The 58,967-nt window shown below is 41.1% G+C and overlaps 1 protein-coding gene across 1 annotated transcript; it reads right to left on the bottom strand.

Moving 5' to 3' along the window:
* Positions 1–7,767: 7,767 nt before the first annotated feature.
* Positions 7,768–55,838, bottom strand: LOC143295487 (receptor-type tyrosine-protein phosphatase epsilon-like). The gene is made up of 26 exons (XM_076607210.1): positions 55,724–55,838; positions 49,698–49,838; positions 48,869–49,132; positions 47,889–48,026; positions 46,778–46,912; positions 45,484–45,627; positions 44,621–44,758; positions 43,379–43,516; positions 41,476–41,581; positions 40,745–40,860; positions 39,002–39,177; positions 37,537–37,624; positions 36,901–36,977; positions 34,752–34,788; positions 32,870–32,967; positions 31,315–31,434; positions 29,013–29,161; positions 26,124–26,259; positions 24,093–24,239; positions 22,438–22,537; positions 21,963–22,036; positions 21,131–21,265; positions 19,702–19,836; positions 18,877–19,028; positions 16,428–16,563; positions 7,768–15,415 (listed from the first exon to the last, which is right to left on the bottom strand). The coding sequence occupies exons 1-26, from the start codon at positions 55,794–55,796 to the stop codon at positions 15,359–15,361; spliced, it is 3,210 nt and encodes a 1,069-aa protein (XP_076463325.1). The 5' UTR covers positions 55,797–55,838; the 3' UTR covers positions 7,768–15,358.
* Positions 55,839–58,967: the final 3,129 nt, after the last annotated feature.

Genomic DNA, 58,967 nt, shown 5'->3' with positions numbered 1-58,967 from the left:
GCCATTAAGGAGAAGCATGAGTGAGGGAAGCAGGGCTCAACTTCTGGAGACGTTTTCCCTTGCAACACCTGTGGGAAGTGCTGCGCATCCAGAATCGGCCTCTTCTCCCATGTGAGGACACACACCGACAGATAAGCCTGCCTGCCTACTCATCAGTTGGACTGATGGGAGACTCCATCACTGGGTACACATACATGCATAATATGGAATATGTGGGCTAATACACGCATGTGTAAATGCTGTCCTGTTTATGTGCATACATGTGTGTTAGTGTCTGTGTGTGTGTGTCTGCATGCATATTCTGTATCTGCATATATACAAGTGCATGCATATGTGTCAGTGTGAATGTGTGCGTGTGTGAGAACAGCAGTCTTTCTCTCTTGCATCAGATGAGTCAACCATTCCCACAAGTCTTTCTTAATGCTCTTGTCCAAAAAACTATGGAAGAAAAATACAGCTTTGTATGAAACTCGCCTAGCCATTCGTCCATGCATGACACATGAATTTCTTGAGGTCAGCACTAAGGTAAATTTGCCTTAGACCAATGAAAGGGATTGCTTTCTTTGCTAACTGTGCAAAGTTCGTATGTCGAACAGTTTTTGTTGTACATGTTGGAGTATGTATTCTGTTTTTGTAGTCTTATGTCCTTCTGGTAGTTGTATGCTGTTGATGTTATGTCAAACGGCAGCATTCTTACAGCCTTTTCAATTACATAAAAGGTGACACATTTCTCCTGTTCTGATCAAGCTGTCATCAGAGTGGTTTCAAGGCTTCCTGATTTAAATATCTTCCTGTTACATATTATTCATCATACTTTCTCCAGGGAACAAGACAAAAGGAAACTGGAATTCACAGGTATGAACTAGAGCAGCATGGATACAAACATCATTCCAAAATATATAAACATTTTTGTTGTTTCAACAACACTTCAGACAATATAAATTTTTATACTTACTATTATTATTTTTACACTTTTATAATAATAAATATTATGTTAAGCACACAGCTGGTCCATCATGCCAAGGAAAGAGCCTATAGGCAAGTACCGTGTCTTATTTTCTTCATCTGTGTCAGTGCTGTCTGATGATCAAAGAACAGCTGCAACAACATAAAAATTAAGAGGAGCAAAAAAAAAACATTGAGCATTTGATGGACCATTTGATAACTGTCCTTCGAATTACAGACCTCAACCAAACTGCAGTATTTTGGACACAGAAAGTCAACCATGAACTTTAAGCATAATGTACACTAAATATCTAGCACAGAGAGAGAGAGAGAGAGAGAGAGAGAGAGAGAGAGATGAGAACACAGAATGGGAGAACTGATAAAAATAGAAGCAGATATGAGAGAGAGAGAGAGACAGAGAGAAAGCAAGCCAGAAATTTAAATACAAGAAGGTAACAGCAAATCATGCACACTTTGTTTTGTTTTTCGTTTTATTTCAAATCTTGAGAGGGGAAAGTAAAAGGCATTTCCACTGTTCAACAAATGAGACAACACTTTCCAGAGTACTGAATGCACATGAAATGTGACGCACATATATAACAATATAATACAAGTACAAATAAGCTCATCATATCAAATTCTTACCAATGTCCAAATTCCATTTGTTAACACTTTTCTGGAATTTACATATCAAGTTCATTAACATATGACTTTACCAGATCTATAAATGTTTATAATGACACCACACAGCAGATCTCAGTGTGTGTGTGTGTGTGTGTGTGTGTGTGTGAAGAGATCACAGAGAGAGAGAGAGAAACCACATAAATAAGGGTTTTTTGTGTCATGTTGCAAATATATGTCTTTTATACATAGCTACTGAAAAAGGAAGTAATATGTGGTTCAGAACTATGCAGCTGCTATGAAATAAACCCACACACCACCTTTTTAATCAACATGACAAAGTGTTGTGAATATGGGTTGTGTTGTCAAGAGATCACTGTTCAAAACATTGTGATTAAATTCCTTCTGTAGCAGCAGGTTTACAAGTATCAGTGAGATACTGGAAGAGACCCAGGAGTATTCTACTGGAAGAAACCCAGGAGTGTTCTACTGGAAGGAGTGTTCTACTGGAAGAAACCCAGGAGTATTCTGCTGGAGGAGACCCAAGAGTATTCCTTTTGCATGGAGAACCTTCATACCCCCATCCTTGGCACCCTCCCCACCCATCCACCACAACCACCCATTCACTGAAACATCCCATTCATCAACCCTCATCCACAAGACCCCCCAATTCTCCGCAACCTCCATCCACTGTAAACCTCCACCTACCCACTCCAACCTCCCATTCATCCACTGCCATTTTTCCTGGGAACCCCCACCCCCCCACCATTGTTTCCTCTCCCCCTCCACTCCCCACTAATGCAACCTTCCATCCATCTGCTGCGACCACTCTCCTTCCCTCACTCCCTCCTGCCCCTCACTGCAAACATACTATCCATCCACTGCATCCCTACATCCAAACACACCCCACATTGCAACCCCCATCCTTTGCAACCCCCTATCCAGTCCATTTCTTTTCAAAACAAAAACCGATTCGTTTAGACAAGAAGAAAAAAAAAGATACCCGGAAAAGAGGGATAGTTGTGTTCTGTGCACTGTGTACAAGCACGTGTGGAAATGCATTTGCGTGTGTGTGGATATATGTGTTTGCCATGCACATTTAAGGATTTCTTTACTGCATTAACATAATCCACCGTGTCCCTGCACATGGACATGCACCTTTGAAAGGATTTCTGGAGTCTACCAATGGATTTTCATCAAATGTTTTAGGCCTGTATGGCAAGAAATAAAGTGCCGTTCTTCCAATACATCTAAGACCTGGTCATTGACATTACCATGAACACATGAGCTTGATGACTTAATGGCCATGCAGCTGTGATGAAGTTTCTTCCTTACCCCCCACCCCCAGACACAAAGGAAGGGTTCAAAGATGTGAACAAACAACTCGTAGAAGAAAAAAACAACAAAAGAACAAGTAACTGCTGAAGACTAAAACATCTTCTGGTCATACCAATCCTTTTCAAATAACTTTTTTTTGTTTTTCAGCTGTGAATATACTGTAAAGCACATGTTTCAGCCTGAAATTTGTTTCAGTTATAGGAGACATCAAATTATCTAAGATGCTGCTAATAATCAATTGCTTTTATTGCACAGTGTGTCAACTGCACCAGATTTTTGAATTTTTTTTTTTAATGCCTATCTTAAGTGTCTTACAGCACCACATTTGCTTCTTCAGCTATGTTGTCACTGAAGCATGAGCCTACTGTTACAAAGTATAACTGAAACTTCTCACTAAAGAACCTTCCAAGACAAGCTGCTGCTCTAGACAATATTTCAAACAGTGCATGTGGTGTTTCTGAGTTTTGTACATTTTCGGACTTGGAGTCCCCTTTATCAAGCAAATTTCCTAATTAGTTTTAATTTTAAACTACTAAAATCCACTTTACAGCAACCAGAATCATTGTTATATATACATAAAAAAGTATATACATATTTTGACCGTTTCTGAGTGAATGCAATTTTATCAAGCACAGATTCCCCCCACCCACCCCACCTCGCCTTCCAAATGCATAAAATTATATGTATTTATCAGTCCTTCAAATTTCAACAAGACGAAGCTGTTCACCTATAATCTATGTTCCTGACGAAACACGTTTGGCTGAAGGCACCAGAAAGCAATGAGTGTTCTCAGACCTGATCATCTGATGGGCAGGAAAGCCGAGGTGAAAGATATGCTCCGTTGTCTCTCTCACTGTCGGAAAACAATGCATCGCGACAAGAGTTGACAGCTGATATATTTCTGTTTCTACCTTCTCCAACCATGAACTTATCATAAACATCATGGGAAGAAGGACAGGCAAATATGCAACAATATTAAAAGATGAAAATACCTGGTCAAACCACTATTTATATACTGTACACACAAAGCCATGTCACACAACAACAGTACATAAAGCAGGCAATGTGACACAAATCTAATCTTATCCTTTGATCTGTAAAATGCTCAAAACATCGCAGAAAAAATATATTCTTTTGAAACACTCAGTACAATTTACAAAATAACATCCACTGTTGACAAGGAATTATCATTAAAAAAAATAAAACAAAAACACACACACAAAAAAAAATACACATAAAAATAAAATTCCGAAATCATATTCAGGATTATATTTCCACATACACTTGAATGAGATATGTCCCATGCACTTGAACAATCAAGAAAAAGATCTGCTTTTCTACCTTACTTTAATACACATTTAACCTGTTCTTACACCTTGTAATACTCAGTACCAGACAAAACTGATCAACTTGGCATTATCTGTTCAAAATTAGCGAATCTAGTTCAGTCACTCACTGGCCACTACACAAAGTGATAAACACAATGAGTGGAATGGGTGGCACAATACAGCCTGCTATTGATTTTTTGTTTTTATTTATTTGTTTGTTTTTTTCTTCATACTGATGTCGACAATACTGAAGGTGTTTATACCAGGCTGGGATTTACCCAAAAGTAAGTTTGTTTGTACCAGGCTGGGATTCATCCAAAAGTAAGTTTCACATCACTTTGAAAAATGAAACATTGCCTGCAAAAATATATCAGAGAGGGGCTAGTTTCCATTTCAAATGAAAGAGAAACTTTCAACAAAATCTGGCGCATCTGCTTTTACGTCATTTCGTAAAACAGTCTCCTCCCTGTAATATAGAGTAAGTATGCACATCTGTGTGCGATGAGTGTATCAGTGGATCCATTAATGGAAGATTACAGTCTCCTCCCTGTAATATAGAGTAAGTATGCACATCTGTGTACGGTGAGTGTATCAGTGGATCCATTAATGGAAGATTCAGAGGAAGGTGGCAGAATGGTTAAGACGCTCAGCTGCCAATACAGAGAGTCCGTGAGGGTGTGGGTTCGATTCCCGCTCTCGCCCTTTCTCCTAAGTTTGACTGGAAAATCAAACTGAGCGTCTAGTCTTTCGGATGAGACGATAAACCGAGGTCCCGTGTGCAGCACGCACTTGGCGCACTGAAAAAGAACCCATGGCAACGAGAGTGTTGTCCTCTGGCGAAATTACGTAAAATGAAATCCCCTTTCATAGGTACACAAATATGTAAGCATGCACTCAAGGCCTGACTAAGCGCGTTGGGTTATGCTGCTGGTCAGGCATCTGCTCAACAGATGTGGTGTAGCGTGTATGGATTTGTCCGAACGCAGTGACGCCTCCTTGAGAAAGTGAAAGTGAAACTGAAACTCAGTTGTTGTAAACAGACATACAAAGCCTGACCAGTTTTAAGTTGTGTAGGTCAGGCATGTGCCCCTTCCCTTCCCTTACTTTTTTCCTCCCAGCTCCATCCCTTCTCTTACTTTTTGCCTCCTCCAGTCCCCTCCCTTCCCTGACTTTTCCCCCAAAAGAAAATGTAGTGTAATTCATAAGGATCAATCTGCATGCCTGGATGCTTCCTTGAAATGGAAACTGTGCAGACAACCATTAAATAACTTGTGAACAAAAACAGTAGTTCAAACAGCGTACATTCCCATTCATGGCAGAAAAGTATCATCCTCTTGATTGTTCTTAAGTGTGTGACAAGCATCTTTTCTTTTCAATAGACATACATCAATACAAGCAAAGCACTGAACACATTAATAAAAAAAAAAAAAAAAAAAGAAGAAAAAAAAAAAAGGTGTTCAATTATCACAAGAAAGCATAAAAAATAATATCTAAATGTGTGTGAGCACAAACGCATCACAAATTTTTTTTGTGACACACACAACAAACTCCATCATTACGGAATGAAATATGTGACACATAACATCTGTTTTGAGTCACCAGTGGAATGATTCTGACTGGTTAGGAATGCAACTACTGTTCAAGCTTTCACACAAAGTCTTGTTAGTTCTTTCAGCAAATCAATCACAAAAAGCTGCTGTTACTGTTTAAGCTGAGTTTCACCAAATGGCTATTTTTTTCTTTCTTTTTTATACAGAAAGGATCAATCACAAGAGCACTTGAAAAATATTTTCATCTGAAAATACTCAATGAGCTTGATTATTTCATGAAAAAAGAAATCACATTGATTCTTGGAATGTTCTTACTTCATATTTATGTGAAGTGAAGATTATCAATCTCACATATTTCTTTGTGCTTTGGGGGACAAAGTTTGTTAAAAGCCTAAATTTCATAAGGGGGTTCATGCACTACCTGACTAGACATTCACCCCTAACATAAAACAGGAAAAAAAAGCACAGACACCACCAGATTCCTCCTCTGTGTCACTCAGCTAGAACCTTAGTTTGATTGTCATAATACTGCGTAGTAGTTCAATACTAAAATATTCTCCAAATTTGGAAATCTGGAAAACATGCTTACATGGGGTTGTGGGAGGAGTCACGGCTACAGCTACATGAAGAAAGTGGTGCAGGTTCTGGGGGAAAGAAGGGGGCGGGGATGGAGGGCACAAGATGGGTGAGGAGGGAACGGGGGTAGGTGACAAGGGGGCGGGGATGGAGGGCACAAGATGGGTGAGGAGGGGACGGGGGTAGGTGTCAAGGTGACAGGGGATGGAGGGCACAAGATGGGTGAGGAGGGGATGGGGGTAGGTGTCAAGGTGACAGGGGATGGAGGGTACAAGATGGGTGAGGAGGGGACGGGGGTAGGTGACAAGGGGGCGGGGATGGAGGGTACAAGATGGGTGAGGAGGGGATGGGGGTAGGTGACAAGGGGGCGGGGATGGAGGGTACAAGATGGGTGAGGAGGGGACGGGGGTAGGTGACAAGGGGGCGGGGATGGAGGGCAAAAGATGGGTGAGGAGGGGACGGGGGTAGGTGACAAGGGGGCAGGGATGGAGGGTACAAGATGGGTGAGGAGGGGACGGGGGTAGGTGTCAAGGTGACAGGGGATGGAGGGTACAAGATGGGTGAGGAGGGGACGGGGGTAGGTGACAAGGGGGCAGGGATGGAGGGTACAAGATGGGTGAGGAGGGGACGGGGGTAGGTGACAAGGGGGCGGGGATGGAGGGTACAAGATGGGTGAGGAGGGGACGGGGGTAGGTGACAAGGGGGCGGGGATGGAGGGTACAAGATGGGTGAGGAGGGGATGGGGGTAGGTGTCAAGGGGGCAGGGATGGAGGGTACAAGATGGGTGAGGAGGGGACGGGGGTAGGTGACAATGGGGCAGGGATGGAGGGCACAAGATGGGTGAGGAGGGGACGGGGGTAGGTGACAAGGGGGCGGGGATGGAGGGCACAAGATGGGTGAGGAGGGGACGGGGGTAGGTGACAAGGGGGCAGGGGATGGAGGGTACAAGATGGGTGAGGAGGGGACGGGGGTAGGTGACAAGGGGGCAGGGATGGAGGGTACAAGATGGGTGAGGAGGGGATGGGGGTAGGTGTCAAGGTGACAGGGGATGGAGGGTACAAGATGGGTGAGGAGGTGACGGGGGTAGGTAACAAGGGGGCGGGGATGGAGGGTACAAGATGGGTGAGGAGGGGACGGGGGTAGGTGACAATGGGGCGGGGATGGAGGGTACAAGATGGGTGAGGAGGGGACAGGGGTAGGTGACAAGGGGGTGAGGATGGAGGGTACAAGATGGGTGAGGAGGGGACGGGGGTAGGTGACAAGGGGGCGGGGATGGAGGGTACAAGATGGGTGAGGAGGGGACAGGGGTAGGTGACAAGGGGGTGAGGATGGAGGGTACAAGATGGGTGAGGAGGGGACGGGGGGTAGGTGACAAGGGGGCAGGGATGGAGGGTACAAGATGGGTGAGGAGGGGACGGGGGTAGGTGACAAGGGGGCGGGGATGGAGGGCACAAGATGGGTGAGGAGGGGACGGGGGTAGGTGACAAGGGGGCGGGGATGGAGGGTACAAGATGGGTGAGGAGGGGATGGGGGTAGGTGACAAGGGGGCGGGGATGGAGGGTACAAGATGGGTGAGGAGGGGACGGGGGTAGGTGACAAGGGGGCAGGGGATGGAGGGCACAAGATGGGTGAGGAGGGGACGGGGGTAGGTGACAAGCACAAACAGTGTAAAAGAGAAAGGAGTTTTCCTAGTCATGAACACCAGAAACAAGGCTGGTATAAAAAAAAAAGAAAAAAAAAACAGGAGGCAATACTATACATCTGCTGCGCACCCTAGAAAACCCAACATCATTCATAAAAAAACACTGACAAACAACTGTAGGTCCACAAAATTAGGACAAAGCATCACACACAGTTTACTGTGTTTCCAGCAAGGACACGTAGTACCAAGCACAAAGTTTCAAGCTGTGACACACCAAGTGTCAAAAACTTTCCACAAGTCACAAACACAATGGTGTATACCACTACAGCAAAGTGCAGCCCTACCACAGTGCGGAGCAAAACGAACGGACGACGAGATTTGAAACACCATCATGACGATAGAAAGGAGGCAAGTCAAAAGGCACAACTCCGTTTCCACAACCTGGATCAGAACACACCCTGATTGGACAACACTTCTCTTCACGCATCACACTGAGCGAACCCTCACGTGACAACAACAACAACAACAAAAAAGCAAGCTGCGAACAAATCAAAACATATACGTATGTATCTATGCGAACACATTCATATCATTGACATGTCTGACTTTACATATTCATCGATCAATACATCTGATATCTTAATAAGTGTGTCACAGATAAATAACAGCGCACTGCACTACAATAACCTATGGAGCTGTCATTTGGCCACAGACATACACAAGACAGCAATGCAACTAAAACGTTTACAATCCCTTGTACTTTACCACAGGCATATTGAGATACCAGCATGAAATGCAACAAAAACACTGCCATCTACCATAACCATATACACAAGCATACATAACCAAATCTCAAAGTACATAATGGTTTTACAGGGGGCAAGGTGTGGGGTAGAATGTAGACTACGATAATGTAGTCCAGCCAATGTTGATGCAAAATAAACACTGATGAAAAAAAAAGTATCACCATATGAAGCCATAAATGCAGCAAACTATACAGCCATTTTCTGAAAATACCTTCACTGGATCAAGGTGATGGCTCTGTTTATGAGCTAATTAGCCTGTGTGACTGCCTATCATCAAACAGTTTATCTTATAAAAGTGATTTTTTTTTTTTTAAGTGCTGGGAATGCTGCTATCATGTAATGATTTCTGTACAGTGTTCAATCAAGTTTGAAAATAAATAGTATGTGTAATGAAGGAGCAAAATCACCACATCATCATTATTTTTTGAAGATATTTTCTGTCATGACCAAAAATCAGAAATGTAAGATAATGATGGATATGCTTAGCAGCTAATAAACAAACAAATGTTTTGGATCCAAATTAACTCATCTTTCAAAATACCTCAGCATTCCTAAACTACAAGAGCAACATTGAGAAAAGAGCTGCGCCTGTATACTAAAAAAAAAAAAAAAAAAAAATCAGGTAAATGGTTTTTTTTTTATCATGCACAGCGATACAAATACAACTTCTGAATAAAGCATGCAAGAAAAACCTCACAGAAAACCTGAATGAACCTATAAGAAAAATTGAAATGAACACACACTGCTAATCTGCCAACAGAGGTACATCTTTATCAAACAATCCATAGTGACATTACGATCATGATCAAACAACTGTATTTCACATTACAATATCAAATATTATGATTCGATTTTCTTCAAAACAGTCAACAATATGTATACTTACATGCCTACAGTGAGCATAAGACAATGGAGCACTTGAATTTTGTCCTTAAAACTAACAGTTCTCTCATCCGCTCTGCAGAAAAAAACTGTAACAATTCAACAAGGTATATATGTTCTCTTGTGTGTTGATTCCTTTTACATTGTCAGGTTCCAATAAAACAGCCACTTCAAAGTTAACGCATCTCTATAGAAACATCTCATGGCACAAATAGCAAGTACATTCATTTACTTGAGAAAATCTCACAACACTAATATGTTAAATTTTTTTAAAATCATGGAAAACAATTCTGTCCACAGACTCCAACTTATCAATTTAAAAGAAATCCACATTATTAGATGAAATTTTTATGCTGAGATGGAAACCCTTCAGGCAAATTAATGATTATCTTTGTCGGTTTAGAAGCCAACATTATTAATTACAATTCTGAGTCAAATAAAGGATCATGTTTCTCAGTTAAAAAAACTGACATTAATAATCAAAATACAGAATCAGAAACCCTACAGACTATTCAACAACTACCTTCATCAATTCTAATCACTGAATGGAAACAATAATGACAGTTTCTTAGATTTGTACAGTCTGGAGCACATATCTAGAACACCCATGACAGAAAGAAAGAAAAAAAATAATGTTTAAGAGAGGTCTGCTGTTGTATGTGTGGTCAGAACACTGATCAACCCTCTCAGACAGTTCACATCACAGTCACTGACAGTGATAAACTCAAGCAAAACAAAGAGAAAGCATGTGATCTGTAATTTCTAAGACAGAAATGGAAATAGGAAACACATATACACACAAAAAATCAAATTCTAGGAAGTGGCTCAGTTTTTCTCCATATAAAACTAAGTGGTGTGGGGTCGTGTAGGTTGAGGAGAATCTTTAACCCATTTCATCCCATACAAAGCAATGTACTGATAATTTCATTAATCCACACAAATTAATTTTCAATCGGTGAAGGCTGAAAGATGGAAAGAAGGAAAAATGAAAGTCGCTCCAGAGAGTGCTCTGCTTTACTCTGTACAAGACGAAGTGTTGTGTGTGTGTGTGTGTGTGTGTGTGTGTGTGTGTGTATGTGTATGTGTATGTGTGTGTGTGTGTGTGTGAGTGTGTGCACGCAAAATAATTCTGAAATATTTTCTAAAATAAAATAAACAATAAATATCAATTCCCTGCAGGTTCTACACTGGCACATTCTATCGCCTCATTATATCTCTGAGCCTTTAAAGCCACAAGTTAAGGAATGAAAGAAAAAGAAAAGAAAAACACACCCAATCATGGGCAATGAAACAGGTTGATTTTTTAGGGTAAAGGAAAAAAAAAAGAAAAGATATTTGTAAAAAGGCAGGGTAAAAAGAAATTAGTAAAAAACTCCACAAAGTGTCAGTTTTTATTGTGCTAACACTTATATTTAAGAGAGTGTAAGCCATTTTTTTTTCTCTTATAAATGACTGTCATCTTCATAACACAACTGTGCATTATGCCATTGTAAGACTGACCAATAGTTTCTTTTAATCAGGACTTTACATGTTTGTTTTTTTTAATCACTACTATATCATTTATTTTATGTGTTTATTGAAAAGAAATTCAAATGCCATCCATTCAAAATCTGTTCCTTAGCTGATTTTTTCCATCCTTTTCTTTTTCATGTTCCCAAATGTTCCTGTCAGCAGAAAAACAACAAAATACAAAAACAACAACCTAACTTTCGTTTGTGTTGCAATACAATGCGTTTGATAAACATGCTTAGTGATGTAACACCACACGCAGAGTAACTGAACAAACAGATTATTCAGTATCCAGTGATTCAACATTGTATATATTAGTTATTATGTTACAATGCAGTGTGATTTCTTAGTATACGACTGGGTCTGTGTGCATTCTTTTCCAATCAAGTACAGCACTCAAACCTGTCAAAAGAATGTATTAGTTGATCAACTATTAGCGATAAAACTATTTCAATTTACACTTCCGTCAATATCCTCAGGCACCAAACCAGATATTCTTGTCCATTCCCAGCATCGGCATGGCAAAATCACTGAGATTTTTCTTGATCTTTTCAGAATGCCCAAGCACTTCAGGAGACAGACTATGTTTTGTGAGACAAGATGATGAATGACAATACTCATCCATGGCCAATATCAAGCATCAAAAAGCCACACTGAAAAGAAAAAAAACAAAACAACAACAAAAAAAAACAAAAAAACCCAGCACACTAACTAGAAACCACAAAAGAACAAATGAATACATGTGTGTCCCTCGCATGCAGGAAAAACCCCCAGTGCTTTGAAAAAGTTTCAAACAACCTTTCGTTTATACGCTCTCCTAACAAGTCAATAACCTGCAAAGTATGGTAACATATGGAAAAGAAGGCAAATAAAATGATTGGATGGAATAAATTGCACCTGAAAAATGTCACAGGAATGATTCTGGGCAACAGCGTTGTGTAGCAAAGGAGCAGACATGCAAAACACACACACTCACACACACATGCAATCAACCACACTGATACATAACACATACTTCCTCATTGTTAAACTGGTTACAATATCAAACTGAATGCAGTAGGCAAAGGCAGTTGCATGTGCTAGCACAATATAATCAAGGAATATAGCAGAAAGGAAGAACACACCAGCACACAGTCAAACAACCAAAGGAGAGAAAGGAAAAACCCAACCCAACAGTCAAATAACACAGTGAAAACGTGTTTTAGCCTCGTTGACACAAGTTGCACCAACACACACACACACACACACACCCATGTCCAAATAGACACAACCAAAAGTAACAGCAGTCACATTATTAAACAGCAAAAGACAACGATGTAACTCTTTTCACACGTTCCAACAAATCATACAAGACAAGCAACACAACATGGAAGTTTCCTCAAACAAGCAGAGGAATGTTCGAGAAGCAAGAAATGACCAACCAAAACAAAAGCATAAACGGCAACATCCTGGTCAATGTAAATTTCCAAATCATACTCAAGCAACAAAGCAGTCTGAGCTGGAATGATGTTTTATGTAAAGGACAAAATGATGTCAAGCTGTGAAATACAACTTGTGACACACATGAACACATAAATGCAATGTCAGGACAAAAATACCCCCTCTCCTCCCCCATAAAGATTTTGATGATGCTCTACTTATGCTTGAGCTTATAATGGAGAAGGCACCAAATAGCTCATGGGTCTCATGTAATTTCCAATAAAAAAAAAAAAAAATGTGTGCTAAGCAGCTTCACACAAAAATAATGCTGCACAATTCTCTGTAACCTTTTTTTTTCTTCATTCTTGTATTTCAAGCACTTTATCTCTTGTTTTTAAACAAGTACTGTATCTCTGATTTTCTAAGGCTATTTGTGGCTTGATGATGGAATGTTTGCTGCATCCTACTTCAGCGCAAAAGCCAAAATATGTAGTCTGCACAAGTCACACAAAACAATCCTGGCAAACAGTGTTTCACATGGCACTCATACAATACACAGAGTTGATGACAAGAACAGTTTACACAGAATACAAGTGACTGCACCCAAGCTCCACCTTCCCAGATCTCTCTATCATGCATCAACAAATGTTGCAACTTTCACCAAGCCTGCATCACGGTAATATTTTCCAGTGAAATTTCTGTGTGTTTTTTTTGTTGTTCATTTTGGTTGATACACTAAACTGAAGCGCTTGCCATAAGCAGAGGAAAGCCAAACATGAACAATGTTACAGAGATGGTGGCATCATCATGAGGAATTATGGAATGTCACCACTGGGGAGATGAGAAGGTGATGAAATGGAAGACAATGGCTGTGAGCAATAGTAACATTCCTGACAAAGGGACATTGCCGATGGGTTAGTTTGGACAAAAGAAAAGATGTGGAATCTTAAAAACTTAAATCTTAAGCAGAGTATACACTTCTGATACCGTTTTCGATCAGTTCCCATGGCAAGTTGTGACAGTCTGAACTCAAGAAGTACAATAGGGAGCTCAGTACAATGTTGATTTCTGCATGAAAAAAACAAACAAACAAAAAGGTGTGAAAGCCATTGCTAGGAAAGACTGACAAGGACTGTGTTCTCATGATACACAAGATGCAGCCCAGCAGTGACAAGCAATGCTCTTCAGGCAATTTAATTTGGCAGTGGAAGAAGAAACGCACAAGCACACAAACGATCGATGTCTCCCAAAGTACGGTGGAAAGCCAGCTGATGAAAACACTGGTAATACTGTGAGGTTCAGGCACCTGTCTGACGCAGCAAGCAGCAAATGGCAGTGGAATCAATACAGCATGTCAAGCTTTCTGTCTTTTATGATAAATGAACCTACCTTTCCATAGACAGATAGAGGATACTCACACTCCGATATTTTCTTCATTTTGAGGATAAACCCCACATGAAGAGGAGCAATAAAATCTATGAACAATCTACAGTCTGACAAACACAACACGTCCTGAATTTCCATATCGAAGACGTTCAGATACAAAACTCTCTCTTAAATGGAATGCCCTGTATAATTACAATGCCAAATTACACATTGTGGTTTATCTACTTTTTACAGACTGAGGAGAGTGACAAAGAGGTAGAGACAGACAGAGTGAGTGTGACTGATAGAGGGTGCATCCACACCATCTTAAAAGAAAAAATGGAAATTCTTACAAATCCACTTTTGCCATTTCTCAGTGGCTCAGCACAGGCTTATAGTTACCGCTCTTTATCACCCTCTTGTGGCTGACTGGCGTCCTTGGATAAATGGTAGCTGGTTCAGCATTTTCTATCAGGCAAGCTAGGCAAATCAAGTTGGCCTTGCATTTGAGACATGGTTAAATATGAATCAATTAACTGTTCATCCAAAATAAACAGACATAATATGACACAAAAAATGTTTCTTAGCTTAAAATCATAGAATGGCACCATATGAGTGATCTGAAAGTAACACAGGATAAGTGTTACATCCACTTTTTCCTAAATTGGAGAAACCAGCATGGTTGTCTGAGCTGTGAACAATGAAAAAAAAAAAAAAATGGGGAACCAAAATGCATGATTCTTTTATCCATCTTACAGAACAGCACTCAACTAAAATTGTGCAATTACACAGGTTCCAGGTGGTATATCAAAAACCCTGGCCAGCACTGCCATTCCCAACCATTTTTCTCTTCCTATCCCAGAACATGTGTTCAGTTGTCTTAATGACATGCTGTCGTTCACATTATCCGCTGGGTTTAAAACTCTCCAGCCAGATTTTGCCCACTACAAACATCTGAAAAAAAGACGAGAACTTCAGCTGCACAGGACAAAAAGAACTCTTTCTCCACCATAATCTCCACCCACCCACTTTCCGTCCCCCACGCAAGCACAGAATCTTAATCAGTGACTTCAATGCAAATGTGGGAAGGATTCACAGACATGCAGACAGACATCTTGTGGAGAATAAAACTCTAGCTTTCCCTTATTGATATCTTTCTCAACAGGAATAACTGAATTCAATATAGCTGCTTGAACACATCCATGTAGACCGTTTCTGCTCGGTTTTTGATCACACATCAGAAGCTCCAGCCTTGGTGTCTGCTCTGAGTTCTGTCTCGCAACACACACACGCAAACACAGCTTTTCAACTGCTGGGTGGAGAATGCAGCATGGGCTCCTGATGCTACCTTTTCGAAGAGCTGAGTGCTGTGGCTTTTCACTCCTGACTGTCCAGGTACTCCAGGACCATCTGATAGAGGAACTGGTACTGCTCCTGCACACAATGCAACACTTTCATGTAACACACTCAGGTCTATAAATGTTTTCAAAGTTTAAAACAAACACACGAAATGGAGAGTTTAATCCTGATCTGTGTACGTATGCTTGTGGCATGTGTGTGATAGAATGGTTGTGAGATTCATGATGTAGACTATCGCACTGCTCAAACAGGCACACAGCCCACATTCTTTTTGTCTTTCCCCAGTGAAATATGTTTTGTTTCCCCCCCGCACCCCTCTGACTCACAGAGCTCTCCACGAACTGGGGCCTGTTGATATGGATCTGTTTGACCCCCTGGTAGACATCCACTTCCAGGTCATGACGTTAACTATCGCACCCCTCCAACACCAACATAGCCCACATTCTCTCTCGTCTTTCCCCAGTGAAACGTTTTGTTTCCCCACCCCCCTGACTCACAAAGCTCTCCACGAACCGGGATGCGGATCTGTTTGACCATCTGGCACACATCCACTTCCAGGTCATGATGTTAACTATCACCCTGCTCCAAAACCCACACAGCCCACATTCTCTCTTCTCTTTCTCCAGTGAAACATGTTTGTTTTCCTAGACACACAAAGCTCTTCACGAACTGGAGCCCACTGTTGCAGATCTGTTTTACTAGTATATGCGGACTTCCTGGTCATAATGATAACTATCCCACCCCTCCAAAACCCACACAGCCCACGTTCTCTCCTCCCTTTCCCCAGTGAAATACGTTTTGTTTTCCCCCGACTCACAAAGCTCTCCACAAACTGGGGCCTGTTGATGCAGCTCTGTTTGACAGCCTGGTACACATCCACTTCCAGGTACCTTAACTATGATGCGGATCTGTTTCACTGCCTGGTACACATCCACTCCCAGGTCATGACCTTAACTATGATGTGGATCTGTTTGACAGCCTGGTACACATCCACTTCCAGGTCATGACCTTAACTATCTCACCCCTCCAACACCCACATTCTTTCCTCTCTTTCCCCAGTGAAACATTTTGTTTTCCCCTGACTCACAAAGCTCTCCACAAACTGGGGCCTGTTGATGCGGATCTGTTTGACAGCCTGGTACACATCCACTTCCAGGTCAAGCTCCAGCCGCTCCAGAATGAGGCACATGGCTGCCAGGATGCCGCTCTTGCTGGCTCCGTTCCTGACCACACAGTCATCTTCATCATCATGGATGTCAGTGTGCATGAAAATCATGGTGGGAGTGTGGAAGTATGAGAGAGGGAGGGAGAGAAAGAGAGTGAGTGAGAGACAGAGTGAGTGTGAGAGCGAGATGTTTATGAATGTGACTTAAACACTGAGAGAGAGAGAGAGAGAGAGAGAGAGAGAGAGAGAGAGAGAGAGAGAGAGAGACAAGGAGGCAAGAAATAATACGCATTCTTGTGAACACACCTCAAGTAATTTGCAAGATCATTAACTACAAACAGAGAGAGAGAGAGAGACAGAGACAGAGACAGAGACAGAGAGACAGAGAGTGTGTGAAAGTGAGACCGAGTGAGTGTGAGAGTGAGTATGTATGATGTTTATGAATGTGAGTGACTAAAACAGAGAGAGAGAGGGAGAGAGACAGACAGAGACTGAGACTGAGACTGAGATGATTTATTCACTCAAGGCCATAGCCCCATATGAATGAAGGGCGATACAGTATACAGATGTCACCATACTATCAGTAAACATTCACCATTTTCACAATTAGTTAAAGAAATTATGATAATACTGTTTCTCTTAACTTAAAAGCTTTGTGTAAATACAGTGCAAGATTACGTATGACACCATCATCAGATGATGCCATCAATAAACATAATTTAAACAAACATGGACGTTCATAATATTTCTTTGGAATAAATCTTACACGAAATCCATGCAACACAGGACACATCAAAACAAAATGCACTTCATCTTCATTTGACAGCTTGCACAAAGGACACAACTTCTCTGTGTGATCAACAATCTTATAACGATATCTGTGCATATGAATTAGACAGACAGAGAGAGAGAGAGAGAGTTAAAGTGAGATTGAGTGAGTGCGAGTATGTATGATGTTTAAGAATGTAACTAACTAAATCACAGAGAGAGAGAGTGCGTGTGTCTGTGCCGTGTATGTGTGTGTATCTCTGTGTCTTTCTTTACGTCTGTGTGTTCGTGTCTGAGTGTATCTCCGTGTAAGTGAGTCAGCATGCCTGTGTGCGTAAACCCAACATGTGAGCCGTTTTCTGTGCCTCTGTGTAAATCACTCAGGATGTACACTTCCAGGCAACCTCAGGTGCAAAACAAAGCACCGATCCCCTTCATACAGAATATAACCTGCATGGCACTACACTGTGAGCCTGATTGGCCACAGCTCAACACTCAGCAAGGTCACCACAATACACTGTGACCCTGACTGTAAAAGAACCCATGGCAACAAAAAGCTTGTCTGTACAGAAATCTACTTTGATAGTAAAAGAAAAACATGTGGAGAAAAACAAAATTTCAAAATACAGGTGGTGCAGCACCGTGGACCACAAACAACGCCTCTCTCCCCAGGGGCAGCAGAGCAAATTTCACACACACAGAAATGTGTTGTGACAACAACAAAAATAATAACACAATACAATAGAGAAAAGCCACAACAGAACTTATCTATTGAAAACACAATACAAAATGGATAAAACCATAATAGAACTATTTATTAAAAACAAAACAAAACAAACAAAAAATAGAACTATCTATTAAAAACAATACAAAACAAACAGAAAAACAAAGAAATAAAGCAAACAAACCTGTTAGAAACATATATATATATATATCTACATATGAAAAAGCCATTAACCTCTTGACTGCTGCCAACATGTATGCTCATCAGTGAAGGGCTGTCGACTTAGACAGAACTTACAGGTCAGGGTGAAAGTCATCATTATTTCCTTGAACTTCTTCCTCTTAGGACTGTATTACTTTTGCTTTAGCAAAACAACACTTAAAGCGTGCACAAAAAGTAGTAACTGCACAAAGAATTCACGCCTGACTGATCTCTTTTCATCAAGGCTCAGCAGGCAAGGGGTTAAAAAAAAAACCCCAACAACAGTCGAATCGAGTACACAGAATGTAAGAATACAATGAACACAAGCGGCATGCAGCAAAATAAGGCCAAATGAATACGCTTAATAGCCAAAAAAAAGCACAAGACGACACAAAGCGTAAACCTGACAAGATGGTGTGGAGAGCCTTGGCCAAAGGAATGATTCAGAGCTTATAGCTTTTAGAGGCGTTTGATTGGCTAAGAGTGGACTGGGCAAGATGGGTCATCTTTTCACTGTTAGCTGCACGAAATTTGGCCAAGCAGAGCAAACTGATAGGCCTAGTTTGCATCAGTTTGACATGGTACAGTATATGACACCAAAAACTAAATTTCAATCTTTTGCATCTTATAAACACAGCAGCAGAAAACAAAGGCCGGAAGATGGACGGAGCTACTGACATGCAGTGGATGGTGACAGGCCCCTTGCCGTTCTGCTTGTACCAGTCGGTGACCATGCGGTGCAGACGCAGCAGGGAGGTGACGGAGTTGGGCAGGGTCTGGTAGTCGGGCCATGACTTGAACATGAACTGCTTCACCGCACGCTCCTCTCCCTGTCACAACATCACAACAAAGTCTGAGTAAATGATATGGATGAATGAATGGTATCGATACTTATATTGCGCCTGTCCTCGGTCGGAGACCAAGCTCTCAGCGCTTAACAAACTCAGGGTCATTTGCACAACAGGCTGCCCACCTGGGTAGAGCCTGATGGCTGCCACTGAGCGCTCACCACTCGTTTCCTGTGTCATTCAATCAGATTTCAGGCATGCACACAAACACACTGAGAGACATGTAACGTGTTACGTGTATGACCGTTTTGTTTATTTACCCCACCATGTAGGCAGCCATACTCTGTTTTGAGGGTGTGTATGCTGGGTATGTTCTTCTTTCCATAACCTACCAAATGCTGACATGGGTTACAGGATCTTTAACATGCGTATTTCATCTTCTGCGCGCATATACACATGAAGGAGGTTCAGGCACTAGTAGGTCGGCAAATATGTTGACCAGGGAGATCAAAAATCTCTCTCTCACTCTCTCTCTCAATATATATGGAGAGAGAGAGAGAGAAAGAGATGGATATATATATATATATATATATATATATATATATATATATATATATATGCACATTATATACATGAACACACATTATCATTTTTATCATTATTATTATTACAAGTATTATTATCATCATAGGCACGTTTGCTATGAACCACTCACCCTGCCATGATGGCTGAGTTTAAAGATGCGGATGGTGACATCAGCATCCACATCCGATGATGACAACAGCTCCACACTGAGAGGCCCATGCTCCTCTGTGTAGCCGTACTCCTCGGGCCAGTACAGGGAACAGGACTGAAATCACCCACATAGCAAGGTCACCAATAACTGAAGGGTGGGTACGGGTTTCTCCTTCTTCTTTGTTTATGGGCAGCAACTCATATGTACACGAGTGGACTTTTACATGTAGGACCGTTTTTACCCCTGCCACATATGCAGCCATACTCCATTTTCAGGGGTGTGCATGCTGGGTATGTTCTTGTTTCCATAATCCACCCAATGTTGACATGGATTACAGGTTCTTTAACATGCATATTTGATCTTCTGCTTGTGTATACACACACGAAGGTGGTTCAGGCACAAACAGGTGTGCATATATGTTGACCTGGGAGATCAGAAAAATATCCACCCTTTAACACCAGGTGCTGTTACCAAGATTCAAACCCAGGGCCCTAAGATTGAAAGTCCAACACTTTTACCACTTGACTATTGTGCCCATCAGGAATGGGTTTGATATTCCTGGTAACAGCAGGAAATGCAGGTATGACTTTGTAAACAGTGAACAGGACTGAAATCGTTCACACAGCAGTCATCAAAGACTGAAGGGTGGGTATGGGTTTGATAAAACTGGTCACTACAAGAAAGGCAGGTGTGATTTTGTAAACAGTGAACAGGCCTGAAATCATCCACACAGCAATCAATGACTGAAGGGCAGATATGAGTTTAATACTTCTGATCACTGCAGGAAATGCAGGTATGATTTTATATATTTTACACACATACACACAAACTCACACACACAAACATGTTCTCACTCACGCACACACGATGGTCGTGTCTGACTATGACCATTAGAAAAACACGAGAGGAGGAAACTGCTGTCCCAACTATCCAGGCTACACACACACACACACACACACACTCTCTCACATATGAAAAAAACACTTTTCCCACAGAGATTCTACATATATGTATATATATATATATATATATATATGCAATTCAGAAACAGCTTGAGAAGACAGACTTGGGTATTTCTACTCAACATCTGTCCTAACTAAAACACTTTATGCTTGATCACATGAACAAACTTTCATGTTCCTGAAAAATCATCTCAGTTCGTTGTGAGAAAAAATGCATGTCACTACTTGAGTATCAAAAATGGTGCCATATAATCAAAATCTGATATCACAGGGAAAAAATACGAAGAAATATTAAAAGACGACTTTTCTGAAAACATTTAAAAGGGGATCTTAAAAAAAGTAAAAGAAAGTAAAGGAAAAACAAGAGCCAATGTACCTTACGTTTCAAGCAAAAAAGGGGATTAAAAAAAAAAGAATGTAAAGAGAAACAAGGAGAGCCATTGTACCTTGTCGTTTCGATCAAATTCGTTGAGCATGACGATGGCATCCGAGTTGTAGTCATACAACATTCGCCAGAAGTCCCCGACTGTGTTGGGCAGAGGCATCTGAGTCACTAGGAACCGGTCCTTCTGAGTGTAACCCTGAAACACAATGTGTTTGCTAGTAAAGAGACTCTTTGAAGGAGTAAGGTGGCAGAATGGTTAAGACACTTACCTGCCAATAGAGTGTCCATGAGTATCTGGGTTTGATTCCCACTCTCGCCCTTTCTCCCAAGTTTGACTGGAAAATCAAACTGAGCATCTAGTCATTCTGATGAGATACTAAACCAAGGTCCTGTGTGCAGCACACACTAAGGCGCACTGAAAAAGAAACCATGGCAACAAGAGTGTTGTCCTGTGGCAAAATTCTGTTGAAGAAATCCACTTTAATAGGTACACAAATATATAGGCACGCACTCAAGGCCCGACTATTGTGTATGGTTACACTGCCGTCAGGCATCTGCTGAGCAGATGTGGTGTAGTGTATATGGATTTGTCAAAATATAGTGATGCCCATCTTCATGCCAATGCTATACAGCATTTCCCATCAACTTGCTCACATGTCTATACAAAAGGTACAGAGGACCACAAGGAGAAAACTACCTTGATAAAATATGTTACAGAAAATGTTCTGAATTTGTTTCTCTAAAAATGGTTTAGTTCTCAGCATGTATCTCTCTCTCTCTCTCTCTCCCCCCCTCTCTCTCTGTTTTTTTATTTTTTAACCCTCTATCTTACTGGTACCCCCTTTTACTGGTACCCCCTTTTACTTAAATCATTTAACAAATTATTTACTTACAGACAGAAAGATGGCATTGATGTAGTCGTTGCATCCATCAATCGGCGTATAAAGGAAAGGCCTACTCCGATTAGCTGCAAAGGTATAATAAATCACACAAATAAGCATATGAAACATAGATGTTTGATATCTGGCATGTTGACAAGAATGCAGAAACACAACAGTACTGTGTAGAAAAAGATAAAAAGAAAGGATCTAGAAAGAGAAAAAGTGTTTCCACTTCAGATATCACACAACACACTTAAACAGAAGCATACACTCCCACCCCCACACACCACATGGAAGTGCTCACACATACATACACACAGATACACACACATGCACAGACACACATGTAAGTGCTCACATATATACAGACAAATGCACACATTCACATACACACATAACAACACATAACTCAAGCATGAACATGCACACACAACACACCCAGACACACAAACCAGCACACACACACACACACACACACAGCACATACCTGGCAGGACATTCTTAAATCTGTTTTTGCCCATGTTTTCCTCTGACAATGCGGCAGTGCACTCTGAGCGATCAATAGTAGGAGACAGCAGTTGCAGAGTCTGCACACATTTTACCCAGTCATTCGCCTTACTGTGCAAGTCACCTCACTCAAGCAAAATGCAGCAACAATGTATGATATCTGGCAGGGAGAGAGGGACAGTTAATGATAATGATGAAGGTTATCGGCCGTAGCTACTTTCGTTTTCTCTGCATAGGCGGATAGTAGTTTGCACAGGACAAGAATCAGACTCCCTGCCAGAGTCTGCACTAGTTGGTCAAGGTAAAGTATGTGTAGTGAAGGATGAATTCGAGAAAAGGTCCCAGCCCCACTGGGAGGGTGGTAATTGATGATAAATATTATGCATCAAATACATGTGAACCACATACATGCATATATATATACATATATACATATATATATATATATATATATATGTCAATATCAACATGCTGTTATTTCACACCAAAGTGCACATTCTTTTGAAGGACTTACATAATACAATGCAAGATTTCAAAAATATGTTTCCACTCTTTTATATGTCAACAGGAAGACAAGCCTGAAAAATGCAGGTCATTTGTAATAAAAACATGAGATAGACAAACAGACATGCAGACAGACAGACAGAGAGCTAACTGAAGCAGTAACATCTCATATAGGTTTCATATATGTACAAAGGGCTTTTGAATCATTTTAAGTTGAGTACTAAATGTGTTGGTAGTGATTCTTTCATTTCAGAGCAGACACAGAAAGAGAGAGAGAGAGAGAGAGAGGGGGGGGGGGGGGCATTGGAAAGGAGGGAGGAAAAGAGAGAGAGAGAGTGGTGGAAAAAGAAAGACAGACAGACAGAAGAAGAAGGAGGGAAGGAAAGAGATAGGGTGGGGGAAAGAGAGCAAGACAGACAGAGAGAACTAATGTAGTAAAAATGCAATAGTTTTTCCTTTTCTTTTTTTTTTTAAATGTAAAAATGATGTTACAATCATTCAAAGTTGAGTGCGTTATGTCTCAGAGGCAGTTCTTTTATTTCATGCATTCATTTCTTAACTCTTTCCATATGAACGGCGAAAGACGACGTTAACAGCGTTTCACCCCAATTACCATCATCAAAATATTGCAAGCGGAAGGCTCTTATACTGAAGAGGTGAATGCTGACAAAGAATACCACAATTCTGACGACGGAAGCTAAAGGTTGGGTCATTCAGACACCCACTGGACATCCGATGGGTCTGTGTAGAGGAGAAGAGAGGACTGGCCGTACTGAGTGAGTTAAGATGCTGTTAGCATGTTAACATAATGCTATGACTATGAGGATAGGGAAAACTAAACTGGTGTAAAATCTTACTGATTCATGAAGCTAATACTTCGACCTGTACTGTAGTGCCAAAGTTCATCAAGAAGAAGAAGAAGAAGAAGAAGAAGACCATGGACTCTAGTTTTCAAATTCACATTTAATCAAATAATAACCATACTCAGAATTACAATAATCATAAAATGTTTCTATAATTAAGTACAAGTCAGCTTTAAGCACTTCACAAAAGGCAAAAGATGTAACAGAATCAATTAATGCGTGCACACACACACACACACACACATGGTGTGCAGACACACAAACTTACATCATACTGCTTTTCCAAGAGAGTTTCATTCCCACTGTCATTCTGGGTCATCTCCTCAAACGTTGCTCTGAAGGAGGACTTTGCTATAGTGGTGTCTTTGGCAACAATGGCTTCCAGCAAGGCATCATACACAAAGATATATTGCTCCTGGAAGAAAAAAAAAAATGAGGCATGTTCAACAAGTCCCGTACCAAACTAAAATAAAATGTACAGAAAAAGAAAAAAGGTTCATTAGAATAGTGCAGGCATTTCAGCAGGAAAACAGCACAGAAAATTCCCGGAAAAAATGAACAGCATCATTTTTTCTTCAATATAACATAGAATATGTATCAAGAAGAAACATCATTTGTTTTCAAAAGCTTGAATGCTATGTCAAATCTGTCTGTTCTACTGCACTGTGCCTGCTGACGCACTAACATATGTGTACAGTTCTGTTCTATTGTTCATCAACTGTCGACACACAAGGCATATGTACGCATCTTGTTTCTATTGCACTACACCTGTCAACATTAATAACCAGGTATGGTCTATTGCACAAAGCCTGTTGACACACTTGGCATACGTAAACAGGTCTGTTCTACTGCATTACCCCTGGCGACACACTAGGCATACGTGCACAGATTTGTTCTATTGCACTGCACTTGCTGACACACAAACCATATGTACACAGGTCTGTTCTACTGCACTACACCTGTCGACACACTAGCCATACATACACAGGTCTGTTCTATTGCATTACACCTGTCAACACTAACCAGGTCTGGTCTATTGCACGAAGCCTGTCAAACACTAACCATATGTAAACAGGTCTGTTCTGCTGCACTACGCCTATTGATACACTAGCCATACGTATGCAGGTCTGTTTTATTGCACTTTGCTTGTCGACAAACTAGGCATACATACACAGGTTTGTTCTTTAACACTACCCCTGTCAACACACCAATCAGGTCTGGTCTATTGCACTAAACCTGATGGCACACTAGCCATACATACACAGGTCTGGTATATCCCCTTGTGCCCTATCAAGACACTAGCCGCATGTACAGACTAGCCATAAGTACACAGGTCTGTTCTATCCCCCTGCTAACTTTAGACATCCGAACACAGGTCTGTCCTGTCACATTACACCCTGTCAAAACATTAGCCACATGTACACACTAGCCATATGTACAGAGGTCTGTTCTATCCCCCAACGCCCTGTCAGGCAGAGGTCTCTTCTATCCCCTTGTGCCCTGTTGACACAGTAGCCATACATACTCAGGTCTGGTCTAACCCCTTGAGCTCTGTCAAGACACAAGCCACATGTACACACTAGCCATACGTACACAGTCTGGTCTATCCCTTGAGCTCTGTCAAGACACAAGCACATGTACACACTAGCCATACGTACACATGTCTGGTCTATCCCTTGAGCTCTGTCAAGACACAAGCACATGTACACACTAGCCATACGTAAACAGGTCTGGTCTATCCCCCTGTCGACACACTAGCCATACATTCAAAGGTCTGGTATATCCCCTTTAGCCCTGTCAAGACACTAGCCACATGTACACACTAGGCACTCGTACACAGGTCTGGATCATGTTGACACACTAGGCATACATACACAGGTCTGGATCATGTCAACACACCAGCCATACGTACACAGGTCTGGATCATGTCAACACACCAGCCATACATACGTACACAGGTCTGGATCATGTCAACACACCAGCCATACGTACACAGGTCTGGATCATGTCAACACACCAGCCATACGTACACAGGTCTGGATCATGTCAACACACCAGCCATACGTACACAAGTCTGAATCGTGTCAACAACACACCAGCCATACGTACACAGGTCTGGATCATGTCAACACACCAGCCATACGTACACAGGTCTGGATCATGTCAACACACCAGCCATACGTACACAGGTCTGGATCATGTCAACACACCAGCCATACATACACAGGTCTGAATCATGTCAACACACCAGCCATACGTACACAGGTCTGCATCATGTCAACACACCAGCCATACGTACACAGGTCTGAATCATGTTGACACGGTTGCTGCGCATGACGTGGGCTGCCTGCAGCACGTCCACCTGTCCCTCAGCGTAGGCCTGGTCCAACAGGTAGTGCAAGGCGATGTAGGTGCCTGTCCTCCCAATTCCTGCGCTGAAATACACAGCACCAGACCACGTCAGCCGGTACCTGTTTTGCTGGTTAACTTTCATTCAGCTGATGCCTGTTCTGCTGGTTTTTAAAATTCATTCAGTTGATGCCTGTTCTCCTTGATGCCTGTTCTGCTGGTTAAAATTCATTCAGTGATGCCTGTTCTGCTGGTTAAAATTCATTCAGTGATGCCTGTTCTGCTGGTTAAAATTCATTCAGTGATGCCTGTTCTGCTGGTTAAAATTCATTCAGTAATGCCTGTTCTGCTGGTTAAAATTCATTCAGTAATGCCTGTTCTGCTGGTTAAAATTCATTCAGTGATGCCTGTTCTGCTGGCTAAAATTCATTCAGTTGATGCCTGTTCTGCTGGTTAAAATTCATTCAGTGATGCCTGTTCTGCTGGTTAAAATTCATTCAGTGATGCCTGTTCTGCTGGTTAACATTCATTCAGTGATGCCTGTTCTGCTGCTTAAAATTCATTCAGTGATGCCTGTTCTGCTGGTTAAAATTCATTCAGTGATGCCTGTTCTGCTGGTTAACATTCATTCAGTGATGCCTGTTCTGCTGCTTAAAATTCATTCAGTAATGCCTGTTTTGCTGGTTAAAATTCAATCAGTTGATGCCTGTTCTGCTGGTTGAAATTCATTCAGTGATGCCTGTTCTGCTGGTTAGAATTCATTCAGTGATGCCTGTTCTGCTGGTTAAAATTCATTCAGTGATGCCTGTTCTGCTGGTTAAAATTCATTCAGTAATGCCTGTTCTGCTGGTTAAAATTCATTCAGTAATGCCTGTTCTGCTGGTTAAAATTCATTCAGTGATGCCTGTTCTGCTGGTTAAAATTCGTTCAGTGATGCCTGTTCTGCTGGTTAAAATTCATTCAGTAATGCCTGTTCTGCTGGTTAAAATTCATTCAGTAAATTCATTCAGTGATGCCTGTTCTGCTGGTTGAAATTCATTCAATACCCATTTCAGTTTTTGTGCTTTGATGACTGTTTTGCTTATAAAAATCTAACCAAATCAAAGAAAACTTCATTCAATTCTACTTTATTGAGGCTCAATGCTATACGTAACACTGTTTTCCTATCATTTTAATGTTATGATAATTGACCTATGTGTTTAAATGTTTAGTGAAATACTTTGTTTTTCTGTTTACACAATCTTAAAATCACCATTTAAAGAAATTACAATTTTTGACATCTGTTGAAAAATATACCTTATCTTCAATCAAAAAAATAAAACCCCTACCTAGTTCTCAAATTAAAAACAACAAAAAAAGCCATGCATTAGGTGCACTCATTCAAAAATCCACAAAGGAGAATGCTCAGAGACTGTAGATTGTAATTTACTGTAACTTAATAAATTATCTGTGAATAGTGCTTATATACTTCACTCTACCATTCAAACATTATCATTTCAACAAATAATCCTTATATAATTCACTCAAACATACTTACTTGACCAATTTGAAGTGTGATTGCACTGTACCGACATGCTAACTCTAGAATGTCAACTTTTCAGATATAAACAGAGAGGCATCACTGCGTTTGGACAAATCCATATATGCTACACCACATCTGCTAAGCAGATGCCTGACCTGCAGCGTAACCCAAGGCGCTTTGACAAATGGTGTACAGCAAACAGTTTTCTTTGACAATATTGCCAGCGGTCCAAAAACATCACTGTTACTGACAAATGGCGAACAGTAACCATTTTCTTTGACAACTGCACCACCACCAGCCAAAAACATCACTGTTATTGACAAATAGCGAACAATTAAAGGAAATTCTTTGACAACACCACCACCAGCCAAAAGCATCACTGTTACTGACAAATGGTGTACAGTAAACATTTTCTTTGACAACTGCACCACCAGCTAAAAACACTGTTACTGACAAATGATGAACAGTAAAATTTGTCCTTGACAACTGTATCACCATCCAAAAGCATCCACAATGAGTGGTGTGCTGGCTTAGTGGTTAATGCATCCGCCAAAGAAGTGAGAGAATCTGAGTCCATGGGATCAAATCCCCACACTCGCCAGATTTTTCTCCCACTCCGCTGGATCCTGAGAACTGGTTGAATGTTAGTCATTCAAATGAAATGATAAATCAAGGTACTAAGTCAAGCATGCCAGTGTAAAAGCACTCACACCAACAAAAAGGGTATGTCCCTGGTAGACAGGCGCAACAGACGAGTGGTTAAAGTGGTGGACTTTCAATCTGAGGGTCCCGGGTTCGAATCTTGTTAACGGTGCCTGGTGGGTAAAGGGTGAAGATTTCTCCCCATCTCCCTGGTCAACATATGTGCAGACCCACTTGTGCCTGAACCCCCTTCGTGTGTATACGCAAGCAGAAGATCAAATACGCACGTTAAAGATCTATAAAACCATGTCAGCGTTCGATGGGTTATGGAAACAAGAACATGCCCAGTATGCAAACCCCCGAAAACAGAGTATGGCTGGCTACGTGGCAGGGTAAAAACGGTCATAAACCTTAAAGCCCAATCGTGTACATGCTAGTGAACGTGGGAATTGCAGCCCACTAATGAAGAAGAAGAATGTCTCTGGTAAAAATTCCAGAGAAAAATCCTCTGATAGGAAAAAACAAACAGACTTGCAGGTACAAAAAAACAGGGTGGTGGCAAAGCACTGTATGTAGCCACACACTCTACCTGAGTGCAGACTGAATTTCACACACAAAATGCAATACATTCAAATACAAAATAATAATGTGCGTAAAAAAATCACCCCAGCTTACCTGCAGTGGCTCAGTATAGGAGCGGCACTGTCAGGGTTGAAGCTCTGCACTTTGCGTTTGAAGGCCAGGAGGGTGGTGGGGTAGGTGGGGGCCCCGTGGTCAGACCAGGTGCAGAAGTGGAACTGTTTGACGATGCGGCTGTTGTCATCCTGTCAACCCCACAACTTTCGGTCAATGCACTGTCCCCCAGCTGAAGTGTTTTGAGACTGGCAGAATATCATCTTTTTATTTCACACACACATATATATATATATATATATATTCTTTTTTTTTTTTTTTTTACACAGGAATCAGACCCCTGCTGGAGTCTGCACTAGTGGGTCACGGTTAAGTATATGTAGTTTTCTTTGCTGTTTTTAAAAAAAATTTTTTTTGCAATCCATGTGTCCTCTCTCTCACACACAGTGTCACTGCTGTGTTGCTTCACACACAAGTCTCATCTGCTACAAAGTACTGTTCAAACTACGCAGCTGAGGTTCAGGCGCTCATACAGGCCGCTTCAATGGTTCACGACTCGGAGAGCGAATGCCCACAAGTTGTCTTTCTGACAGATGCGTTGTCTGTCCTGGAAGCCCTTGCAAGAGATAAACTTCCTCGTCTCAAGGAGAAACTACAAGAAGTTGCCCAGCAACGACGAGTAGTCCTGCAATGGGTTCCAGCCCACTGCGGAATTCCAGGCAACGAAATTGCGGACCAGCTCGCCAAACTTGGAGCGAAAGAAAGACAACCAAACAACAGTGTTAGCTTCACTGAAAAGAAGACCCTCGTGAAGGCAGCACTACGACCACAAGCCACAAGGGATGCATATCACGAGCTTGAACGCTGGCAGCAGGTAGCAATTATGCGCTTACGCACAGGACACTGCCGCCTTAACGCGCACATGTTCAAGAAGCTGAAGCTGGCACCATCACAGACCTGTCCCTGTGGTCTTGAAGACCAAACACCAGAACATGTTCTGCAGACTTGTCCCCTCCACCAGGGACTGAGAGACACCGTGTGGCCAGAAGCGACCCCACTACGCACCAAGCTCTACGGCTGCAGACAAGACCTGGAAGCCACGACGACATTTGTCTCGCAGGCCAGCCTGACTCTGTGACAAGTGCGACCGAAAAGAAGAAGAAGAAGATCTGCTACAAAGAGTATTGCTGCACTGTCTTCTTCTCTTCACTTCAGTTGAATATACAATCATTGCAATAAAACAACAGAACTGGCATGTATTTGTATTTGTATTTCATTTTATCACAACAAGTTTCTCTGTGTGAAATTCGGGCTGCTCTCCCTACGGAGAGCTCGTCGCTATACTACAGTGCCACATATTTTTTTTTGGTATTTTTTCCTGCGTGCAGTTGTATTTGTTTTTCCTATCGATGTGGATTTTTCTACAGAATTTTGCCAGGAACAACCCTTTTGTTGCCGTGGGTTCTTTTACGTGCGCTAAGTGCATGCTGCACATGGGACCTTGGTTTATCGTCTCATCCGAATGACTAGCGTCCAGACCACCACTCAAGGTCTAGTGGAGGGGGAGAAAATATCGGCAGCTGAGCCGTGATTCAAACCCGGGCGCTCAGATTCTCTCGCTTCCTAGGCGGACGCGTTACCTCTAGGCCTGTATGTTTACCCTATAACTCCCCTATATCCCTATTCCTCCGTGTCTCTTCTGTGCCAAACCCTAACCTGATACACCCAGTGTAAGCCTTTACAAGTATTACAAAAAATGGTTTTAAACCTCAATGTTAATCAAAAGTATAACTCGAACAACAGTATGTAACTGGGATCCCTTCTAGGATGATTGTTTATTGTGCTGGGGCATTTCTACTCAGTTACACTGTCATCAGTTCTGTTGAAATAAATATCTGGTGCCAAAATTTGGGCATCATAAATCTTCAGCTATTTCACTATGTAATGTTAATCTTTCAAATGTAAACACTGGGACTAAATTCAGATGTCAGACAAGCGAACATAAATCTTTTTTGTATTATGTAATGTACACATCACATGCTCTGAAATTCAATACCAAAAGAAAACAAAAAAACATCAGGTATATCAACATACGGCTCTTTCCACCATGTATTGCTACAACCTTGGAGAGAGAATGAGAGAGAGAGAGAGAGAGAGAGAGAGAGATAGATAGCGCAGTTTATCTATCTCTCTCACCCTCCCCTTTTTTTTTCTTTTTTTTTTGTTGTTGTTGGTTGGTGTGTTTTTGGAAATCAATCACCAATATATGTGAAAAAAACTATAAGTAGACTGGACAAAGGAAAAAAAACAAACAAACAAAAACAAAACAGAACAATACTACTACCTTTGAAATTTCAAATGTCCTGATGATGAAGTCAGTGTACTTGGCGGTGTCCACAATGCGTACACTGACATCACCATATTTCGTGGTGCCCTCATCCGGCCAGTACTGCTCACACTTTTTCTGTCATCAGTCAACACCAACCACCATTACACCAATATACCAAGTCAGTTGTGTTCAACTAAGACCATCATAACAGCAGAGGAGGCAACTGCTGTCCCAACTACCTGGACGATAATTCAGTTATAGTGGTCTTACCCAAGTTACATCCCCACTCTCTCGGCTAAGAGGGTTTTAGCACAGTTGATGATGGGACGGTCCCCAAAGGTAAACTAGCCCCCAAAGCTGCAGCAATAAGTGTCACTAAAAACTGGCTGGGGCTTTCAGTTTTTAGAGAAAACAAAGCTGACATATTCTTTTCATTCATGTGATCAACAAACTCATCTTCACAACGATAGTGACAATATGTTGAACAATTCATTTTCATACTGATACTCATACATTTTCAAAATGATACTGAAATTATGTTCAACGATTCATTTAAAGACCAATGCTTGTCACCCTCACCTTTTTCTATTCCATATGTATATTTGCAAACATAATGACACAAGAAAGAGGCAAACCGACAGACACAGCAACAGCAAATGAGAACAAGGCAGAAAGATAGCCAGTGACCGAAAAAAAAAGGAGATAGACAGACAGATAGAACAAGGTCATCAGACAAAACAAAAAGCAGTGGTTGCGAATGTGAACTCAATCATGTGTGTGGAGTAACTGCATGCCCAGGTGTGCTTGGGTGGAGTGGGGGATGGTGGTTTATGTCATTATAATCTGAGTATTGTTTTTAATCTGAATGACTGGGATGGAAACCTGTGCAAAGCGGGTGGAGGGGGGTGTAGAGGGGGAGGAGGGGAATGGGGGATTCTGAGAGCAGGAGTGGGGTGGAGGTGGGCGCGGACGAGTTTGTGGGTTAGAGATGGGAGGAGGAATGTAATGTGAGCGTATGTGTGTGCGTTCCTGCGTGTGTGTGTCTGTATTCTGCATTAGAAATGGGAGGGGAGAGCAATGCATGTGTGTGTGTGTATATTCTGCATTAGAAATGGGAGGGGAGAGCAATGCGTGTGTGTGTGTGTGTATTCTGCATTAGAAATGGGAGGGGAGAGCAATGCGTGTGTGTGTGTGTATTCTGCATTAGAAATGGGAGGGGAGAGCAATGTGTGTGTGTATTCTGCATTAGAAATGGGAGGGGAGAGCAATGCGTGTGTGTGTGTGTGTATTCTGCATTAGAAATGGGAGGGGAGAGCAATGCGTGTGTGTGTGTGTGTGTGTGTGTGTGTGTGTGTATTCTGCATTAGAAATGGGAGGGGAGAGCAATGCGTGTGTGTGTGTGTGTGTGTGTGTGTGTATTCTGCATTAGAAATGGGAGGGGAGAGCATGCGCTGTGAGTGAGTGCATGCGTGTGCACACGTGTGTAGAGTGATGTGCCCACCCCTGTGCTGTACCACCACCACCACCACCACCACCACCACCTGCACCTGCACCAGCACCACTGACTGACCTTGCAGGCCTCCACCAGGTTGGTCAGCATCACAATCTTGGACACTCTTTGCTGCCACACCATGCGCCAGAAGTCGCGGATCATCATTTTGTTGGGACCTGCCAGGCATACCACACACACACACACAAACAGCGCGTTAGGTGCTTCTCTGCACGTATAAGCACACAAACATGTGTGCGGGCATATGTTAACACACACGTCCACACCACACACTTCCACACCCAACCACACACATGCCTACACAAACACACCCACATGCATGCACGCATGCACACACACACACACACACCCATGTCCACACATATGCATACACATGCACGCCCATGTCCACACACACATGCCCACACACACACTCACCTACACACGCACGCGTGCGCACACACACACGCACACAACTTTCTCGGTATATCACCCTTTAACCACAATCCCCATCTCCCATACACAAACATGCAACACATCTAATATCACTTAAAGTGAAAAGATGTTAAAGAAAGACCACACACACACACATACACAACATGTTACATACTTCACTGCATATATGTGTAACACTTCTACAAACCAAAATTAACATGGTAAGACTGCACATGAAAAAAAAAAGAAAAAAAAAAGAGATAACAAGTTTGGAAGACAGAAAACCAGACCCAGACTAAAAACAAAAAACAAACACACACACACACAAAACAGCAACAACAAACAAAAACAGGAAAGAAAAAAAAGAAAAGAAGGAACACTGTTTTTTTTTCAAAAAAAGAAAACTTGGTGCAGGACAGTGAAACAATGTACATGTCTGTTGCCATGAAAATAACCTCCATATTCGTATTCGCATTTGTATTTGTATTGCTTTTTATCACAACAGATATCTTTTTGTGAAATTCGGGCTGCTCTCCCCAGGGAGAGCGTGTCACAACACTACAGCACCATCCATTTTTTTTTGTATTTTTTCCTGCGTGCAGTTTTACTTGTTTTTCCTATCGAAGCGGATTTTCTACAGAATTTTGCCAGGAACAACCCTTTTGTTGCCATGGGTTCTTTTACGTGTGCTAAGTGCATGCTGCACACGGGACCTCAGTTTATCGTCTCATCCGAATAACTAGCGTCCAACCACTCAAGGACTAGTGGAGGGGGAGAAAATTTCGGCGGCTGAGTTGTGATTCGAACCAGCGCACTCAGATTCTCTCGCTTACTGGGCAGACGCGTTACCTCTAGGCCATCGCTCCACTAACACAAACTGATATCAGGTATGGCAGTGGAGAGAAACTGAAACTGAGGCAGGAAACTATGACAGAAGGGCACTACCAGGCCACAGAATCTGAACGTTTCTGTATTTCATGCTGACTGATATGGATGCCCATGTGGTGAGATGATGACAACAATGCTGCCATAAGATACCTTAAGGTCTGAGACTAGCAAGACAGTACTGTTTACTTCATTCCTCCCCCCCCCTCCCCCTCCAAATAATATATCTACATCAGCCAGGCTCAAGAGATACAGACACCTGCAGTGCTGACCATGATATTTCAGCAACACTTATTAGATACATTGTGAAATGAATGAGACAAAATGACGTGGTTCTCGTTTTCCAATTTTTGCACATTTAACTGTGAGTAGGATAAAGCACAAAAAACAACAACAACAAAAACAAAAAACACAGACTGCATTTGACCATACAACCACTCAGTGATGTCTGTGATCCCCCACTACTGCACTGCTGATCAATGATCATCCATTACATAACCCAATTTTTCAACCACTCTTGTGTCTGTATTCAATTCAAAATTCAAAAAGAAAACATCACCTCACAGCCAACCCAAGGACATAACTGGCACCCTTATATTTGATGGAGGGAAAAAACCCAACTCAAACCTGCGTAACAACTTACCCTGTGAAGCAATGAAGGCCTTGGGTCGATTATAGCCCTGAAAAATCACAAGAATACAAAATGGTTCAGATACATAACAAAGTATAACATCACCTTATAACGCTACACTTTAGCACTTAACTCACTCCGGACGATGGAACGCTATAGTGTTCCTGACGTAAGGTAGTGTTCCGGACGATGGAATGCTATAGCTGTTTCGACAATTAAAATTTTTTCCATGTTTTCCTCATGGGGTAGCATAACAATCGCAGCTACACTGGGCATTGCAGACGTGTCAAAGGTCGAATAGAAAGTTTCTTCATGAGATTTAGTAACAACACACTCCACAGAGAGCCAGCGAGTTCAGGACCCCACATGAGAAGCTAATCTGCGTACGTATCAAAAATGGTGTTGCAGGTGATACAAGTGGAAATTTTTGGAGCAAACTAGATCACGACAGTGGCTTTTACCGCTGCTGAAGTGATTGAAATGCTTCAAACTGAAGGTTTTGACATCGACGAGGATGATGAAGACGTCGAATAAAGTATCCGCAGTGAAGAAAGCTACCAGCAAGAATTTACTGATAGTGACTCAGCTTCTGAGAGCAGTGAAGAGGGAGGGGGATGGGAGTTCACACGACGTGAGGAGAGGGGTCAGTGGGTCAAGTACAATGAGTTTCATTCTTACTTTATCTTTTGTATTTTTTGTGATTTTTTCCCTAACCCTAACAAACGGGTCTGTAGGGAAAAGCAAGGGAGAGAACTATTCATCCGGAGCAAGTTAAAAAACATAAAATCAGGTATTCAGGCATGGATACATTTAACATCACAGTGTTGACTGTTGATTCCGATGCTACTCATTACTGTTTGATTTTTCAAATGCAAAGATTCAAAGATACTTTAATCCTGTAACCCTCTTTTGGGGGGGCCTGCGGGGGCTGGGGGGGTGGGGGTGGGGGGCATGGAGGATGTAAAACCAATGTGTAACAAAGTCAAATTGTACTAAATGCTCAGCATAATAATCGCAAGGGGTCACACAAACACACACACATTCACACAAACTGACAACAAACAATCGAGTCCTTTGTTACGACCACTGACACCAAGGACTTGCACCCACCAGAAATCCATCAAACACGGGCCTTTGACAACAGAATACCCGCATTCCCTCAATCCTAAGACTGATCAAAAACTCTTCAAACATCTAGAAAACCCCATGGCAAATCACGACAGGACCAGATGGATGGGGAAACGAATACACAATCAGAAGAGAGAAAAGTGTGATGCTTTTTAATGAAGCTCATCAAGTTATAATTACAGCACAGGTGACCAGGAACTTTTTAATGAAGCTCATCATGTTATAATTACAGCATAGGTGACCAGGAACTTTTTAATGAAGCTCATCATGTTATAATTACAGCACAGGTGACCAGGAACTTTTTAATTAAGCTCATCAAGTTATAATTACACAGAGATGACCAGGAACTTTTTAATTAAGCTCATCATGTTATAATTACACAGAGATGACCAGGAACTTTTTAATTAAGCTCATCATGTTATAATTACAGCACAGGTGACCAGGAACTTTTTAATGAAGCTCGTCATGTTATAATTACAGCACAGGTGACCAGGAACTTTTTAATGAAGCTCGTCATGTTATAATTACAGCAGAAGTGATCAGGAACTTTTTGATTAAGTTCATAAGTTCATCATGTTATAATTACACAGAGATGACCAGGAACTTACAAAAATTAAATTCATCATGTTTTAATTACAGCAAAATGTGTCCAGGAACATTTTTTTTTTTAACCTCAAATAAGTTCACCATGTTAAAATTACAGCTGAGGTAACCAAAGACATTTTTCTGGCTTTAACAATACAGACGCATGTTGTTACTGTTGTTATTTTTGTTCCGGCCTCATACGAGGAGGCGCCATGGCAAAATCGTTGGGACTTCTCATCCAGTGTTCACCAGTGATTAGGGTTCGAGACTTTCAGCCTAGCATTGGGAACCGCACTTTACTCTGATCTTCCTCACTCCAACCAGGTGTCAATGGTTACCTGACTTTCGCTAGGGAAGGTTAAAATTGCACCGTGGATATGAATTCACTGCACCAGTGGCCATAAAAGGCTATGGGACCTTTAACCTAACTCTTTAACCTCATACTCACATCCATGAAGCTGGCGTTGACGTAGTCCGAATGAGGTTCGTTGGTCAGGGGTTCAAGGACAACACGAGAGTGATCATCTATAAATAATACATATAGCATTTATGATTAAAGAATTGATTATCATTCCATATTATGCAGTTGTTGTTTTTTTAAATTTCAAATACATGTATACAAAAGCAAAAAAAGGGTAACATCAGAAAATGCCATACTCTGTCTGTTAGCATCAGTTGCTTATGTACATATTTCAAGTACCATGCAAAATTGCTTCTGCGAGAGTACTTCCTACTTTAAACACACCCTGAAGTATACACCCCAAACCTCCACAAGACCATTTTTATCATTAATATGTTAACACTGCACATACTACTACATTATTATGTAAAACGTTTATATGTAAACACTGCAAATATCAACACATCATAACGTAAAACATTAAATCGTAAACACTGCACATACTACCACATCATTTCGTTAAACGTCAATATGTAAACACTAAACATACTACATCATTACCATGGTATGCATTCACACACTGATGCGCACACACATACACACACACGTACACAAATGGTCGACCCATTTACTCCTGTACCTGCTCTCAGCACACACACGTAACAGTCTGTCAAGGCGACTTACAGGCCACGATGTTGCCGTATCTATTCTTGGCCTTATTTTCTGGTCTTCGGGCCACTTCACACAAGGCCAGCAGACCCATTGGCAGTTCCTGTCAACATGTGCAACTATCAGTAGACCCATTGGCAATTCCTGTCAACATGTGCGATATCAGTATACCAAGTTCCTGTCAACATGTGCAACTATCAGCAGACCCAATGCCTGTCAACATGTACAACTATCAGTAGACCCATTGGTTGTTCCTGTCAACGTGTTCAACTGTCAGTAGACCCAGTTACTGTCAACATGTGCAACTATCAGTAGACCCACTTCCTGTTAACATGTGCAACTATCAGTAGACCCAATGCCTGTCAACATGTGCAACTATCAGTAGACCCACTTCCTGTTAAAATATGCAACTATCAGTAGACCCAATGCCTGTCAACATGTGCAATTATCAGTAGACCCAATGCCTGTCAACATGTGCAACTATCAGTAGACCCAATGCCTGTCAACATGTGCAACTATCAGTAGACCCATGGGTACTTCCTGTCAAAATGTGCAACTATCAGTAGACCCACTTCCTGTCAAAATGTGCAACTTTCAGTAGACCCAATTCCTGTCAACACTTGAAACTATCAGTGGAAACCCACCCACCCCCAGTTCCTGTCAACATCTGAAACTATCAACAGACCCATATTTCTGTCAACACTTGAAACTGTCAGTGGACCCAGTGGCAATTTAATGTATTACACACAACACTTCAATTCTTTCTTTTATTTTTTCCCCTGTAACTTCATCCAAACATAAGCAAACAATTCATCTGCCAGAATAATAGAACTTCATCTGCCAGTTTAAGCATGCATGAAAAAGATATTTCTGCCAATGTCATTGTACTAATGATGTATCTGCCTGACCTTTAAAAACTCCATTTTCAAGTTTAACCAAGGGAAAAATATTTCTGCCTATGTCATAATAATAACAATGTATCTGCCAGATTTCAAAAAGGTTTCATTTGCAAAATGAACCATGCATGGAAAAGTTATTTCAGCCTATGTCATAATATCAATAATGTATCTGCCTGATCTATTACACTTCAATTAGTGAGTTCAGCTATGGAAAATATATTTCTACCTCAGTCATTCACTGACACTTGTAAACCTCATCCTCAGTACAGATACCTCTCACAGCTTTCCAGAATAGAAGCAGACAAAAAAATTAAAAAAGAAAAAAGAAAAGAAAACGTCACACACGTTCAGATCTTTTTCTCTTTCAAACCACATTACCTTATTCATTTGATCTGACTTTTAAAATGCTGTCAATTTATTTACAATATAATTATTCAATAAGAAACAGTTTCCCGCTGTTGAAAGACTGCTGATATATTTCATCTTGAAAAAGAAAAAAGAAAAAAAAACTCCATTCTCTTTGACAGGAAAGTTTCTCCATCAGTTCAACAACAACAACAAAAATATATGTAACTTCTTACCTCAAACTCCTTACGGAAGCCATCGTAGTTGTTGTCTTTGTTCTTCAGAATGTAGGCATGGAGGTCCTCCAGCTTGACAGGGGAGGTCTGTTTGCGGCCATTCACGTTCACGTAGATGGGCTCCGTCACCTCGTCAGGCTTCCCGTTCTCATCAATCTCCTGCAGCTGCGTTTGTTCTATCCAAACAGAAAGTAGAACACAGACTTCACAGTTTCCACACATTCAAAGGTGGGTGGGGTGGGGGTGTGAGGGGTGAGGGTGGGTCGTTTGTTCTGTCCAAACAGAAAGTAGAATGCAGACTTTACCGTTGCCACACATGCAAAGGTGGGTGGGGTGGGGTGGGGGTGTGGAGGGTGGGGGTGGGTCGTTTGTTCTGTCCAAACAGAAAGTAGAATGCAGACTTTACAGTTTCCACACATGCAAAGGTGAGTGGGGTGTGGGGTGTGGGGGTGGGGCGCTCGTTCTGTCCAAACAGAAAAAACACAGACTTTACAGTTTCTACATATGCAAAGGTGGGTGGGGTGGGGGTGTGAGGGGTGAGGGTGGGTCGTTTGTTCTGTCCAAACAGAAAGTAGAATGCAGACTTTACAGTTTCCACACTTGCAAAGGTGAGTGGGGTGGGGATGTGGGGGTGGGGCATTTGTTCTGTCCAAACAGAAAGAACACAGACTTTACAGTTTCTACATATGCAAAGGTGGGTAAGTTGGGGGTGTGGGGGATGGGGGTGGGGGCGGGGCGTTTGTTCTGTCCAAACAGAAAGTAGAACACAGGCTTTACAGTTTCCACACATGCAAAGGTGGGTGGGGTGGGGGTGTGGGGGGCAGGCATTTGTTCTGTCCGAACAGAAAGCAGAATGCAGACTTTAGTTTCCACATGTACAAAAGTGGGTAAGGTTGGTGGGGTTGGGGGTGGGGTGGGCGCTGGTTCTGTCCAAACAGAAAGTAGAACACAGACTTTACAGTTACCACATAAGAAAATAGGGGGGGCCGGGCGAGGCATTTGTTCTGTTCTGTTCTGTCCGAACAGAAAGTACAACAAAGACTCTACACGCAAAGGGGTAGATAATAATAATAATAATAATAATGTACATTTATATAGTGCCCTTTCTCACTAAGAGCTCAGGGTGCTTTACATGAAAGGAAAATATTACAAGTAACATAAAACATTCATGGGGAATGTGATTGTGACGCTACTCTTGTTTTGAAATTCAAGACAATAAATAACTGTCCTGTCTGCTATCATTCTCTTGTATTGCCTGAACTACCTGTGAGCCCCAGTGAAATGCACTCTTAGAATCAGGGTTCATGTTTGTGCCACCTCATGTGCTACAAAAGCAGTGTAAGTGTTGAGACTTCAAAAATGATACACAGAAATCCAATAACAGTCACAGGGCACACTTACGCTTTTTCATGTGGGTCGCCCTGCATATATTTTTTTGTATTTCACACGTGTCATCCACTATTTACAGTGTGGGGGAATGGAGGAGAGAAACTGTTCTACTACGTGTAACAAATAAATGCATCCTGTATAGACAATCTGACTGATCACTGATTTCGCTAGAACTGCAAACAGAACTGCAATTACTATACCAGAATCAGAATGAATGAAATCCAGAGATGTTGCGAACACACGACACCATGTATATAATCTCAGTATATTTGAGGCACATCTTTTAGAACAAGAAAAACAAACAACACACAAAAAATGTACATATAAACAACAACACCACAGCAGCTTGCTCACCGACTCGAGAGTCTCCCAGCAGCATGCACCGTTCATTCTGCACTGTGTTGACGCTGTCTTCTTTCGCATCATCAATGTAACCTTTGCTGACATTCATCTTTTTGTTACGGCGTCGTCTGGAAAGTCAGTACAGAAAATCAAACATGAAACGAAGTTAAAGACTTCCTAATGCATAGAACTCCTCAACAACTCTTTTACCCACTCATCTGTATCAATGAATAGCGATAGGAATACATGGTGTAAACTTTCGGACGAACAGAACCTTTGTTGCAAGGGAAAAAAATGAAATGGTGACAGTCAAAAGTCTTTTGAACATGTGAAAAATAGCTCTTGTTTAGGTTTAAAAATTGTGGAACTGTTTCTTTTCCAAAGTGCAATTTGAACCTGAACTGAGGGGAAAAAAAAAAAAATCTTGAAACCAAAAGAATTCTCAACAGCATTATCAACAATACGATTACCAGTACTGTCCAAACATGCCATCAACACATGTTGAGTTTTCTATTCTTTGTTAACCTTGATAAATTTACATTAAATCACTAAGTGTACCAGCAGACATCTCTGACCCCCATAACACACGAGCAAAACTACAAACATTTAATCTATTCCATAAAAAATGTTTCCGCTGCATCAAACATACTACGAATGCAGCTCTTACCATTCCCCTCCGACATAAATAAAAAAAAGTAAACATCACCACAAACTACTGCCAGGTGACAAAGAAGAGGCCTCACCTGCAGACGAAGACGACAACAAGGATGAGGAAAATGACGACAACAAAGGCAGCCACACCTGCAGCAATCCCCAGTGTCACGGAGGCATCAGCGCTTTTCATTACGGCTGAAACCCAGACAGTCACAACACAGTGATCAGATTTTTTTTTTCTCAAGGCCTGACTAAGCGCGTTGGGTTATGCTGCTGGTCAGGCATCTGCTTGGCAGATGTGGTGTAGCGTATATGGATTTGTCTGAACGCAGTGACGCCTCCTTGAGCTACTGAAACTGAAACTGATCAGAAAAGGTTTTGTATTTTGTGATTGTATTCGTTCATTTTTGTGTCACAGCAGGTTTTTCTGCATGAAATTTTGGTTGCTCTCCATAGGGAGAGTGTATAGCCACAGTGCTGTGTCACCTACACTTCATTTTTACTTTTTCTGTCTGCTATTGTGTTTGTTTTATTACAATCAAAGTGGATATTTTCACAGACCTTTGCCTGGAAAAATCATTTTGTTGCCATTAGGTTAAAGAAAAACTGTGTTAAGTGTACTGCTGAACATGGGACCTCGGTTTATCATCTCATCCGAAATACTAGCACCCAGACCACCATTCAAGGTCTAGTGGAGGGAGGGGAGTGGGGGGCAGGGAGGGTGGGGGTGGGGTAAAAGTCACAGTTTATATGAGGGACTTGAACCCATGGACACTTGCTTCCTAGTTGGGGCGCATTACCACAAGGCCACCACATGTTTCCAGACTCGACCGAACGCCAGATAATAGCTGATCCAGTCATTCTCACCAGTAATGATGATGTTTGAAAACCAAGCAAACTAAACCACTTCCACATTAAACAGTGAACTGAAAAGCATCAAGCTACAGAATGAAACATTTTAAAACCAAACCAACTCAATCAAACTAAACCACTTACATCTAATACAGCAGATTGAAGCATAATGCTACAGAGTAAAACTCGTACAAATCTGGCCAACTGTTTTCAAGCACTGCTACACATCTAAAATCTGGTTTCAAGCACTGCTACAGATTTGCTAATCTGTTTTCAAGCAGTCACAGATCTGGGAATCTGTTTTCAAGTAGTGTAACAGATCTGCTAATCTGTTTTCAAGCAGTGTTACAGATCTGGAAATCTGTTTTCAAGCAGTTACAGATCTGGAAATCTGTTTTCAAGCACTGAACTTTACCAGCTCTGGAAATGTTTTCAAGAACAACCACAGCTTTCAAAATGTGTTTTCAAGAAGTGTTGGGTTAAAGGTCCCATTCCTTTTCATGGCCAACAGGATGGTGAATTCATACCCACTGTGTCCATGGCTCAACACAGGAAGGCATGGCCCATCCTCTCCTTCCTCAAGTAGTATTAATTACAGCTCTGGAAATCCATTTCCAAGCACAATTACAGCTTTGGTCATGTCTTAAAATACTGTTACAGCTCTAGAAATCTGCTACATTTCTGGAAAAATGTTACAGCTCTGGATATTTCTGTTAAAGTACTGTTACTGCAGTAGAAATCTGTTCAAGAAATGTTAAAGCGGAGAAACAGTCTTCAATTAGTGTTTCAGCAGTGGAAATATCTCAAGTTTAGTGTTACAGCTCCTGAAATCTGTCTCTGATCGCCATTTTAGTTAACAGCAATATCTAATAACATGGTGCAATAGCAATGGAAATCTTTCGAATAGCATTACAGCAGTGGACGTCTGTTAAAATAGTGTTAAAACTATGAAAATCTATGTTCAAGCAGTGTTACAGCTCTGAAAATCTCTCTTTAATTAGTGTTACAGCCTTGGAGATCCCTGTTCAAGCAGTTACAGCTACAGAAATCTCTGTTCAGTGTTACAGCTACAGCTCTGGAAACGTGTTTTGGTTCTGGCAGCCTATTAACGAATAAGCAGAGAAAAACGTGCAAGTCTACCTGTGTGGCAGTCATTGCCGCTGTAGCCCTCAGAACATCCAAACAGGCAGTTCCCAGTCGCCTTGTCACAGGTGCTGTTGTCGCGGCAGTAACCACACTGCTGTGAGCAGTCTTCCCCAAAGTAATAGCTCTTGCATGCTGCACAGGTCACCAAAACAACATTGTGTGTAATGTGATGCAATATATATGTCACGTGCCTTCTCCAAAGTAATGGCTCTTGCACGTTGCACAGGTCACCAAAACAGATCATCTTTTTTATGCAATACAATGTTATTTTATGTCGAAGATAACGACCTAAAGGTGCCAGACCTCTACATCGGCAACAATATCCAAGTCTGTGGACGCATGCTGAAGATTGTGGACTTTGGGGACGAGTACACACGCAGACATGTCGTCCCTATGACAGAGAGGTTTGAACAATGAATTACTCCTTTACTGCCAAGACAATATTGACAATGTGTGTGTGTGTGGTCATTACAGGTTTGGAAAAGTTTAGAGAAATTGTAGTCCTTTTTTTCAAGGCATTGAAAGTCAGTGAAATCTGACTTGGGTTTATAAAAGTTTGTAAATTTGATATTGAACCCTGCATTAGTGATAAACTAAGTTCATCCACAGATGGGAACAAAGAAAAGAATGATTGAATCAATTTGATTACCATTGCCAAAACACCTGCAGAAATAGAAAAGCTATTAACATTTGCATGTGACATATTGTGAATGTTTTTGTTTGTTTGTTTTGTGTGTGTGTGTCTGTGTGTGTGTGTGTGTGCCATGAGTTTCTCTCAAGTAAACTGTGATTTATGTTATACCATTTGTTATTATTCTTATTTATATATTAGAAATCTGTGCTAGAAATTTCCTATTCTTCTATCACTGTCTTTATTTTTCAAGGCCTGACTAAGCGCGTTGGGTTACGCTGCTGGTCAGGCATCTGCTTGGCAGATGTGGTGTAGCGTATATGGATTTGTCCGAACGCAGTGACACCTCCTTGAGCTACTGAAACTGGAACTGAAACTTTATGTCATGTGCCTTACACAAGCTCTTGCACACTGTACAAGTCACAAAACAAAACAGATCATAATTTTGTACTGTGATGCAAATTACCAAAGGATGCCAATGTTCCTGTGCACTAAGATACTGACTACAAAAATTCTCTTATTAGCAAAAAAAAAAAAAAAACCAACTCTGAGGCAAACACCATGTCCTTTACAACTCACACTCCGTAATGCCTGTCAATGCTTACAGTCATGACATCCACTGCCATGGTAGCCAGGTTCGCAGCCATTTTCACAAACACCTGTCTTATGATGGCAGCTCTCTTCGTTCTTGCAGCGTCCACAGCGCTCGAAGCAGCGACGGCCATATGTCTTATCCTTACACACTGCAAACAACAAGAAGAAAAAAGAAAATAATAATAATAATAATCATCATCATCATAAAGAAAATTTGTATCAGTGACCATTTTCTCTAAATAGGGCTCAAGGCACTTGACAAAAATAGGTAAACATACACACACACACACATACAGCCTGCACACGCACACATATAACCTGGACATACATACACTCACACACATACACACGCACACACACCTCTTGCATACTTCCTGTACCATTCATCTTGCCAAACATGGTTTTCAACTATCACATGGAGGAAGAGAAATTTCAAGACGAACAGCAATTTTCCAACAACAAGAATGAAGACAATGTGCCAAATATAACCTTTTTCTGACAATTTTTTGTTGTTGTAGTGTAACTTAATGCTTGACATACACAAAACGATAACAACTTTGTTCTCTCACGTTATTCAGAATCAAGTGAAACACTGTGATCTTACCAGCGATAGAGAATATCAGGTTGTTTCTTCCAGCTGATACCCTATTATCAAATATTATGAAATTGCAAAAAATAGATTAAATCAGGCATCTATCTCATATTCCACCAAGGTAAATGTCATACTTTTTTTTTTTGGATGGCCTCCAGTTATGATGCTCTTTTTTTAGGGGGGGGGGGGGGGGGGGGGGGGCAGGGGGGGGGGGCTAGCTATTAATTTTTTTTTTTTTAAGGAAAAAGACAAGGAAAATTGTTTTTTGTACAAATGACTCACCTGTACTGCAGGTACGATCTCTGGGGTCGTAACCAATGTCACAACCGCTTCTACACTCTCCTGTCTTCCTGTCGCAGATCTCACCATCTTTACAATGGCCACAAACGGAGTCACAGTTTTGCCCATATCTCCCTCCCTGGCATGCTAAAAAAAAAAAAGCAACAACAAAAAACAAACGAAAGTGTGCTTGCTGATAAGACAGAAATAATAAACAAATAAACAAATTCATTATTCTGCAAAGTCTTAAACTATTCTGTTCTTTCAAGCTGCTGAACAGACTTGAGCTTATGACAAAATACCCTTCTGGGGTGGATCAAAAATACAAAATGATACTGAAGTGCATTACTGATGTAATCTAATGACACAGTTCTTTGCAGAAAGAACTACATAAAACTATGTTATCAATATCAAGAATCATTCCAATTTGGTGCCGCTTGTAAAAATTATGACACTCCTCCCTTCCACTTCCACCTCCCTGCCCTGTCCCTTCCACCCAGAAAAAAAACAACAACAAAGAGAATGACAGAAAGGTAGTCAATTATATTTCAATAAAACTTTTAACTTTCTTTTCCTCTATGTTTGCCAGCATGATTGTTTGCTTTCTTTTCTTTTCTTTTTCTTTCCTTTCCATTAGCTTTAGTTAAATTATTTTTATTGCTCATTTTGAAGTTTTTTCTCTATAATTGTCTGCACGGCTGTTTGCTTTCTTTGGGGGTGGGGGTGGGGGTGGGCGGTCATAAGCTATGTTTGAATCATTTGGGTGCGCATGGTTTTAAGAAGGGAGGTGATCCATTTACAAAGTATTGAAAAATAAGTGGAGTGATGATCTAGAGGAAACGCTTCCGCCTAGGAAGCGAGAGAATCTGAGCATGCTGGTTCGAATCATGGATCAGCTGCCGATATTTTCAGCCCCTCCACTAGACCTTGAGTGGTGGTCTGGACGCTAGTCATTCGGATGAGACGATAAACTGAGGTCCCATGTGCAGCATGCACTTAGCGCACGTAAAAGAACCCACGGCAACAAAAGGGTTGTTCCTGGTAAAATTCTGTAGAAAAATACACAGTGATAGGAAAAACAAATAAAACTGCACGCATGAAAAATTACAAAAAAATGGGTAGCGACGTGCTCTCCCTGTGGAAAGCAGCCTGAATTTCACACAGAGAAATCTGTTGTGATAAAAAAAGAAATACAGGTACAAATACAAATAAAAAATAATGATATTATAAACAAAAAAAATGTAAAAAAAAAAGAAAAGAAAAGAAAACACACATTAGAAACCCAAAGAGAACTTACCCTGGTCACAATGCGGACCGAAGAAGCCTGGCAAGCAGCCCTTGAGACATTCCCCAGTTTCTGGGTCACACTCATTGTCAAAGCATTTGCCACACGCCTGCTCACACCTATGGCCATAGTATCCCTTGTCGCATCCTGTTCACACACATGGACAGCACCCGTTCAGTTTCCCCGACACTTCACCCAACATCAAAGGCCATGTATCGTCAACAGAGGTGCAAACCAACAAAAACTTGTAAAAACATGTTGCTTTAGTCAATGATACTGATTGTACTGTACATGAAAATTTTCAATTCTATCACTTTGTATATCATGACTGTGTGTGTGTGTGTGTGTGTGTGTGTTTGCGCATGCGCGCACATGGGAGACAAGCCTGACTGATACAGGAAACAAATGATGAGTGCCCAATGGTAGCGGTCAATCAGCTCAACCCAGGTAGGCAACTAACCTGTTGTGCAAATGACTGTGTACTGTGCTTACTTTTAGAGCTTGGTCTCTGACAGAGGACAGGTGTTATATAAGTATCCATACCATCATCAAATAAGCCAAGTGGATGCTTTTGATTATGAAACAATCTGTACCATTTCCATATTATATAGAATAGAATAGGCCTTGTAGAACCAAATGTATGCATGCACACACACACACACACACACACACACATACCAACATGCACACACACACAACACACACAAACTGACGTTTCTGACAGTCTCATAAAACACACACACACATACACACACGCAAGCACGCACGCACATACACACACACACAAAACCAACATGCATGCACAACAATACTGACTTTTCCGACAGTCTCATAAAAAAAACAAATATACACAGACACAGACACAACCAGCATGCACACACAACACACACACACAGACTTTTCTGACATTCTCATATAAAAACCACACACACATACACAAACACACACAGACACAGAGGACAAACTGACTTTTCTGACAAGTCTAATAAAAACCCAACACACACACACACACACACACACACACACAGACTGACTTTCCTGACAAGTCTCGCAAAAAAAACCAAACACACACACATTCACACACACACACAAACATACACAGACACACAGAGGACAGACTGACTTTTCTGACAATCGCTCTCCTCCCAACCAGCAGCACAACCTGAGCGGCACTGCCCACTGCTGGCGTCACACACCTCTGTTGTGTTTTGGCAGTGACACTGGTGAACACAATTGATTCCAAACAGGTAGCTGGGACACTCTGAAATGCATACAAACACACACGCACGCACGCATGCATGCACACACACACACACAGAGAATGAGACTGCATTTCTGGGTTTCACTCTGGAAAATGCCAGATTAATTTTATGAAAATCAAATAATAAAATTTTACACTTCCCAGATCTTATTCAATCTGATTAAAGTCTGGAAAATTTCACACCTATTCCAGCAGTCATAAAAACAAAATACCCAGAACACAATTTACAAAGATGCAAAGATGACAACATTCTGACAAAGAAAAAAATCTCACCATCAACAGAAAACTGATTACAATATGTTTGCAATCAACAACAATGCTATTGCTGGATAATGGTTCTGTTGACTTTGAACAGGTTCACTTTACTGTACAGCCAGCCAACATAGTTCATACTTTACCTGTAAAGTCAGCTGACACAGTTCATACTTTTACCTATACAACCAACTGACATGGTTCATACTTTACCTTTACAGCCGGCTGACATGCTTCATACTTTACCTGTACAGCCAACTGACATGCTTCATACTTTACCGGTACAGCCAGCTGACATACTTCATACTTTACCTGTACAGCTAACTGACATGGTTCATACATAACCTGTACAGTCAGCTGACTCGGTTCATACTTTACCTGTACAGCCAGCTGACACGGTTCACACATTACCTGTAAAGCCAGCTGATATGTCAACATACTCCAACAAAATAACAAGGATGAACAAAAGTGGCCACCAAGTATCTGTTCTTGCAGTCTAAACCACTGATAAACAACCCTGAGTACAACCAAGGGTTGTCATACAAGCAGTGACCGAACAAACCACAGGCAAAGCCAAAATTCCCACTTACTTTTTTTCTCCAGGTCACAGAGCTCATTAGTTTTGTGCTTGTCATCGGAGACATTGAACGAGGTCATGTCAATGTAACACCAGGGCTGACCAGCGTACCCTTTGCGTTTAGGCATCTTGGGGTTTCGACAGAAGTTTTGAGGATTGTCACCAGGGAGGAACTCTGCAGAGTCCAGTTCCCACTTCTTACACTGATGCCCGGACAGCGTTGTGCTCTTTGTGCCTGTGTACGTCTTCCCCACCTCATCGTAGAAGTAGTCTTTTACTGGAAAGAACATTTTATAACAATATTTACAGACTGGTTTAGTGTAAATGATCCAATATTTTGTGTGTGTGTGTGTGTGTGTGTGTGTGTGTGTGTGTTCGTAGGATCGCCAACTAGAAACATATGTTCTAGGGTAACCAACTATTCAATTCAATGCAATTCAAAATACTTTATTGTCTGCTTCATCAAAAATAGAAAATTGTCTTTAGGCTCACTCAATATGCCCACCAGCAAATATCAATGATAAAAACGAGTAACTGACACACCCTTCCCTGTTCACCACACACACACATCAGTTATCACATACACAGAAAAATATGCGGGTAAGATAATATTACATTTTAAGATTGAGTGAAACAACTCTGTGTGTGTGTAAGTGTGTGTACGCGTGTGTTTATGCATGCGTGCATTTGTGTGCATGTGTGTGTACATTTCAATCATCATAAAAACTAAAAAAGGAAAATACTCAGTATGATAATTATAAGAGACAAATGCTCATCTTTACACAAATATCAGACTGATCAGTGATTAAACTAAAGGGAACATATCATGTCAAACAACTTACAAAAGAGGCAGTGTGGTCCATATCTATTATCATCACATCCAGCATCACATTTTCCTGTCTCACTATCACATCCTTGACTGCTTCCCGCCCGACATCTGCATTCCAAATTGCATTTCCAGCCAAACTTCCCCGAAGGACAACCTGAAAAATATTGATACTGTGATGAAAATGATGTCTTCATTAAAATATTCCTTATCAGTTATAAACAGCATATTATCTTGCAGTTTAATCAATAAATAGCGTTTGTTTTGATTAATTATATCAATATCAACTGTCTATAAAACTTGAGTAGACATTACATCACATTTGATTTATTCATTCGTTATCAAATGCAAATGATCAAATATCCATATTTAGAACTACAGAAGTCACACAGATATATACGTAAACTGTAAAATTAGAGGGAAAACATATCAATGAAGAAGGCATGGTGATGTAAAGAAAAAAAACCCAAACAACTGATGTGGGGAAAAAAAAAAAAAACCTGATGTGGAGGGAAAACAAAAAACTTGCATAGGGAAGACAATAAATGACAATGTCAATCCAACATAATTTAAGGTGGTTAAAATCTAATCCTAATTAACTGGCAAAATTTTATTCAGCACTTAAATCAATAAACAACAGTAATCATGATTTATCATGTAGAACTTCGTCAAAACTAAACTGGAGTAGGGAATAGGAAAATTAGTAAACACAGTGTATGACTATGACAATCCAACAAAAAACTACTAACAACATAAACAGATCTGCTGAAGATTTCTGCATATATTATATGACACTTGATAAATATTAATATACTGCTGTTAGATGATATTCACAAAAATGTGGGAAGGCGTGGTACTCAGTGTCTGCAAATGATAAACTCCCCTCAAGTTAAATCGTCACCAATAACGTAATTAATTCTAAAACTATAAAAGGCAATAAATAAACGATAACTGTTGCCTGTTCCTTTAAAATGACAAGAATCTGACAGTGACAGTGAGATCAAGATTTCCACAGTCAAACAGAAAATGATCATATAAATTTAGCAGAGCTCTTGCATCTCTCTCTATACAGACCTGCAGGACTTGTCTTCTTCCTTATACTTTTACCATTAACATCACTACATTCTTTTTTTTTTCTTTTTTTTTGTGGGGTCACACTTTCAGTCTGTGTGTGTGTGTGTGTGTGTGTGTGTGTGTGTGCGCGCAAGCATGTGTGTGCATGTGCTTTTACAATACATGCAACTTGTGAGTATGGTTTTACTTGTAAAAATGAATAAGTTCCCGACTGAATCCAGTTATGCCACATACAGTGGTACACATTTACACATATGAGTGTGGCTCAGCATGTGTAGGCAAGAATCTAAATGAATGCATGAACTGAATGTGTCTGCATACTTGTATGCATGCATACATGTCTCATTGTATGCATCATTATTCATTTATTGTATGTGGGTGACAAAATTAACATTTTTCTTATGTCACCATGGCAGAACACAGGGCTATGTTCATTGAGAGTAAAATAATTTCTATTAATTCTAAAAATGACCGGGAAAAAGGAGAGAAGAGACGCTGAAGGAAAAGAACTATATTATACTAACGCTGTAATAGAGGTATTTCAAATGGTAAAGTGGTTGTTCTAACGATTTGATTTTGCTGGTGGTAATGGACATGGGATGTCAAGCAGAAATTGTGGACACACAGTTTACGCTTTATAAGGTGGAATGGATTACCGGAAGTGGTAGTAGCTTGGACAAATATTGGTTCATGGACTGAGGACCTTGAGTCTGCATTCTTACTCCACTCAGTAAAAAGCCTAACTTATAGTTATACAGTTATAGGTCATATCCATAAAGAAAGCTAAAGAGAGGATTGAGGCTGACGGATAGACACAAACAACCACAAACACACATTTTATATGATATATATAAGTAAGCACACACTGTGTCACACAAACAACACACACACACACACACACAACCCTCTCTCTCTCAATCAGAAACACACTGTACACATGACATATATACACACATTATATATATATATATATATATATATATATATATATATATATATATACATACACACACACACACACACAATCTGTGAAAATGCTAACAGTAACACATACAGTAAAAAAACAAAAACAAAAACACACACACACACACAAAAAAACACATACACATGACTATGCATATATAAATAGTATACATATAATGAACACATACATGTAATGATGTATGCAAATACACTCACACATGCACACACAGTAACACACACAGCGACACACTAACAGAGATTGAGAGAAAGTGAGAGACAGAGAGGGATTCACAGAGGCTGTGACACTGACAAGTGCAATACTGTTAAAATATGTCTGGTAAGCTTTAGAAATCTATACAAAACAAAACTCAACTATTAATTCGCAACAAATTTTAGGGTATGGACAAAAATGGAACATCTCTCTCTCTCTCTCTGTGTTAACTAAGAATGGCAAGATTTAAGAACTGTAAAATAACTTAAGGTATGCAAACAAAATTATCATAACATGATACTGATAACATCACTATAAATCATTAAATGCAACTGTGCAACTTGGATGATTTTCAAGTAATTATTAAATCAAATTAACCACTTACATACTACAGTTAACTGTTGAGCTTTGAGACTGACTGAGCCAGATTTTTCTTTTGATGTGGTCAGGGAGAATGGGTGTCAGGTATAACACAACCTGTGTGTGTACACAGGCGTACTGTAACACAAGACATCTGTGCCTGTGAGTTGAGTGAGAAAGAACACATTGCAGCTTCTTTCTTTTTTCTTCTTCTTTCTTCTTTCCATTACAATTTTCATGACCAACATCAACTTGCTGATGACTGTCGAGGTTGATGCATACTGGGTATTTTTAATGTTTCCATACCCTACCAAGCACTGACATGGATTACAGGATCTTTAATGTGTATATTTGAACTTCTGCATGTGTGTACACAAAAGGGGTTCAGGCACAAACATGTCTGCACATATGTTGACCTGAGAGATGGGGAAAATCTCCAATCTTTACCCACAGAACCCGGACTCGAAATCAGGAAACTCGGTCAAGAGTCAAGCGCTCTAACCCTTCGGCCACCGCACCACTTATAGTACTAAACAGTGGTACCTATGTGCTAATATAAACATGATGAAATGACACAGATTTCATACTGACTGGCAGGCATGCACTTGCTGACTTAGGCTGCTGGCAGAAAAAAGATAAATCAAGAGATCCTGAGACAAGAGACAGAGATTGAAAGCAGAAGAAGACAACTCCAGACACACAGGCTGGCAGAAAAAGAGAGAGAAGCACTAAAATCAGTTAAATGAAACAAATATCAACATGTCCAAAAACATGACTAATGACAATCACGGTGGTAATGTTTAGAAAATCATAAAAATAACTGATAAGACACCGTGATTGGCCATGAACAGGAAACAGAAATTATTGGAATTCTTTACAAAAACTGGCTAAAAAATATCAAAATCAGAAACAATGAGTGTTGAATGACTGAACATTTTAAAATGCTAGCTTTAAACCATCACAAAAGAAGTTCTGAAATCAAAATTGCTTGTAGGTTATTTGAACTATTGCTATTGAAATTCTAAATACAAACTCAAATAATAAATTACAAAACCAAAAAGAATATAAACCAAAACTAAAGGAAAATGCCCATTAACACACACACTCACTCACAGTGACAGACATGCATTTATGGAGAGTGCAAGTTTAGATACACAGAAAACACACACTGATTTAAATATCTCTGTCTCGTTCCCCCCCCCCCCCCCCCCCCCCACACACACACCCAATTTCATGGTAAGGAAATATCTTTTTTTCCATATTTCATGGTAAATAAACATCTTTTTTTCTTTTTAGTATCACTTAAGAAGTATTAACTACTTTTCCAAAACCATTTAACACTGCACAAAAACACGAACAGTTGACTGAAAATAGGTGTACAGAAATTATAGTTGTCTCTGCAAGGGGGAATGGAGAGAGAGATCAAATGGGTGTGGGTAATTAACATCCATGTTATCAGCATACATTCGTACATCTCTCGCTGTCACTGTGTGTGCATAACTAAGTGTGAATGTGTGTGTGTACATGGGTATACATGTTCAAAAGTGTGAATGTGTGTATGTGCACATGCTTCTAAGTTCCATGACAATACACAAACTCCAGCTGTATTTGTGTTTATATGGGTATTAGTCCTATTACTTTCAGTTCATATTTTTTTCTTTTAATGAACTATCCCCCACCCCCAATATTCCTTATGACCCTGGAATATTTGATAATAGACATTCTATTCAATTCTAAACACACACACACACACGCACACAAGTCGCAGACTGACAAATTATATCTGCATCAACATCACACACACACACTATATTATATAATCATGATATAATCGTCTCTCACACACACACACACACACAGTTTGCCTTCTTCAAGTCTTATTTTGTGTTGATTCAAAATCTGTATTATATGCTTTAAACTCATCAAACTGTAAGAACAAGTCCAAAATAATAATAGAAATAAGTCACATTGTACATCTTTTGAATTTGAGAGGAACACATATAACTTTTTGTTGGGTTCCTTCTCACCTTGGTCTCCTATATATATAATGAATGGGCTGACAGGGCTGCAAGAAAAGGTGCAAAACACCAACAGGGAACCACAGACCTTTATGTGATTTTGTCTGTACAAGAGGGGTACCGCTTACTAGAAAAAGCATCATGGAGCAAAGTTAGGGAAGTACACCAGCAAAATGGCAAAGTTTTAAATAAAAGTATAAATAATATTCAACAACCGGAATCTATCAACCAATCAAATACATTGAGTAATTTATTCAGATTAAGGCAAATTCAGGCATTATCAAACAGGATAAAGCAGAATGCTTTTATAACAAAGTTCAGCAGAGATGTTAAATGCATATGTGGAGAATCTATTTCATGCAAACACATACTCTTTGAATGTCAGAGTCTGAAATCGTTTTTCCAAACTTCTCAGAAAATTCTTTTGAATGTATTTTTGACAATTTCAGGATATTATCTGCTATTGCAGAAGGTTTGCTGCATTGTCCAATTGGGCATTTGTTATAGTTGTTACAGTTTGTTTGATGTTAGCGTTTCCTTCTATATTGTGCCTATGCCTCCCCTTTTAATGTCTTATTTTTTCCAATACTCTGTATCTTTCCCACCACACACACACACACACATACGCGCACACACACATCATTCATCACCCTCTGACCAATACCGTTCCCACCACCACGTTCCGCCCTCCACCCCCACCCCCCTTTTTTTCTCTTTTTTTCCCGTCTAATATCACTTAAAAGTGGAAGACGTTAAACTGAAGACTACTACTACTACACACACACACAACCACCACTCTTTTTCATAAAACGTATGAACTCTGTGTGATTCCCCTCGCGCAGTCACCACCACACCCCCACCTCCACCCCCCATATCCCTTCTTTTTCACAAGAGCTTCGAATCGTTTTTATGGCTCAGAATACAGGTAAACTAGGTCAACTTGCTATGTGCATTACAAATACCAAAGTGCTCTAAATCATTCAGAAAGCATTCAAATCCACACATTATCTTGGAAACTGTCTTTCTTAGAATCGACTCACAGACTGAATATATTCTTCCTTGTAAACACTTCGATCAACAGACTCCATGCAGTGATTCATTCACACCCCGCTAAAAATCACGAAATCACACTGCAAGTCTGAGAGCCAGAGTTTGAGTGCTTCTGCAAATAATTTTCAAATATAAAGGGCATACATTGGCAAAATTGAAAACGTCCTAGTGTCATACTTTATATTGTTTTGTTTTTTCCTTGTGACAGAGGTGTGCGACTGTCAATGTGACAGTGGCACTGGTGGCATCCGGTGAGTCATTGACGAATGTTGACAAAATTTCCGATCTCATGTTTTAAAGTCAAGCGCAGAGCGTAAAGATTGATTCGTAATTTATAACGCATTCGCTTCACAAAAATATACTCACTGTCGGGAGTTCCTGAAACCACTGACAAAATCGCGACGACACACAAGAGCGCACCCAAAGTTTGGGTCGCCATTTTCAACACATTCACACAGATTAGCGACAGTGCGCCCTCTGGTAGACAGTGCATGAAATGAAATCAAATGTGTTCTGTGACACATGCGCCCGTGTAGAATATTGAACAGTAGTCTTGCTTTGACAGCGAAGCTTTATACGGGCGCTTTTGCTTCTGAATTTACGTAGATTGAAGCGGCAGCAGACGACGTTTTCTATACGATATTGTGCAGGTGGCGAGGCGAGAAATGGGGAAAGGATCACTTGAGATGGACTGTTTCAGTTTCAGTTTATGCATCACGAGATGACGCTTTTTCCGTAGTATCAAAATAAGATATGATGAAATCCATGATTCATTATATCTCTTCCTTCTGGATTTCTGTTTCAGCTAATTTTGCAGGCCCACTCTAAATGAACATGTAATATTTGTAGACGGAAATTGTTCATTTCCTGTCGAAAGGGTCACTTGACTTGCATGTATGCAGAAATATATCGTGGAATCCTCATCTTTTTCACACACAAGCATCCGCATTCTGTCGAACACACACACACACTTATACACACAAACACGAGCGCGCACGCACGCACACCGTCTGGCACACACACACACACAGCGCATCGTGTGTGAATGTGTTTCTTCACCGATCATGTGTGTGTGTGTGTGTGCAGTCGGTGTGTGTGTGTGTGTGTGTGTGTGTGTGTGTGTGTGTGCGTGCGTGTGTGTGTCAGTGTGTGTGTGTGTGTGTGTGCGTGTGTATGTATGTGTGCCGTGTGTGTGCGTGTGTGTGCGTGCGTGTGTGTGTGTGCCAGTGCGTGCGCCAGTGCGTGCGTGCGTGTGTGTGCGTGCGTGTGTGTGTGTGTGTGTGTGTGTGTGTGCGGCGCGCGCGCGCGCGCGCGCGCGTGTGTGTGTGTGTGCCGGCTGGTGTGTTCAAGTTTGTGTCCAAGGTGTGTATGTTTTACAGTGCCCGCCTCACGGTGTCTGTCTGCAGTGTCTGGTTTTGTTCCTAAGTTCTTAGTCTTTCTGTCTCAGTCAGCCTCAGCGTTAATCAGTAAGCTTACTTGTCCGTCATGTCAGTCAGTGTCACGGCAACGTGTGTCACTGAGTTTATTTGGGAGCACTGAGGGAGGAGTGAGTCCGGGCCGTGGGGGAGGATCGAGGGAGTGCGTATCAGTGCGGTTTGTGTGTGAGGGGGAGGGGGGTAGACAAGAGTGCTGGGGGGTCGCTTTGGTGTGTGTGTGTGTGTGTGTGTGTGTGTGTGTGTGTGTGTGTGTGTGTGTGTGTGTGTGAGTTTCTCAGCCGGTGGCACTGAGTCTTTCTTTCTCTCAGTCACTCAGTGATGCCATGCCTCAAAGAAATAAAAGCAGGCCCTCAAAGAAATAAAAGCAGGAGACGGAGCGGCCGTAAGTCTAACATGAAAGGTAGAGCACGATGCTTTGCAAATCAAACAAATATCGGCATCATTTCCAAACCAACACTGCGCAAATTTCCGAGCTTCAAAACGGAACACAGTCTCTGTGGGCTTTTCCCACAACACACTAGACGCCACGCTCTTGGCATCAGAGATCTTTTCCCATCCCTCTTGCAGCCAATCAGTGGCAGCCTCTGTGCGCCGTGTGTGTATGTGTGTGTTTGTGTGTATGTATGGTCTGTCTGTTTGAGTGCGTTTGTGCATGCGCGAGGGTGTAAGTGTACACAAGTGTCAGGAGAGTTCTGTGCACGTGCGTATGTGTGTGTGTGTGTGTGTGTGTGTGTGTGTGTGTGTGTGTGTGTGTGAGGGGGAGGTGGGGGTGCGGGGGTCAGGGGGGGTAGAGGATGAGGTATGTGAGTGTATGCATGCCTACACTGTGGGAGCAACAGGATATTGGAATGTGCGGGTTTGTATATATATATATATATATATATATATATATCTTTGTATATATATATGTGTGGGGTTGGGGGTGGGGGATATTGGCGTATGCGTGTGTGCTTGTACAAGTAAGTGTTCATCTGTGTGCCCCAGTGTGTGTGTGTGTGTGTGTGTGTGTGTGTGTGTGTGCCGTGGTAGCTGCGATACGTAGACTAGAAATGAGTGTGTGGAGGGGATAGAGGAGGTGTAGGGTAATGTGTGTGTGTGTGTGTGTGTGTGTGTGTGTGTGTTGGGGCTAATGTACGTTTATGTGTATTTGACTGTGCTTTCATATCTGTGAAACTGCATGTTTGGTGCATATCTGTTATGCATGTGTGGGTGTATGTGTGTCTTCATGTTTTACATTTATTTGCTTATTTATCATCATTATTGTCTTATTTATTTATTATTATTATTATTATTATTGTTACTACTACCTTTTTATATTGTTTATTTATTTATTTATTTATCATTTGCTTATTTATGTACGCTTATCTATTATTTATTCATTTATTTACCTTTTTTTCTCTCAAGGCCTGACTAAGCGCGTTGGGTTACGCTGCTGGTCAGGCATCTGCTTGGCAGACCGGATGTGGTGTAGCGTATATGGATTTGTGACGCCTCCTTGAGCTACTGAAAACTGAAACTGAAGAGTGTGTTCAAGTTACCAGACACGATGTACTGCAGTGCCCGGCTCAGATCTTTATGCGGTAACTTAAAAGAATAGTTGATTCTGGCACATGAAGCCACCCACTATTAACCCCTTGGCCGCTGAACCCTGGTGACATAAAATCACTCAGCGTGGCATGAGGGTCAGCTATGAACTGCAATTCCTGCTTTGCCACTGGATTTTTTTTTCAACGATTTAACCCAATGATGTTACTGATAATACAATCCTGGGAGGAAGACTCAGTGATGTGATTTGTCCAAACGATAAAGAACGGTGACTGATATCTTGACCTCAGGGTGACGACGGTACAATTACTAAGTTTTGTTTTCGTCAGTCAATGAGGTGACACCGGCTCAGTTCCGCAGTCCCAGACAAGCATACGTGTCAGCAGAAGCCGAGTCCAGTCAAGGGATCAGTAAAGCTCCTCTTCGTTTGTAGCAGTCCTGTCTTCTGTGTGCCATATAATCAGTTGGAAGTGTGTCCTGTGAAGACCATCATCTCCAATAATATTGATTTCAACGAGTTTTCCAAACTCAGTCTTCAGCATTTGCATTTGGCTTGTCGCTGTTCAGTTCAGACTTGCCATACAGCGGCCGTGGAAGACACCGAGTCTCCGAGACTGCCGCTCACGTTA

Source organism: Babylonia areolata, chromosome 20 (assembly GCF_041734735.1).
Source record: "Babylonia areolata isolate BAREFJ2019XMU chromosome 20, ASM4173473v1, whole genome shotgun sequence".
Taxonomy (NCBI): domain Eukaryota; kingdom Metazoa; phylum Mollusca; class Gastropoda; order Neogastropoda; family Buccinidae; genus Babylonia; species Babylonia areolata.
The sequence above is the reverse complement of the archived record's forward strand: the minus strand, read 5'-3'. Positions and strand labels throughout refer to the sequence as shown.

Bases quoted from the DNA above. Each gene is read 5' to 3' on its own strand.
- LOC143295487 (XM_076607210.1), bottom strand. From the start codon at position 55,796: ATGGCGACCCAAACTTTGGGTGCGCTCTTGTGTGTCGTCGCGATTTTG. The intron at 49,133-49,697 runs GTAAGTTGTTTG...TGTTCTTTCCAG, and splicing joins TGGACCACACTGCCTCTTTT to TAAAAGACTACTTCTACGAT. The intron at 37,625-39,001 runs GTAAGAAGTTAC...ACATGTTGACAG, and splicing joins GCTTCCGTAAGGAGTTTGAG to GAACTGCCAATGGGTCTGCT.